Source organism: Rhinoderma darwinii, chromosome 8, assembly GCF_050947455.1.
Source record: "Rhinoderma darwinii isolate aRhiDar2 chromosome 8, aRhiDar2.hap1, whole genome shotgun sequence".
Lineage (NCBI taxonomy): Eukaryota > Metazoa > Chordata > Amphibia > Anura > Rhinodermatidae > Rhinoderma > Rhinoderma darwinii.
In genome coordinates this window covers 83,989,995-84,057,608 of record NC_134694.1, presented here as the reverse complement: position 1 = coordinate 84,057,608, position 67,614 = coordinate 83,989,995, and the positions used below count along the sequence as shown (strand labels likewise).

General features: G+C 41.8%; 5 protein-coding genes and 1 non-coding gene across 7 annotated transcripts; 2 read left to right on the top strand and 4 right to left on the bottom strand.

Annotated features, from left to right (window-relative positions):
* The first annotated feature begins 17,548 nt into the window (after positions 1-17,548).
* On the top strand, positions 17,549-19,791 carry SOWAHD (sosondowah ankyrin repeat domain family member D). The gene has a single exon (XM_075834356.1). The coding sequence runs from the start codon at positions 17,658-17,660 to the stop codon at positions 18,618-18,620; it is 963 nt and encodes a 320-aa protein (XP_075690471.1). The 5' UTR covers positions 17,549-17,657; the 3' UTR covers positions 18,621-19,791.
* Positions 19,792-24,108: 4,317 nt separating this feature from the next.
* On the bottom strand, positions 24,109-29,547 carry RPL39 (ribosomal protein L39). Its single transcript, XM_075834355.1, has 3 exons — positions 29,444-29,547; positions 26,502-26,605; positions 24,109-24,245 (listed from the first exon to the last, which is right to left on the bottom strand). The coding sequence occupies exons 1-3, from the start codon at positions 29,444-29,446 to the stop codon at positions 24,197-24,199; spliced, it is 156 nt and encodes a 51-aa protein (XP_075690470.1). The 5' UTR covers positions 29,447-29,547; the 3' UTR covers positions 24,109-24,196.
* On the bottom strand, positions 24,333-24,465 carry LOC142660101 (small nucleolar RNA SNORA69). Its single transcript, XR_012850417.1, has one exon. It is a non-coding gene; the product is annotated as a small nucleolar RNA SNORA69 (small nucleolar RNA).
* A 2,869-nt stretch (positions 29,548-32,416) lies between the features above and the next one.
* UPF3B (UPF3B regulator of nonsense mediated mRNA decay) lies at positions 32,417-44,697 on the bottom strand. Of its 2 annotated transcripts, none has more exons than XM_075835846.1 (11): positions 44,520-44,697; positions 44,241-44,445; positions 42,903-43,009; positions 42,381-42,487; positions 40,667-40,765; positions 38,348-38,458; positions 37,389-37,432; positions 36,514-36,702; positions 34,806-34,951; positions 34,235-34,448; positions 32,417-33,289 (listed from the first exon to the last, which is right to left on the bottom strand). In XM_075835846.1, the coding sequence occupies exons 1-11, from the start codon at positions 44,669-44,671 to the stop codon at positions 33,143-33,145; spliced, it is 1,521 nt and encodes a 506-aa protein (XP_075691961.1). In that variant the 5' UTR covers positions 44,672-44,697; the 3' UTR covers positions 32,417-33,142. The 2 variants fall into 2 exon arrangements, with proteins under 2 accessions (XP_075691961.1, XP_075691960.1); XM_075835845.1 differs by having other exon boundaries at positions 34,139-34,448; positions 44,520-44,694.
* A 142-nt stretch (positions 44,698-44,839) lies between these two features.
* On the top strand, positions 44,840-49,629 carry NDUFA1 (NADH:ubiquinone oxidoreductase subunit A1). Its single transcript, XM_075835848.1, has 3 exons — positions 44,840-45,179; positions 48,055-48,144; positions 49,328-49,629. Exons 1-3 carry the CDS (start codon positions 45,078-45,080, stop codon positions 49,346-49,348), a joined length of 213 nt encoding a protein of 70 aa, XP_075691963.1. The 5' UTR covers positions 44,840-45,077; the 3' UTR covers positions 49,349-49,629.
* A 1,253-nt stretch (positions 49,630-50,882) lies between these two features.
* Positions 50,883-62,171, bottom strand: LOC142659578 (putative defense protein 3). The gene is made up of 5 exons (XM_075835847.1): positions 61,869-62,171; positions 59,781-59,893; positions 58,457-58,572; positions 52,124-52,188; positions 50,883-51,098 (listed from the first exon to the last, which is right to left on the bottom strand). Exons 1-5 carry the CDS (start codon positions 62,065-62,067, stop codon positions 50,971-50,973), a joined length of 621 nt encoding a protein of 206 aa, XP_075691962.1. The 5' UTR covers positions 62,068-62,171; the 3' UTR covers positions 50,883-50,970.
* Between the last annotated feature and the right edge of the window lie 5,443 nt (positions 62,172-67,614).

Below are 67,614 nucleotides of genomic sequence, written 5' to 3'. Positions count from 1 at the left end.
TGTCATTGAAGTGGAGGAACCTCATTATTGTCTCATAACGAGACCTGGGCATTACTGCAGAATACACTGGGGTGGCTTGGGCGGGTCTTGTTGACCAGTACGATCTTATGGAGGGCTTTTTGACAATACCCATATTTAGGATGAGCCCCAAAAAATTTTTTAATTCCTGCAAATTGGTGGGCGTCCAATCTCTGGCATGGGTGGATGAAGGTTTCTGCCTTATATTCTGAGCGGCATATAAATTAGTTTTGAGGACAATCATATTTAGGATGTCGTCAGTAATAAATAAATGGAAGTAATCCATTTGGATAAAATTTGTATTGTCCACGGTTATGCCAGGAGTGGCAGTAAATCCGTGGATTCTAGGCCCAAAAGATGGAGCAGGTGCCCATACAAGAGCCTGAACTGGAGGGACCAGGCTGTCCCGTGCTACAGCGATACTAGGCCCTGCGCTTCCATGTTCTGCAGTTCCAACTGCGTCAGGGAAAACGTCCCCTGAAGATGAACCTGAAGTGACACTATCATCGTCACTACCTAAAACAGGTTCCAACTCTGACGCCATCTCTGATGCGGTCTCAGACCACAGCATTTTCTTCCACTATCTCGCATTACTTAGGCTCGATGTATACGTTCACGATGAAACGATATATCGTTATATATAATATCGTTATGCTATAATTTTCACCTTCTAATTGGGGCTGTACCCCTATTGTTGTTTTCTTTATTTCTGAGTGTAAAAGTGATTAAAATAATGTTTAAATGATTTCGCTTTGTGCAGCGGCCATCTTGTCTGACGTCTTTACCATGTTTCTTTTGTAATGAATAAGGTCGTTGCTCCTTTAAGACTAGTTTGTACGTTTCTAAGTAAAGTTATCTTTGACCTTGGTTCCCATGCGAAGCTTGGAAAGAAGGAAAGGGAGGGAGCGGGATGTGAGAGGGAGACACATTCACATATGCGTGTGAGTACGTGTCCCCCATCTTAAAAGAACGATCTATTATATTCTTGCCAAGAGAGATAGGCCACCTGCAACCCTGATGTGTGAAGAATTATAATAATGCATTTGAAATGTATCGTATGTCTGTAATTGGCTGAAGTTGAAATATTGTCACATTGCCTCTTATTGGTTAACCTCAAGCCTCCACCCCTTTTGAATGATATTATTGTAATTGTGTTTGGCAATAAACCTTAGAGGAGTATTGTGAGCATATCAGCAGCGTCTGTGTGTTATTTCTCTCTCGATATATCGATAAAACATGATTTGGATCTGGATAAATCACTGGAGGGCGGGTATCGGTTGACATACCCATTACAAATTTCAGTCTAATATATTTTGGCTGAGTAGTTGCGTTAACACTTAGGAAGTATTTACTTCCACTATGTTTTACTTTGTCTGTTTTAAAGATTAATACAAAATATTGAGTTTGAAAAAAAATCTAAACGTAAAATAAATAAATAAATGAAATAATAAATACACATGAAATACCCCCAAAAAAGACGTTTCCCACGTCAATCATAACTATTTACCTAACCTGTGCTAAAAATGGCTAAATGGCGTCTTGCCCTGAACCGGTTAATTTGGCATCCTGCACAGCCTGCCTGCAACACCCAACGGACTTGAGCAAACAATAAGGGTATGTTCACACACAAACTCAAAAAACGTCTGGATATACGGAGCTATTTTCAAGGGAGAACAGCTCCTAATTTTCAGATGTTTTGAGCCACTCACGTTTTTCGAGCTTTTTTCAATAGAGTCTATGAAAAACTGCTCCAAAAACTTCCCAAGAAGTGACCTGCACTTCTTTTTCACGGTCGTTTTTTTACGTGGCCGTTTTTCAGAACGGCCGCGTAAAAAAATGGCCCATCGGAACAGAACGCCGTTTTTCCCATTGAAATCAATGGGCAGATGTTTGGAGGCAGTTCTGCTTGCGATCTTTCGGCCGTTTTTCGGGCATTTACGCCTCGAACAACGGCCGAAAATAGGCCGTGTGAACATACCCTAAGAGCAAAGCTGGCTGCTGACTGGAGTAGGCATTGGGCAGATAGAGAGTGCGCACAATTTTGGCACACTTATTTATTTCTGTTACTTATATAACACCAACATATTCCGCAGCGCTGTACAGAGTTTGTCCTCACTCCCTGTCCCATTGGGGTTCACAATCTAAATTCTCCATCTGTATGTGTGGGAGCTAACCCACACAAATATAGGGAGACCATACAAACTCAATGCAGATGTTGTCACCATGCTGCCCATACACACTTCATCAGAGGACTAGACAGGAGGTATTTTCAATAATATCACATGGATTTAACCCCTTCCTGCACAGCGCCGTACATTTACGTCACTGGCGGGCGGTACTTCTCAGTGCCCTAAATGTTCGTCGCTAGCATGGCATGGGCTTAGGAGCTGAGCCCACACCATCAGTAGCGGATATTAGCAGTAGCATACTACTGACACCCTGCTGCAATGGCTGGGATAGGAGCTAGCTCTGATCCCAGACATTTACATGCTTAGATGCCACGGTCAATAGATGGGTTGTTATGGCAGCAGGAGGTCTAACAAAGGCCCCATGACTGCCATGAACGGGAGCCTCTTAGGCCCTGCCTGTACTGACAGACAAATAACACAGCTCTACATAAGTAGTGCCGTGTATTATGTAAGCGATCAAACAATGGCATGTTCACGCCTAATAAACAATCTAAAAAAAAAAAAGTGGTTTGAAGTAAAAAGAAAACAAATCCAAAGTAAACTAAAACAAAAATCACCCTTATTCCACTGAATTTCTTTTTTTAATGGAAACAAAAGAACAAATAAAAAAACGATACAAAATTAGTATCACATTTGTAACAACTTGTACTATTACTTTACTTATAATAATAGTAATAATCTTTATTTACATAGCGCCAACATATTCCGCAGCACTTTACAATTTAGAGGGAACATGAAACAGACAATATCAGACATTACATAGTGACAAAGTTAATTTCAAACAAGAGGAGTGAGGACCTTGCTCGCAAGAGCTTACAATCTATGAGGAAATAATGGAGACACAAAGTGTAAGGGTATGTTCACACGGCAACGCAAAATACGTCTGAAATTGCGGAGCTGTTTTCAGGCGAAAACAGCTCCTGAAATTCAGACATTTTTAAGTGCACGCGTTTTTCGCAGCGTCCATTACGGACGTACAATAATTGGAGCTGTTTTTCAATGGAGTCCATGAAAAACTGCTCCAATTACGTTCCAAGAAGTGTCCTGCACTTCTTTGACGCGGGCGTAATATTAAGCGCCGTCTTTTGACAGCGACGCCTAAAATTACAGCTCGTTTGCACAGAACATCGTAAGACCCATTGCAAGCAATGGACAGATGTTTGCCGACGTATTGGAGCCGTCTTTTCAGGCGTAATTCGAGGAGTAAAACGCCTCCATTACGTCTGAAAATAGGTTGTGTGCACATACCCTAACAGTGTTTGTTCTGTACAATGGTCCAGCCATTTTTTATACACATGGGTGGTACACATAAAGCTGCATGAGCCGGTCACCAGCCAGTATTTGTGTATTAATTGAAATGGAAGAAAATGTATGGATATACAGGAGAGCGCATCTGGTAAATAAACAATAATCAATGGTAGATTCCTTGATTTATTTGATATAGGCAACGCATTTCGAAACAGGACAAGTGTCTTCGTCAGGCCAAGGAAGAACAAACAGTACAAAAAGACTTCTTAAGCTGCTCTCTCCATGAGCTCTGCTTCCGCGGGTTTTTTGGACTGTTCTGGATTTGTGTAATTATGTTTGGTTTTGTATTTAAGAAGTCTTTTTGTACTGTTTGTTCTTCCTCGGCCTGACGTAGACACATGTCCTGTGTCGAAACGCGTTGCCCATATCAAATAAATGAAGGAATCTACCATTGATAATCGTTTACTTACCAGTAGCTCTCTCCTGTATATCCATACATTTTCTTCCATTTCAATTAATCTAAATGCGGTACTATGTACCACGTTACCGGCATCTGGATTGGGGAGCTGCAGCTGTTTTAAAATCTTTACATGTTTACATCAGTGTTGTACCTGACTTGTACAACCCGTAAAGGTGAGCGCAATTACCTTTCCTTACAATTGTTCTACCTTATCCACCAGGTTTATCTTGCACCATGTTGCGCTGTGTACTCTTTTTTTTCCCTTAGGTTTTAGTATTCGTGTATGATGGACATGAAGTGAAGGAGTGTGAGGCAATCTAATTCTGATGACTAATCTAAAAGGGGGGCCATGGAATGGAGTAAGATCAGGGAATGTTGTAGGCCTGTCCAAAAAGATGTGTTTTCAGGGCACGTTTAAAGGGAATGTGTCGCTAGAAATAATTTTATTTTTTTCAGTTAAACAGTTAGTATTTAAGTGATTAAACATTGTTTTAATTTTTTTTCATTTTTTCACAAGTCAGGAAATATTATAAATTAGATTCTAATTTATAACATTTCCATGTGCTGGTCACTAGAGGGAGCAATTCCCAAAATTGCAGCATTGCAATGTGGTAAAGCAACCTCATTGCATTATGCTGCAAATTTGGTGTAGACACACACGCTCTAGTATGCTCACACAATTCCCCCTCACTTATCCTGGCTAGTGCCAGGAGAAGGATGTAGTTGAATCTTCTAATCCTCCTACACTGTGCATTCGTTCAGAAAATGGCGGCACACAGTGTAGGAGGATTGGATACAGTGGTAATCAGACAGTATAACATGAATATACATCACATACACAAACATAACTTACCTGCTCCTGCCGCCGCTGCTGCCTCCGATCCTACTCCTCGCGTCTTTGCTGCCTGGAACATATGTCCGGAAGCTGCGACCGGAGGTAGTCATCTTACTGGCCGGCCTTCCGGTCCACATGAAAATGGCGCCGGATATCGTTCTGCCGAAGACCTTCCTTTTGGACTGTCTGGGAGCGCCGCATGCGCCGTTCCCACACAGACGGCGTACACTATAGTGAATGGAACTGCTCCCGTTCGCATTCTCTATGGGAATGTATGTGCCGTATTCCATCTCTGTATGTGTCGTTAATCGACACATACAGAGATGAAAAAAAAAAATGGCAGCCCCCATAGAGAAGTAAAAGTAAGAAAAAAGAAAAAAGTACAACACAAAAACACAAATAAATAAAATGTATTTTAATAACATACTGAAAGCAAATTTATATATATATATATATATATATATATATATATATAAAAAAAATCTGCGACACCTTCCCTTTAAAACTGTGGATATTGGGAATTAATCTGATTGACTGGGGTAGCACATTCCAGAGGACGGGTGCAGCACGAGAAAAATCTTGGAGACGGGAGTCGGAGGTTCGGATTATGGAGGATTTTAGGTCGTTGGCAGAATGTAGAGCCCGAGTAGGGTGGTAGACAGAGATGAGGGAGGAGATGTAAGGAGGTGCAGCACTGTGGAGAGCTTTGTGGGTGAGAGTAATAAGTTTGAATTTTATTCTGAAGGGGATGTAAGTTTTGAGTATAAATATTTAATGGAGGAAGTCTGCAGCCAAATGCGATTTTCTCCACAGTCGTTCGGCACATCTCAAGCATCACTGAAGAAAGCGAGATTGAGGCGTGTGCCAGGGTTGTCATAGTCTTAGTCGGGTGGTTCGGAGTGTAGGGGGGGGGGGGCTGCTTCATCCAATTCATTTTTTTAGAGTGTTATTGTAAAGTTTGGCAGCCAGATTGGGACAGGAGAGGGAAGAGATAGGGGACAATGAGGACTGTAGACTGTCTATGAGTTGCTGAGTGTTAATGGCATGTAGATTTCTGTATGTCTGATACGTAGCGATGACCTGAGGTGGCAGAGAATATTTGATAATAAAGGAGAGAAGGTTGTGGTCAGAGAGCGGGAGAGGAGAGTTAATAAAGTCAGAAACTGAGCAGAGCCGGAAGAAGACCAGGTCAAGTGAATGCCCGTCCTCATGTGTAGGAGAGTTAGTAAGTTGTGACAGACCTGGGAGGAGGTTAAAGATAGAAACTGGGAGGCAGATGGGGAGATTGGGTTATCAATGGGGATGTTGAAGTCACCCATGATGAGAGTGGGTGTTTCAGAGGATAGAAATTGTGGAAGGCAGGCAGCAAAATGATCCAGGAATTGGCGGGGTGAGCACGGTGGGCGGTAGACAACTGCCACTCTGAGGGGAAAAGCGTGAAGGAGTCTGAGGGTGTGGACTTCAAAGGAGGGGAATGTGAGTGAGGGGACTGGGGGAATGACCTGGAAAGTGCAGTGTGGGGTGAGAAGTATACCTACTCCTCCACCCTGCCTGTTCTCAGGTCTGGGGGCATGAGACAAGTGGAGACCACCATAAGATAGAGCAGCAGGGGAAGCAGTGTCAGACAGGTGTAGCCATGTTTCTTTAAGAGCCAGAAGGTTGAGAGAGTTAGAAAGGAATAAGTCATGAATAAAGGTGAGTTTGTTGCACACGGACCGAGAATTCCAGAGCGCACAGTTAAAAGAGACAGGAGAAGACGTACAAGAAATGGTGAGAAGATTTGCAGGGTTTCTATGTGTGGCAGGTAAGTGGTTGAGCTTGGCAGAAGAAAAGGGGGGACCAGGGTTGGGAGAAATGTCCCCTGCAGCGAATTGCAGGAGAATGGAAAGAGACAGCAGATGGTTATGTGATTTATGAGAGCGATTTTTATGTTGAGCAGTGGGATGAGATGGGTTAAGGTGAATGAGGAAAGTGAATAGTGCATGGGAGCTGTACATGGGCAAGACAAGGAGAGAGGGACTGATGTGGACTGATTTTTCCCAAGACCTAAATGGGCGGTGGGATTGTAAACCAACATCAGCTACAATGATGAGTGCTGTAGTGAACATGTTATTCTGCACGGTGAACACCCTATAAAAAAGAAAAACAATGCCAGAATTATTGCTGGCCTGCCTGTAAATTGCTGCTGATATCCTCGAGTTCTATGTGAATTCACCTTTACATTTGATGCCCACCTTAGGAAATTCTGGTTGAGGAATAATAAGGATTTTGTAGGTAGCATTTTATTCCTCTTAGCTGTATTTTATTGGTCCCTCTTGTGGTTGTTTGTATCATTGCATCTGTTTTGCAACTCAGTGAGTCAAAGGGGTTCTGCACTAAGGCCCCATGCAGACAACCGTAAAAACGCCCGTAATTACGGGTCCATGGACTTCTATTGGCCACGGGTACCTCCCCGTATGCTTACGGGAAGGTACCCGTGCCGTTGAAAAATATAGAACATGCCCTATTTCAGGCCGTAATTACGGCACGGACAGGCCCATAGAAGTCTATGGTGCACCCGTAATTACGGGAGCGTTGCTAGGCGTCATCAGTAAATAGTCACTGTCCAGGGTGCTGAAAGAGTTAAACGATCGGCAGTAACTGTTTCAGCACCCTGGACAGAGACTTCCGATCACAATATAGATCAACCTGTAAAAAAAAAAAAGACGTTCATACTTACCCAGAACTCACTGCTTCTTCCTCCAGTCCGGCCTCCTGGGATGATGTTTCAGCCCATGTGACCGCTCAGCCAATCACAGGCCAATCACAGGCTGCAACTGTCACATGGACTGCCACGTCATCTAGGGAGGTCGGACTGGATGTCAAGAGAGGGACGCGTCACCAAGACAACAGCCGGGTAAGTATGAATTTCTTTTACTTTTTCTGCGCAAAGGGCTGTCCCTTCTCTCTATCCTGCACTGATAGACAGAAGGGATGCCGATTACTGCAGTGCAATTTTGCAGCGAAAACATGCCCGTAAATACGGGTGGAATACTGGTGACACCGGACCCGTATTTACACCAGTATTTACGGGAGGACAAAAATAAGTTCATGTGCATGAGGCCTAACCAGGATATAGGGTGCATAAACTACACACACTATATAATATATATTGTGTTAAAGTGTTACCACTGAGAGTATATATATATATATATATATATATATATATATATATATATATATATACACAGTATATATATATATATATCAGATGTTTCTAAAAATAACTTAAAGAGACATTATAGCGATTTTTTATTATTATTGTGGCCCCCGTTTGTAAAGTACAGGCAGGCCATCCTCTTACCGGGCACTTTGTTGCAGAAATAATCCGCCCGCAATTTGGTCACGTGACCGCACTGTGCCTGGCCGATACCTCTTTCACTATGCAATCCTATGAGACTCACATTGAAACAAAAGCTACCAGAGAAAGTAGGGCGTTTTTAACTTGTTTGTCTTCTCCCTTTTGGTGTCAATAAAAATACTGTTACTGTTTTAATACAAATTTGGAGGTGCATGTAAAAATGTTTGCTCTACTTTCTTTGGTAGCTTTAGTTGTTTCTTCAAGGGCATGGACTTTGCACTCCATAGATAGGCGGTGTGCCAGCCCATTCTTGGTTTTTCATATGAGACTCACATTGAGCGTCTCATGAAATTTCCGGCCCACACAGCAGATGTTGTAGGAATCGGCCGGTCACAGTGCGTTCATGTGACCGAATTGCGGCCGGGATATTTCTACAACAAAGCGCCCGGTAAGAGGATGGCCGGCCCAACCTTTTACCAGGTGTACTGTACAAACGGGGTCACAATAAAAAATTTGATGGAGTGTCTCTTCAAATTACCATTAAGTTTACTAGCTGGGACCAGGGGCATAGATATAAGGGATGCATATCACATGGTAGGTGGGGTCCTTTTACAGATTTTGCATTGGGGTCAAGGAGCTTTAAGTAACGCCTCTGGCTGGGATACTTGCCTACGCTCTGCAATCCTTTATTTCTACATCTGTTGTACATCTTTTATTATACCTACAGACATTTCTAGGGTCACATCAAAATCTACCATTGTCCTTGACAATACAGTGACTCAGTATTATGCCCTGTTGGCTTGCAGCGCAGGGCTCCTGGTTTTAAATCCGACCAGGGCAACATCTGCATAGAATTTGTATGTCCTTCCTGTGTTTGCTGGGGTGTTCTCTGGTTTGTCGCACAAGTCTAAAAGATTCCTGATAGGTTTATTGTTTTTCTGTGAAATTGGGTGAGCCTCACTGGGCACAGGGACTGATGTGAATGGTGACAAGCTCTGTATAGGGCTGCTGAATATTGAATATATTGCTGCTATACAAGTAGCGGGAAATATATTGACAGCAGAGGGCCCCTGTGCAAGAATAGTACATGAACCCCTTCCTGTCCAATAGCTCATCATAGAGAAACTCCCTTATGTTTCTAGAACAATCTACCAATAGTTGTGAACTATCACATTTATAGGCATGGTCCCTTACATGCAATATAATAGACAATAATAAGTCGGCCCTCTTATCAAATGGGTCCTTAGGCAGCTGTACAGATTGCACATATAGTAAGCCCGTCCTTGGGAAAATAAGTAAATATATATATACACAGTATATATATATATATATATATATATATATATATATATATATATATATATACATATACAGTGAAGGAAATAAGTATTTGATCCCTTGCTGATTTTGTAAGTTTGCCCACTGTCAAAGACATGAACAGTCTAGAATTTTTAGGCTAGGTTAATTTTACCAGTGAGAGATAGATTATATAAAAAAAATAAAAATAAAATCACATTGTCAAAATTATATATATTTATTTGCATTGTGCAGAGAAATAAGTATTTGACCCCCTACCAACCATTAAGAGTTCAGCCTCCTCCAGACCAGTTACACGCTCCAAATCAACTTGGTGCCTGCATTAAAGACAGCTGTCTTACATGGTCACCTGTATAAAAGACTCCTGTCCACAGACTCAATTAATCAGGCTGGAATGGGCTACAAAACCATAAGTAAGATGCTTGGTGAGAAGGAGACAACTGTTGGTGCAATAGTAAGAAAATGGAAGACATACAAAATGACTGTCAATCGACATCGATCTGGGGCTCCATGCAAAATCTCACCTCGTGGGGTATCCTTCATCCTGAGGAAGGTGAGAGCTCAGCCGAAAACTACACGGGGGAACTTGTTAATGATCTCAAGGCAGCTGGGACCACAGTCACCAAGAAAACCATTGGTAACACATTACGCCGTAATGGATTAAAATCCTGCAGTGCCCGCAAGGTCCCCCTGCTCAAGAAGGCACATGTACAGGTCCATCTGAAGTTTGCAATTGAACATCTGGATGATTCTGAGAGTGATTGGGAGAAGGTGCTGTGGTCAGATGAGACTAAAATTGAGCTCTTTGGCATTAACTCAACGTCTTTGGAGGAAGAGAAATGCTGCCTATGACCCAAAGAACACCGTCCCCACTGTCAAGCATGGAGGTGGAAACATTATGTTTTGGGGGTGTTTCTCTGCTAAGGGCACAGGACTACTTCACCGCATCAATGGGAGAATGGCTGGAGCCATGTACCGTCAAATCCTGAGTGACAACCTCCTTCCCTCCACCAGGACAATAAAAATGGCTCGTTGCTGGGTCTTCCAGCACAACAATGACCCGAAACATACAGCCAAGGCAACAAAGGAGTGGCTCAAAAAGAAGCACATTAAGGTCATGGAGTAGCCTAGCCAGTCTCCAGACCTTAATCCCATCGAAAACTTATGGAGGGAGCTGAAGATCCGAGTTGCCAAGCGACAGCCTCGAAATCTTAATGATTTACAGATGATCTGCAAAGAAGAGTGGGCCAAAATTCCATCTAACATGTGTGCAAACCTCATCATCAACTACAAAAAATGGCTGACTGCTGTGCTTGCCAACAAGGGTTTTGCCACCAAGTATTAAGTTTGTTTGCCAAAGGGATCAAATACTTATTTCTCTGTGCACAATGCAAATAAATATATATAATTTTGACAATGTGATTTTCTTTTCTTTTTTTATATATATAATCTATCTCTCACTGGTAAAATTAACCTAGCCTAAAAATTCTAGACTGTTCATGTCTTTGACAGTGGGCAAACTTACAAAATCACTAAGGGATCAAATACTTATTTCCTTCACTGTATATATATATATATATATATATATATATATATATATATATATATATATATTGTGCATAGATATGTGTGTGTGTGTGTGTGTGTGTATACACTATGTGTGTGTTACTTCTTACGTGTACCATTAATATTTGCATAGTAAATACCGACAGATATGACAGGGTTGTTATAAAGTGAAAGCTGTGTCACAAGAAGCTGCAGTTTTGCAACATTACATGCGGCTATTTAAGAGGGTGCCTCTTTCCCCTAAGGACTCATAAAGGAAGTAAGTCATTACACTAAGGTCCTTCCATGTGACCTCTCTGTTATGGATACATGTTATTCCTTTCTTTTCCTCTGTCTCTGCCCCCTGTTCTTTTCTCATGTACCCTGAATCTGAGACTGAGTTTACACCAGTCAGACCTGTTCTAGGTGCAGAGTTCACAGCTAAGAAAACGTTGTTATTTCTGTTAGTGACTTTTGGCAAACTTTACAGGAAGACGGAAGGGATTTGATTATCAGAATCAGAAGGGAGGGACGTGGACATTGTCCACACCACAGGTTGGAAACTGACTTCTCCTGATCACTCACCTTTTCATGCCCGGGAAAGCTGTAAGTATATGTCTATATATTATGTATTAGCCATTGAATGTATTGTAGAAATAGTAAAGCAATAACTAAGTATATATATATATATATATATATATATATATATATATATATATATATATATATCGATCAGCCATAACATTAAAGCCACAGTGAATAACATTGATTATGTCGTTACAATGGCGCCTGTCAAGGGGTGGGATATATTAGACAGCAAGTGAACAGTCATTTCATGAAGTTGATGTGTTGGAAGCAGGAGAAATGGGCAAGTGTAAGGATCTGAGCGACTTTGACAAGGGCCAAAATATGATGGCTAGATGAGCGAAGGCTAGCCCGTCAGATCTAAAACCCGCAGAAGAGCTACGCACAAATTGTTGAAAAAGTTAATGCTGGCTATGATCGAAAGGTTTTAGAACACACAGTGTATCACAGTTTGCTGTGTTTGGGGCTGTGTAGCAGCAGACCAGTCAGAGTTCCCATGCTGACCCCGGTCCACTGCCGAAAGTGCCTACAATGGGCAGGTGAGTATCAAAACTAGACCATGGAGAAATTAGAAGAAAGTTTTCTTTTACATCATGTGTACGGCTGGGTGCATGTGCATCACTTTCCTGTGCAATAGATGGCGGATACCTTATGAGAACAAGCTGAGCCGGTGGAGACAGTGTGATACTCTGGCAATGTTCTTCTGGGAAACCTTGAGTCCTGGGATTCATCTGGGTGTTACTTTGACACGCATCACCTACCAGAATATTGTTGCAGACAAAGTACACCGCTTTATGACAATAGTATTCCCATAATGCGTCCTGCCACGCTGCGAAAATTGTTCAGGAATGGTCTGAGGAACATGATAAAGACAGTTGACTTGGCCTCTAAATTCCTGAGATCTCAGAATGATTGAGCATCTGTGGGATGTGCTGGAAAAAAAACAGTTCAATCCAGGGAGGCCGCACCTCGTAATTTACAGGACTTAAAGGGAATGTGTCCCTAGAAATTTTTTTATATTTTTTTTATTTAAACAATTAATATTTAAGTGATTACACATTGTTTTAATTTTTTAAATTTTTTCACAAGTAAGGAAATATTATAAATTAGATTCTAATTTATAACATTTCCATGTGCTGGCCACTAGAGGGAGCAGTTCCCAAAATTGCAGCATGGTCACTGTGGTAAAGCAACCTCATTGCTTTATGCTGCAAATTTGGGGTAGACACACTCTCTCTAGTGTCCTCACACAATCCCCCCTCCCTTATTCTGGCTAGTGCCAGGAGAAGGAGGGGTTTGAATCTTCAGACCTCCTACACTGTGTGCCGCCATTTTCTGAGCGACTGCAGAGTCTAGGAGGATTAGATACAGGGCTCAGCAGACAGTATAACACGAACATACACGAACATAATACACACATCACATACACGAACATAAATTACCTGCTGCTGCCGCCTCTGCTCCTATTCCTTGCGCCTTTGCTTCCTTGAACATATGGCCGGAAGCTGCGACCGGAAGTCGTCATCTTACTGTCCAGCAGCGGCTTCCGGTCCACATGAAAATGGCGCCGGATTTCGCTCTGTGAACGAGCTTCGTTTTTGTCTGTGTGGGTGCGGCGCATGCGCCATTCCCACACAGACAGCGTACGCTGCAGAGAATGGAACGGCTCCCATTCGCATTCTCTATGGGGATGTATGTGCCGTATTCCATCTCTGTATGTGTCGTTAATCGACACATACAGAGATGAAAAAAAAATGGCAGCCCCATAGAGAAGTAAAAGTAAGTACAAAGTAAAAAGTAGAACACGAGAACACAAATAAATAAAATTTATGTTAATATCATACTAAAAGCAATATGATAAAAAAAAAAAAAATGTCATGATACCTTCCCTTTAAAGGGGTTTACCAGTTATAAGAAATTGATGGCTCAGGATAGGCCATCAATATCTGATCGGTGGGGAAACCGACTTTTGCCACCCCCGCCGATCAGCTGTTTTGAAGGGGTCACGGCACTCAAGCAAGCGCTGCTGCCCCTTCATTCCTGTCACTGCTCATACTCTGAATCGCTGACACACTTAGGCGGGATTCACATGAACGGGTCGTTCCCGAGCCCGAGTGTCGGCCGGTAAAATCGGCCATTTTGCCCGGCCGGTTTGCATAAAGTTTTGCATCCGTGCCGGGCCGGGCAGATCCGGACAGTGACATCAGCGGCAACTCCTGAAGGGGAATCCCCATGTGTTCGGGGATTCCGCTTCAGGAGTTTCCCCTGATGTCACTGCCCAGATATGGACAGAGACATCAAGCGCTCTGTCCAGGAGCGGAATCCCCGAAAACATGGGGATTCCGCTCCTTCAAGGAGCTAAAGTGCGGCTAGCACATAGCAGAGCGGGGAGATACCTCCCTGCTCTGCTATAGTGGCGTCGCTACAGTAGTAGCAGCCGCAGGAGCAGCAGCTGCTGCTGCTAGCGGCGCCATCGAAGGTGTCGCCGGGCCAGGGTGATTTTAATAAGCAGGGGAAGGGAGCCAGCGCAGCGCTCCCTCCACCTGCTGTACACCCCGGCCCTGCCACACAGTGTGCAGCGATGCCATTCGTCAGAATGGCATCAACTCCTCCACCTCACATGCACTCTGCGCTGTGAGGAGGAGGAGATAGAGCGCAAGCCACGGAAAACCCGGCCATCACTCGGAACACATTCCGGTGATGGCCGTGTAATACCCGGCCCCATAGACTTCTATGGGAGCCGGGCGGCCGGGTACCCGGGCGAAGATAGAGCATGTCCTATTTTTTGACGGCCGGATTTCCCGGCCGTCAAAAAATCGGTCGTGTGAATAGCCCCATTAGGGGTCTATTATTCCTAATGCAGCCGGGTGCCGGCCGTTTTATGAACGGCCAGCACCCGGCCGGGAAACCCTGCCGTGTGAATGAGGCCTTATAGCGGTCGTTCACAATATTACAGCCTTCTCCCATTCAAGTAAATGGGAGAAGGCTGTAATTCTGTGAACGAGTGGGACCTACACACTATTAGTCAGGTGGTATTAATGTTATGGCTGATCGGTGTATAGCATCATAATAATCTTAATAATAATAAAAATCTTTATTTATATAGCCCAACATGTTCTGCAGCACTTTACAATTTAGAGGTATATGTGACATTACAGAGCAACAAACGAACAAATCAATCAAGAGGAGCGCGGTCCCTGCTCGCCGGAGCTTACAATCTATGACAAATTGGGGGTGATACATGTAAAAAGTGCTTGTTTTGTTCAATGGTCCGGCCATCTTTTATACATATGGGGTGGTACACATAAAGCTTTTATGAGCCGGTCACCAGCCAGTATCCGTGTATGACAGACATGAAGTGCATTAGGGTGCAAGGAGTGTGGGGGATACTGTTAAAAAAGGAATCAGGTTCTGAGGACTAATGTAATAGGAGGGATGGACGGTTGAAGGAAAGGAGTCAGATTAGGGAATATGATAGGGCTGCTAAAAAAAATGTGTTTTCAGGGCCTGCTTAAAACTGGAGACGGAACCCATGAACGGAGTCCCGACGCAGATGTGAACAAAGCCTAATGTGTAAGGCCAGCTTTTGAGATAAAAGACAAACAATCACTGCTGTTTTGTATTAGAACGGGTGCTGATGTCACGGTAAGAGGTATATAAATATGTGTCTACTTAGAGTACAGATGGTACCGAAAGCCAAATCTGATGATAGTTTGTCCAATAAGGGCATAATCGACTACGCTATTTATTCCGTCAAAACGACAGAACCCTTGCACAACAGAGACAAACGGAAACCATTGGCACCGGATCCGTCATCATTTAAATCAATGTTGATGGAAACTGAAACCTTTGGTTTCCATTTGTGTCAGTTAAGGTCCCATTCCGACAGAAAGCTCAGACGGAACGGGACCCTGGCGCAGATGTGAACGAAGCCTTCACTGGAATATGCAAAAGAAACCAAAGTGAATACAGTGAGAAAATGCTAAATCCAAGCAGATGTCACCTTAATGGGGATTCATAACATAGAAAATATAATGTTCCTTTTGGTTTGGTCTGTGAGACCCTTATGGCATCATGTATGGTGATTATTCATTTTGGCTGTGTCCTGTCTGGTCTGTTTCCGACTCCCTCATAAACATGCACGCTTGTAACGGTTAAGAAAAAGATGATAAAAGTACATTAAAAGATACATTAAAGTACAGAAAAATTAGATGTAGCTTACTGAATACTGCCTTCTACCAAGCAGGGAAGGGGTAGAAGGGGAATTCTTGTCATCGGAAAAGAGAACAAATCTCAGAACTCTATTTTATTATTATGTATAATGATGTGGTCCATGACTTGTGTCTTTTAGACCTTGATAAATATGTTGCAGAGCTCTGATACTTACATCACACCTTGGTCCATCCACTTTTGAAACTCTAAATTTAAGGTGTCTCAACTCACCTCCTCTTATGCCAGTGTTACAGCGGCCAAAGAACGGACAGAGGCAGCACTTCCAAAAAGAGCAAGAGCTATTTATTCACCCATGCGACGTTTTGAAAAAAGTCCAGTTGGACTGAAACGTCGCATGGGTGAATAAATAGCTCTTGCTCTTTTTGGAAGTGCTGCCTCTGTCCATTCTTTGTCTGCTTGATATCCAGGACCGCGGACCAGGTCTGTTTGAGGCGTGCACCCACTTGCAGTCCAGTGCTGTGGAATCTTTTCGTTTAGTGTTACAGCGGCAACACATTGATACATCTGCTCATGATCTGCTTCTTTATGTTGCCTTACGTTTTATGGTAATTACATTTATTACATTTCAGTTGAACATAGTAATCACCATCATTCTGTAAAACATGGGAAAGGACGTGCTATCATTGTGGCTGGATGCTGGGGAGGGCAACAAGCTTCTCTGCATTGGAAAGGCTATTTAGTTACTGGGTTAAGGCAGCAAACAAAATCTTTTGCCAGGTGAAGGAAGATACGTCTATGGTCCTCACTAATCCTAGCAATGAAGTCCACAAACCCCGTAAAGCACTAGCATTGTTGAACACCCTCAATGTTATTGCACCTGCTCATTGCCCGCTCCCCCCCCCCCCCCGCCCGCTTATCTCTATGGGCACAGATAAAAAGCTATGTTCATTTACGGTCCCAAACGGCAGAATTACAGGGAAGCATCCACAACATTTTAGTTTTTGTAAGGTGCCAAGGACGTGGCCATATAGTCCCAATAAGTTGAGTGGAAGGTGAATTAGCATACGGGGTGCACTTATTAGCAGTGCCCTTAACAGAACTTGGGGGTTTAGCTGGCTTACTTTTCTTAGGGCATTTAACATACATTGCAGTAATCCAAGTGTGCCTTAGGCTCTGTTCACATCACATTCAGCGTATGTGCCAGGAGACAATCGCGGCGCATACTCTAAAAGTATCAATACTTTGGTACAACTTTGTATTAACTGTATAGGAAAGTATAGTCTGCTACGGTGGGTCACGGCAAAAATATTATTCTGCACAGTGTACGATTTTTTTTAACATAGGGCCTATTTATGATGTATGTGCCACTGTATGACATACAATCGCGCACGGCACACGGACACACTTCCGTGTGCCGGGCGTGATTCGCTCTACAGTTGTTGATGAAATGAAGAAAATAATAAAACTACCTCCTTCATTGATGTTTCTAAACATTAAAACCACGTGTCATAACGAAGCCATACGCGCCAAAAACACGCAGCCGCGCCAAAAACACACACAGCCGCGCACCAAACACTGATGCCACACGGAACTGCAACATGCGCAAAATGCGGCGTTCTTTGCGTGCGCAAAACGCACGCGTTCGTGTGAATTTCGCCTAACGCAAATATTTCATATCCATTCCTTCATTGATGTCAGTCTGGGTGACAGATAATTACTTACTTAGAATTTAACTTTTTTTAAAAGAAACTTGTATCCACTTCATTCTTGCCAATGAAGAGTTAAAATAACTGTTTCTGCCCTCATATATTTTTTTTGTCACATGCCAACAGATAAAGGAAGCAGCTTGCAACATCTTAAAGAAGAAGTCATAGCGACTCATGCCTTTAGTATTGTCTAAACTCTTGTGATTCGGAGGCAGTTCTAAAATATAAATGACTGGTACTGATGCGACTCTGGGTCCCCTTGGAAAAACGGCGCAGGACAATGGATGATAACATCTTAAATTGCCAGGGTTCTAACAAAGAAGCTGGAGAGAAGAAGCAGCCACGACACAGAAGCATGAAAAAGTCAAACTGCAGTACAGAAGTTGTTGAGAACAGATCTTCCTTTATAGGAGATGCAAGAAGCATGAAGAGGATGGAGAGCATGAGCAGAACTCCATCACCTGCCACAATCAGCAAAAGGAAAAGAGGGATGAGAGGTAGCCTATGGAGCGCAACCGGATCACTGCCATTTGGTGGAGCATGGATCTCAGCAGCTAGTTTTGATGTTGTTGATTCTCAAGAACCGCAGTCCCAAGATTCAGGTATCAGTGGTTTAGTACTTGACCCGGTGGAGCACGCATGGATGATAATGGTTGCTGAGGGCAACTTTGAGGAGCTACAGGACTCACTACAGCAGGATCCTAACTTACTTTACAAAAGAGATTTTGTGACTGGTTACTCTGTGATCCACTGGATTGCCAAACATGGGCACCACGAAGATTTAATTAGACTTATGGATTTTGCGAGTGCTAGTGGCTACTTTTTGGATATCAATACTCGTGCTAGTGGTGGTCTAACTCCACTCCATATTGCAGCACTACAAGGGCATGATATACTCATCAAAGTTCTGGTAGGTGCATACAATGCAGATATCCATGTTCGTGATCATAATGGTCGAAAAGCTTGGCAATACTTAAGGTTCAGGACTGATAGGAATCTTCTGATACTCCTAGGTGCTCCTGAAGAAGAGGAAGCTGGAGCAATGGTTGGCATGAACAACAATAACAACAGCCATGCAGCTACTCTGCAGAAAATGGCACTACGGGACTATGATGAAATGGATTCACTCCCTAAAGTAGCATTGTCAGTAGCACCCTTGAGGAACTTTATAAGGAGCGCTTATAGTTTCTTTAAGAACTGGTAAATTACATTATGGTATGTCAACCGGCAAGATTAATATTAATGAATTGCACTGGTTTATTTTTGGTAACAAAATCTGGACAAAGGGAAAAAATGAAATAATTTGCTTGCATTCTAAGTGTGATATGAATATGGAATAACACTCATAGGCATAAGTCAAAATAGAAAAATGAAATTCTAGAGTGGGTGAATGCAATAATAATTTTTTTATGGAATTTTATTTACGTTTTTTGCATGTAAGTTGCTATCAGATGAATTTAAAAATATTTGATAAACATCAGAGCCCTCTGATCAGCTGGAAATGTTCTGATTGATGATTACCTTAAAGGGGTTGTCCCATTCCTGCAGGAGGGGAAATGTAGGATTACATAGCACACCGGTCAGTCTGGTTAATAGATGGGGATCCCAAGAAAGGAACCATTCTCCAAGACTTATAATAATAATAATAATAATAATAATAGGGCTTTCCTGATGGGATAACACCTTTAAGCAGGGTTTTAGTTTACCAAATCAATGATGCAATGAAGGAAATATAATGCCTTTTATATACAGGTATGTGTATACAAATATTACATAGGTACAGAAATGTTACATGCCGAATATAAATATAATTTATTGACATAGACTGTGATTGTTAGGCCAGGTCCAGACAACACTGTTGCTCTACACTTTTTGCACCAATACGTGCATAACCTCACTGTTTGTATCTGGCCTTATACTTGTAACATATCATTCTGCTAAATATGAGTACATATTGATAAGGACCAGCGGGATATTTTAAGCAAGATGTTAGTCATTTGCAGGGAGCCCACCTATAGGCTAATAGGTCTAAATCCGGGGCCAGTAGGCTACAGTTGGGACTGTAGCACAAGCTCCTATGCTTCTATACTTCATCAATAGAGTTGACCCGCTATGATTGAAAATAAAAAAAGTGATTTTTTACATATTGTCACATAGAGGGGCTTCGGTTCGGCAGATCCTCTAGATATATGCTCATTACTTATGTCTTTCTTTGATTGTATTGCTTTTTGATTGGAACTGGTTCCAAATACTAATTGTTGCTTCCATACGCTATTGTCACTGTATGTTTTCCCCACCTGTTTTCCCTATTGTTTTTTTTGTTTTCTTTTTGTATTACTGTATAACAGTGTCTGTAATTTTCAATGTAAGTCTCGTGTACTAAAATTGTAACTTTATTTCTTTGCACTTTGGGCTAATGTGCCCCTCTTTATATAACGTTCCGATTTATATTTCAAATAAAAACAGATTTGAGAAAAAAGAAAATAAAGAGTGATTTTGACATAATTTACTAATATAAGACCATTTTTAGGTTTTGGGAGGCAATGCTCTTTAAATAGTGAGAATACAATAAAGAATATATGTGATCAAGGTTAGAATAGATGTAAGATTCAGGATATCCTATGACATAGACAGGCTTATATGGGCTTATAGCAATCAGCGGAAACTGAGCAAATTAGAGATGGTAGTCTTTCAAAATGTGACCTTCTAAAATAGTCCAGCGGACTGAGCGCAGCTCTGCAGGGTGGGGCACTCTTTGTGTAACCTTTTAACATTGTATTTTTTATCAATCTAAATTCAAATTTCTGCCGAGCAATACTTCTAGGTCAGAAAACCTCCTTAATACGGTGCCGTAAAAAGGAACCCTCCGTAGTAAAGAGGTGCAGGGACTTCATGTGCCTCCGTACAGCCTTTATGTACGCCGATTATGTAAGCATACGATTATGGTTTGGAAGTCATGATCAAGAATTTGTATTTATTCTGGTATTCTTTCTATGTAAGACGCTAAAAGGAATATGAAGTCAGTTAAATGTTGTTTCTCATGACACGAGAATGTAATGTTTAGAGCTGAAGAGTCTGTTTATTATGTAAAATGGCAGATCCTCCGTGACACTGGGGTGTTGTCACATCCTGACTAGGAAATGCTGAAAACTTCCTTGCTTAACAAACCACTGAAATGTGCAAATGTTTAGATATTAGATTTAAAGAGGAACCATCACTTTACTGTAAGGAACAAACCCTAACATTTATTTTACAGTTTTTTTTCGAGGAAAAAAATAAAATAGTTTGATACCAGGCATAGCGTGCATGTACGAGCCGCTGTGCCTGGATAAACAATAAAGGGGTTCTGATGATCGGTGGGGTCCTGAGTGTCAGACCCCACCAACATCAATTTTTTCTTTACTCAGTGTACAACAAACAAATGTTACAATCAAAGACAATGTCGACTCATTATTAGAGGTATAGATGTGATCCAGTGGGAAAATAACACAAGTGTGTCGTACATCTACATGTCACATCTTGTCATAGAGGTTTACAGGTGTGTGTGTGTGTGTGTATATATTTATATATATATATATATATATATATATACACATACAATATCCAAAAGGAACATTACATCTCTACACCAATAATCGGCCGGAGCAGCGAGCACCGATCAACAAGACATCATTGATCGGCGCTCGTTTGCTCCTGTCACACGTTCCCGATATTTTAGTTTTTTAAAACGATACGACCAGCAGATGATCGAAAGCAATTATCAGCAATGATTGTTCTATGAACGCTCGTCTGCCGATAATCGCTCAGTGTAAAACCCGCTTTAGTTTTAACCCTTGACATCACAGAGGATAATGAACTTCATAAGGACCAGTCCAGGCTTGTATTGAGTGATGGAGGAATCACACTAGAACTTCGATACTTTATCAAAAAATTTTCAGCCCAGTGTGTTCTTATATATCAGCACTACGGAAGGGTGTCCTGTCCGTGCCGTGGAAATGTTCCGAAAATTATGGAACATGTCCGTTCTTTTGCGGGCCGTGCTCTCATACTTTTTATGGGAGCACGGTCCGAAAATGCGGCTGTCAGTCGGCGGCCGGCCGTGCCCGCATTGCGTGCACGGTCGTGTGCATGGGGCCTTAAAGATTGTTCACATGGGAATTGAATAGCTGCAGATTTTCCGTCTGGATTTGGTGGTGGAAAATCTGCAGCGTGTCACAGTAGCAGCAAAGTAGATGAGATCTTGACAAATCTTATCCACACACTACAAAAAATTTCCACGCAGACATCGACATGCAGTGCACATTCCGTTTTGTTAATTTCTGCTGCAAATTGGTCACGGATTTTCCCCCAAGAGTTCAATGGGTAAGTCAAAATCTGCAACAAATCCCAATTGCTGGAGACCAGGATGAATACCGGCAAGGGACTAGGGAAGAGTTAAAATAAGATCGCCGAGGGGGTAAAGTTTATTTTATTTTTTTACCCATTCGTCGGATTATCTACAAGGAAATACTCACAATATGGTGTGGATTTGCTGCTGTGAATTCCCCTGCATCAGTCAGCAGATTTGGTGTGGAAATTTTCTGCAGCAAATTCAGTACGTGTACGTATCCTAATTGAATACAAGGTAGGTATCCGTGTAGAGGTTTTATTTTACTAATTGTTTGACATTAGGGACTCGAAACTTGGAGATACTTTATTTTCATAAAACTTCCCTCAAGCCTCCAGTTCCTGCCCCCCTTCCCTTGTCCCACACAGTTCAACCCTAACCCACTCTGTGTAATGGAAAGTTTACTATACAAAGCGTTGTGGTTTCTGGCATGCTCCACTGACAACGACTTCCATATTTCAGAGATATTTAATACGTAGATTTATAACTACAAGGCCTCGGTTTGGGATTTTAGCATAGGACTGCAGCTTTCTTAAACCCGTAGGCCCCTGGGTTCACAGATTTTGACTGCACGTACAGATGTAGCAGAGTTCGGTTTATCAATGAAACAGAAATGACTCATTTGGAGTGTTCTTGAGGACTGCAGGTTCTCAGACGGAGAACGCATCGTCCACCTGCATATGTCCTTTCATTGTGGTCAAGTGCCGTCAGTGCAGCTGTATTGTTCACAAATTCCCGTAACTTTTCTGCAATAGGGGAGCTGGGCACAAGTCTATGATTATTTAGTAATGTGCGGCGACACAGGCTGCAGATGTTCAGAGGATGTGATCACTAGATACAAGTTGTTTGAACCTGCCGATTTCAGACTATATATGTATGGATTTTAAGATGCACAACCCATTGTTCCTGCGGGAGAGAAGCCACGGCCAGAGGCCTTTAGCAGCAGCTGACCTCCCTCTCAGAGTGCAGTCACATTTTGTTGCAAAAATTTCTGCAATTAAAAATAAGTTCCATTGATCTGAGTGTAACTTGCAGAAATCTATATGCCTTCAGCAGAAACAACCCCATTCAGGTGAATGGAACTGATATTAAAGAGGCTCTGTCACCAGATTATCAAATCCCTATCTCCTATTGAACGTGATCGGCGCTGCAATGTAGATAGCAGTTGTTTTTTTTAAAAACGATCATTTTTGGCCAAGTTATAAAATATTACCCGAATACTGTGGATTTTAGAAATATCCCATGTGACACCAGTACACAGCTTGACAAACTTTCCGCAGAAATGAAGGCGCACCTTGTGGATTTTGGGACTTTTTTTTATTAGGATGTGTTACCAGGCACCATCACATACGTCTGCAAATTATGAAGCATTAGCAGGTATCGGACCAAATGTTTATTAGTCCATAAAGTATGTCAGCCCATGGCCGTCACCTTCATTTATAGCCTATAAGGAAATACCTCCCATAATGCACAACACCACAGCTCAAAATTAGACCGTGCATCTATAATGAGCTGTCCTGGGTACACGACGCAGTCAATACTTTAAGAACAAAGCTCATGGAATTAGTGTGGGGATAAATAATTACACCAATCATTTCGGTCGTTTTCATACGGGCTTATTAAGAGCAGCTTTTTTGCACCCATATTTTACGGACACATCCCGTGATTCATCAGAACCAGAGTAAGCGCACCGCAGGCTTCTATGATGCTTTAAAGTCAATCCTGATGATCCACGAGTTGTCCGTGTGTTCAGTCCGTAACATGGGAACAAAAAAAAAAAAAACGGACCTGTATTACACCCGTGTGAAAGCAGCCTTAGGCTGGGTCCACAGAGTCTGACAAGTTTTTTTGATGCGGAAACCGCTCCGCAAAACTTGTCAAAAACTGCCTGAAAAAGCCTCCCATTACAATGGGAGGCGGAGGCTTCTTTTTCCCGCGAGCGGTAAAACGTCTCGCGGGAGAAAGGAGGGACATGCCCTATTTTGGGGCTTTTACGCCTCTGACCTCCCAATGACATCAATGGGAGGCAGAGAAAGCGTATTTCGCTGAGTTTTATGCGTGCAGAGCTCAATGGTCACGGGTGAAAAACAGTTAAAATCAGCGTGCAGGGAGGGGAAAATCTGCCTCAATCTTCCAAACGGAATTTTGAGGCAGAATTTCCGCCTGCAAAAAACTATGTGAACCGTATAAGCAGATTTTGGACCGGAGCTCACATGTAAATTTACTGCTAGATCTATAACTTCGTTCTTGTAAACAAACTGACAAATACTGATGGTGTGTTTTCATTTATTTCAAATGCAAATAGCAGATACTGCTACAAAATGACAGCTATATAATAAGATGTTGATCAGGTCTTCACGAGGAACCCGCAGAGAGTTGGTCAGCCATTTTCTTTACAAGCCGAGCTTGGTCCTTCTCCAGTGTCTCCTCTTTGAGTTGTACCTGCGATTACAATACACGTTTTACTACAATATCACGGACTTCTTTTTGGGAGCGTTCAGAAGACTGTAAAGTAAATATACAGCAGTAACCTGTAGCGGTCAGCTCTGAAGGATTCTCCCTGGATGAAGGAGAAACCATCAAATAAGCAGACATCTTTAATATCTGCAGGATAATGACAGCACTCCCACTAGAATGAAGCACTGTAATTGCAACCTGCATTGGAACACCCCCACACAAAAAATACCTTCAAACACCCCCCAAACAAAAAACACAAAATGTACGTAAAAAAACAAAAAATATATATCATGGAAAGCTGCAAGAAAGAAAGAAAACATTTGCTGCCTGTAGGAACCGGGAGTTCACATGGTGCAGATGAGACCGTGCTCTAGAATATTACCACATGCCCTTCTCCTGGAGTTCAGGGATTCTGTGATTTCACTGTATTTTTGTGTTAAAAGCATTTAACCGGTTCAGTACCAGGCACCAGTTATTTTTCGCATGTCTTCGTTAACACCTTCCCGACCGCCCACTGTCTTTTGACGTCGCTGCAGATGAAGCTGATGAGCACTCACCCTCTAAGCAGGAGCTGTTACTAACAGCTCCTGATCTTAGAGCAGCCTCCTGAACACAGCTGGGGTCGGCAAACATTCGGAGCCCAGCTGTTTAACCCTTTGATTACCGCGGCATGATCAAAGGGAATTCCCCTCTTTGATCGTATCACCGGGATTCCAGTGATGCGATCAAACAATGGGGAATCCCTCTGCAGTCAGCCCTGGGGACCTACAAAGGACCCCAGGGCTGTCTGTTCCATGTGCCTGCTGTTCGGGCACTCTATGTGCTGCCCGATCAGCAGCCTGTGTCATAGTGACGCAGTGTAATGTATTAGCGTACAGAAGTATGCTAATACATTACAAGTAAAAAATAAAGTTACAAATAAAGTTATCCCTTGATGGGATTAAAAAAAAAAGTAACAAAACAAATAAATAAATAAAAAAAGTCCCAAAAAGAGGAGTCTTTATTTTGCATTAAATATATTTTATTGCCCCTACACTAAATAAAAACAAAAAACCTACGCATATTAGGTATCTACACGACCGTAATAACCTGAAGAATTAATCTAATGGGTTATTTAGCGTGAAACGTGAAAAAAAATAAAAAAACTATTCCGAGAATCGCTTTTTCCTATATTCACGCCGTAAAAAAAAATTTTTTTACCCCCAAACTGTGGGGGAAAAAAAATACTATTTCTCTCGCATAAAACAAGGCCTCATACAGCCATGTCAATGAAAAAAAAAAAAAAAAAAGTTATGGCTGCTGAAACGCAGAGAGGCAAAAACAGAAAAATTGAGCTGGTCATTAAGGTCTTTTCAGGCCCGGTCATTAAGGGGTTAAAACGGCTATAATGTTTTTGTTTTGTCATTAATGCAGGGTTCTCTTATTTTTATACATATCATTTTTGTTCTTTTTTTTAGCATTTTTAGGCTTATAGTTTTGCCAAAAAAACGGGCCTTTTTACTTTTTAGCTGTAGTGTTACCCTATAATAGAGTGATCATGGCCTACCATAAATTTTGATATATCACATCTCTATTTTAGGGTAATTGGGTCAGGGCTAGCATTAAAAGAATGATTGGTGGGGGGAGCATTTGGTTTTTGGAGGGGGGTATACTATATGTAATTGTTATTTTAACTATTTTTGGTTGTTTTTAACTTTTTTTTTTTTTTTAAAGAACATTGGAAGACTTAATTATTCAGATGAGCACTCACTTGACCACCGGGTCCAAAAGAGGCAGCAGCCTCTATTCTATACACAGAACTTATTGAGCGCTGTGTACGTAAACACAGAAAAGACAGAAGCAGTAAAACGGTTGTCTTCCCTTCAGGGTTCCTGACAGTGACTGTTGGGCACAAGACATTATATGGCATATTTTACATAAGACTGTTTATAGGGACAAGAAAAACGGATGCCACGCAGAAACCCCACTGAAGCCATACGGACATGAAATACAGTCTATTTTTTGCGCACGCAAATTGGACATGCTGGTGTGAATGAGGCCTAAGACTAATGTCACTAAACCAATTGCCTACTTTCTCCTATAAAGCATAGAATCCTGGACCAAACAGCAGAGATCACAGAGCTGTTTATTTCCGGAGGACAACAAAATGGCTCGATGCTATAGGTGGGCATGTACATGAAAACAACGTTAAAACAAGCCGACCCCCCCATGTAGGGGGTATCTGTAAAGCTTCATACATACCTGATCTTATTGCCAGTCTTCATTCTGATCCACTGTGGGATTGGTCTGTTCTGTTTCTGCTTTTTGGCAAGAAACCTCTTAATTCTGAAGGTCTTGTGGGACGACTGAAGGGAAAAAGGGAAAACATAGAACATTAAAAATATAACCTTTAGGCCTCCTTTACACAGAAATTTTCTGACACTTTATACTGCATCAAAAGAACACTTAAAAAAAAAAATTCACTAGTTCTTAAAATGTAACAAGCGTTTTTTTTTAGTGGCGTTTTTCATTTAGTACATGCTTTTATTCAGACGTTTTTCGAAGTCCTATAGGAAAACTGCCCGAAAAAAAACACCAAACCCAGGTCATGGTGCACTTGAAAATATGCCACAAAAAAAAAAAGTTGAATGTAGTGCATTTCATATTTTAATATAAACCTTAGGCCTCATTATTCACTGTGCAATAGTAAATATACGTGGTTTTTCCCTTGAGTAATATATGTGTTTCCAGTGAAACACAAACCTTAGGCCTCATGCACACGACCGTAGCCATGTGCACGGCACTGATTTTCAGGTTGGCCGGCAGCGGAGTGTCACCCGCAAATTGCGGGGCATGCACGTGTCCATTATTTCCTATGAGCCTGGACCATGCACGGTCTGTGGAAACCACGGTCGTGATCATGGCCCCATAGGAATGAATGGGGCCGCAATTCTCCCGTGGATTGTCAGGGGAATTGCGGCTGCAAAAGCACGCTCGTGTGAATGGGGCCTTAGGTAACATCTGTCAGCACTAAAAAAAACACCATGAAAACCGCAGCAAAGCTGTATGTGAATCCGGATCTGGAGTGCAGTCACAGTCAAAGACATTTTCTGCTACTTAAAATCAGTTCCATTATTCACATGAATGGAACTTGCAGAAATCCGTGCACCTGCAGCAGAAAAAAAAACATTTAAATGAAAGGAAACGATTTCCAGTTGCAAAATATTTCTGCAATATTTTCGTATGTGTCCCTACAGTAGGGTAGGGACACATACAGCGTAAACACTGCTCATTTTCCACAGCGGATTTCATTATGAAAAATCTGCAGCGTGTTACAGTAGCAGCAGAGTTGGAGATTTAAAACAAATCTCATCCACATGCTGCGGAAAAAAATCCACCGAGAAACCGTTCATAAATTGACTTGCTGTTTTTCAACGTCATTTTATGCTGCGGAATCGCTGCTTTTCTCCATTGAATTTAATGGGGAAGTAAAACCCACAATAGGCAGATGTTGCTATTTTTGCGGGAGAAAAGCGGTGATTCTGCGGCACAAATTCCCCCGGGTGTTGTCTTAGCGACGCAATCCTGTTTTCCCAATAAAAGGTTGCAGAGGTCACATGGACCGCAGCATCATCCAAGGCTGTCCTCAGAGCAGAGTGACACGTTGCTATGACAACAGAGAACATAGTAAGGCTATGTTCACACAGAGTATTTTGACGAGTTTTTTGACGCAGAAACCGCGTCGCAAAACTCGGCAAAAACGGCCCGAAAATGCCTCCCATTGATTTCAATGGGAGGCGTCGGCGTCTTTTTCCCGCGAGCAGTAAAACTGCCTCGCGGGAAAAAGAAGCGACATGCCCTATCTTCGGGCGTTTCCGCCTCTGACCTCCCATTGACTTCAATGGGAGGCAGAGAAAGCGTATTTCGCTGTGTTTTATGCCCGCGGCACTCAATGGCCGCGGGCGAAAAACGTAGCGAAAAACTCAGAGAAAATCAGCGTGCAGGGAGAGGAAAATCTGCCTCAAACTTCCAAACTGAATTTTGAGGCAGATATTCCTCCTGCAAAATACTCCGTGTGAACATAGCCTAAGAATGATCTTTTTTTCTAGCATTATTTCCGCAGCAGAGATTGCACGTGAAAAACGGCACCAAAATATTTCACTCAGAATTCCCTGCGGCTTACAGGACGTATACACTGTGTACTGTTACGCAGCATATCTGCACCTATCCTTACAGTGCTTCTATAGGATAGCAGCTATCACCCCATGGCCATATGGTCCACCTTGAGTTCTACATAGGAAATATAGTAATCATTACATACCGGGATACACATAAGAATGGGTGTAGCTAGGCAGGAAGAATTGATGGGGTGGAAAAAGAAGCCGACGCACTGTAAATATCCCTACTATAACCACATCAAGCTACAGGGGGTGGCAGTATCAAACATCACTGGGAACAGATAGAAAAAAATAAAGTCTACCCCCACAAGCAGTATTCCTCCTCTAGTACAACCAGGCAGCAATGAGGTTTCGCCCACATTGACAACGGATCATGGGACTAGTTAAATGGCTACATTTCAGAAAGCATCACCCCGGACAGAAGAATATTGCCACGGGTATATTCACACGTAGCAGATTTGTTGTAAAAAGGTGAATGCGGTTATTTCTGCAGCATGTACAAGGATTTCTGAAGGCCCTGTTCAGGTGAATGGGACAACGGCAGAGAGCTTGGCTACAAATCTGTCACGTGTGAATTCACCCTAAAACATTCCGAAAAGTTTAACAAAATAATTACAAATCTCCTTTCAGCGACAATACAGCAGCTATCCCATCATGTCAGCAGAGAACAGGACTATAATACGGTCACCCGGTCCTCAATCCTCTGCAGCCAGACAGTAAATGGTTAAAAAGTACATACACTTTACTATCCCAACATAGACGTCATGTTCTTCAGAAACCCAACCAGTACACCCAGCGGCCTCCCACTGACCAAACCTCGTCTACCAACTAGTAGGGGATTCTGATAATTTCCCAATGATTCCTTCTCAATTACAGCGGGAACGCAGAGGAAAATAAGCTGCCGCTTCAGTCACCTCCGGTACAATATACACACGAAACGACAGCTCGGGGTCTCCGCCGATATACAGCACACCCCCAGAGCCGAGATAATGCGCCGCCGTGAAGGATTACATCGGATTCACTCACCATGGTGAATCGCAGCGACCCTGTCACCACAATGGCGGGTGAGAAAGAGGAAGACGGAAGTCAGAGGGCAGAGGTTAGAAGCGCGGAGGAATAGAGATTGAATTAGGGGAAGACGTTCTCCAAACATGTGTAGTAAAACAAGGTCTCCACCTATCGGCGGGAGGACAAATTGCAGCAGGACTCTAAATGCGGTTCTCAATATGTTTCTTTGTATGTGAAATATTTTAGAAGTAATTTATCCAAACTAGTAAAAAGTGGAGTAGTTGCATATGGCAACCAATCAGTTTCCACTTTTCATTTTGCAGGGGTCCTTTGGAAACATGAAAGCAGAAGCCTGATTGGTTGCCATGGGCAACTGCTATGCTTTTCCTTTGCACTAGTTTTGACAAATCTCCCTCTGTGTTTTAGTTTGCAAGATCGTCAGTGCAGCCATCTTCATCCAACTGGGTCCCTGAATCATGACACATACGTTCTGTTCTTAATCTATTATAAGATATGTGAAAATGGGATCCCTGAACCTTTCTAACGCTCGCCTACTCTTGTATGCGGGATATTTCTGGTTTTGCCACTTTAGCCATAACTTTATTTTTCAGTTGATGTAACTGGTTATATTCACACGCAGCAGGTTTGTTGAAGAAAGTTCTGCAATTGTCCCATTCACGCAGAAATCCATTCTGCAGAAAGAACTCCATTGACAGTGGCGTAACTACCGCTGTAGCAGCCATAGCGGCTGCTACAGGGCCCGCGGCATGAGGGGGCCCGTGCCGCTCACCGTCTCAGGCCCCCCCATGCCCAGTGGCGCCACTAGCAGCCGGCCATTGATATTCAGTCCCAGGCATTTTTGCAACAAATCTGCCCTGTGTGAACTTACCCTTTGAGTGATTACTTACTGCTAGAGGAGTTGTATTTTTCAATGGTACTAGTGTTTAATATTTATTTTACTTTTTTCACTGTAGAAATATTTATTCTACAGGACATTACAATTACGGAGATAATACATTGCTCGACATCGCCGGGCAGAGAGCTACTTAATGCACTGTGCCCAGGGAAGCCCCTGACGTCACTGTCCATATATGGACAGTGATGTCAAGAATTTTTAACTAGGGAGTCCTCAGCCAGAGCATCACAAGCGCTCTGGCCAGGCACTTCTGTCTTGGGAAAACTCTTGACGTCACTGTCCATATATGAATCCACAGCTGTATGGACAATGACTTTAGGGGGTCCCCCAGTCCTGGAGACCCTAGCCAGACTGTTTCAGATGCTCTGGCCGGGGGACTCCGTAGTTACAGGTATTGCAGCCTTCTTCTCCCATTGAAGCGAATGGCAGAAGGCTGCAAAACCTGTGAATCGCTGCTACATGTGTCGACGATTCACAGTGAGCAAGTAGAAATTAAGGGGAAGCAACGCTCGTACGAGCACTGCACCCATATCAAAACAGCTGCCCAACCCATCAGCTATTGATGGCTTATCCTGAGGATAACCCAACAATTTTTAGGGACTGGACAATCACTTTAACATGTGGTCATAAATGACATGTCATGATGCTGGATTGGATGAGATGTGTGTGCAATACCAGTAGAACATTTATGATGCAAAGTAGACATAAACTTGTACCTGTAAATTATTTCCTCTTGAGGTCCCAAGGTACCCCAGGCCGACACTGAATGGTGGGATCACTGTTTAAAAATATAATAATATTTCCTACCAGCAGTACTGGCAATCCCACATTGGTAGGAAACTATCTTGCAGTGAATATGGTCTAAAGCGGCCAAGATCTCCATATTGGTGCTATACCAGGGAATTCCGGCACTTTCTTTCGCTTATACCTCCTACTTCACTTTATTGTACAAATGATCAGCTGACTTGATTTGGTTAGGCATACTCTTTTTTTCATCTATTAGCAGACTGGAGCTACACTACTTTTTAAACCTAGACTCAGTTCTGTAACAACTGCCAGTAGACTTAGGCCGGATTAACACGAGCATATACGGACCGTATGTCGGCAGTATTTCAACATGATTACAGTACGGGAGAGTTGTCCCGCAGCAAGGCAGGGACTCCTAGCATCGTACATAACTATGATGCTAGGAGCCCGGCTCCCTGCAGTGTATTCGGTCCGGGAAATACTGCCATCAAATACTGCCATCTGGAAGGAACTTGCAGAAATCCATGTGCTTGCTGGAGAAACAACCCCCATTCAGATAATTGGTAATGATTTTCAGTCGCAGAAATTTCACCTGGACAAATCAAATCTTAGTCTCCAGCAATGAAGAATTTGCAAATAGTACGTGCAAGGGGATGCAGCACAATTTAACTGCTTAACATCTAGTTTCAGGAACCAACAAAGGGAAAAATAATGTAACAGATCATTCAATGGATCGTGCCACAAGTCAGATTCGTATGGAACCTGACAGAAGAAAAAAAACCTCTGTATGCTTCCGTATGAATTCGGAGGCTTTTGAAGTACAGTAGGGCCCCACACTTCTACAAGTACCTATTTTGGCTGCGTACAAATCCGATCTGCAATACAAGCCCCGTGCATGCGGCCTAAGGGCTTATTCACACGAACAGGTGTCAAATTGGCAGTGAAAAACGGCCATATTTCACCAGTGCGGGAACGAAATTCACAGATCCCGCATAAACTTGTGTCTATTGGGGGATCCCCGAAAACGGGCAAAAATATGACGTCCTATTTTGACACGGCCGTTCAGACAATCCGTTAAAAAAACGGCCATGTGAATAGCCCCATAAAAGTGCATTGATTTTAATGTGCCCATGTGATGGCCGTTAAAAAAACCAAAACGATTATCCAGTTTGTGTGAATAAGCCCTTACTCCAGATAATGTAATGTTGATCATTTGAAGAAAAAAAATATTTATTATTTCCATCATATTATGCCATCAGGATGCTACATTCTTGTTTATTCGTGCACTGTGATTAATTCTGCCAAATACAGAAATGACAAAAGCATGGTTCTAGATTCAAAATCGAAATTTAATTTTTTCTAGAAATTTTTTTTAAGAAATCATGTAGGTTACATTTATTTAATATAGTGAATGCTTTATACGATCCAGGCCTGATAAAATAAGACATTGCGTGCCTGTGAACAAGCCAAGTAGAATTCTCTCATTGCAAGTAATAAAGATTTGTATGAAAATAATTCAGAAAACCAAAAATGACAGCATTATTCTGAGTCTTGTCAGCATTTTAGAGCAGCGATCGTTCTTGTCTCCAGAATGTCCAATGTAAGAGAAAGGAATAAAACGCTAAATCTTTATTAACACTTACACAGCAAAACTGAAATACAGGGCAAGCTCTATGGGAACAACCCATGTAATACTGGGCTGGAACACTCAGAAATATTCCTCTGTCATAACCCTCTGCCAATACAGGAATGGAGGATTCGTGTTTCATTAAGGCCACAAGACAAGATATTGTAAACTTGAGATTGTCACACTCTCCTCTCACCATTTCCACTACAGTACTATAAATCTAAGCGTTCCACCAGCAGTCTTGTTGCTATGTGAACCCATTATGGATTCGGAGCCAAACTCTGCACGTTCTACACCATATAGGCACCTCTATGCCTTTCCTCCGGACACTGTTCCCGATTCCTTCTCTGTGAAGGCACTTCTGGATTGCAGAGTTTGTTTTCTTTGGTTGTCACAACGGGCAGGACACTGCAAATCTTCCAGCTCCTTACTCGCCTTTAAGGGTATCATTGGTCTCACTCTCCTGCTTCTGCTCTGTAGTCTGATCATTGGATTTGGGAGGGCTCTCATCACACGGTGTTAACCTGCTCCGGCTTCTTGCCCCAGGTTGATAGAATTGCATTGCAGGGCGATCCTTTAAAAAAAAAAGAAAAATACTGAAAAAGATATTGACAAAAGCTTGCAATGTAATGTCCTAGTAAAGCTTAAAAGGGGTTGTTCAGTTTAGAAAACCTTTTTAGGGAATTCTGAGTTATTAGAGGGGTCTTCTTTTCAGGATCCTCATCTCTCTCTAGGACAGAGTGGTGAGAGGCTACAGAGAGAGTATCATACTCTGGAGGGTCTGTCCTGTCCTGTATTACACAGACAACCCATTGATTTGACTTGACACTGTATAATGCTTAATTTCCCCTGTGGTGGCGCTGCAGGGAAATTGAACACTTACTGCTGGGTTTCCCCACAGATTACAGCGGATTGCTTTACGTCAGGGGTCCTTTCTAACAAGTATTGCATTGCTGTGAGATTATTTAGTACTGACACTGCAAATTTAAAGGTGAGTGCAGTCATGCTCTTCAATTTGCTGATTAATTTTTTTGCTTATGAATTTGACAATATTAAAGAGAATCTGCCAGCAGTTTTGAGGCCTTAAAAACGGCTAACTGCGCTATATAGGGAAAGGGGCGGGCATTGTAACGATAACGGTTGTCCTGGTCATAGAATTTGCATGACCGAGAAATTTACATTTAATTTCCCCAGCACCACGGTTGCAATTGCCCCTGAGGTGGTCCCTTGATGTGCAAGTGCTCCTAGGCTCTCCTTAGAGAAAGCTGCCAGCCCCTCCACCCTGCTCGGAGTGACAGCTCTAGTGGTCCCCTGATTGGATGCAAAAGCTGGTCTATTAACATGGTTTCCTTATTAATGTCCTATATAATTCAAACAAGATAATATATAGGACTTTGGTGAAAGATAAGATAACCAATCCCACCTTGTTCTTTATTCGATCTCTTTTGACCATATCTTCTTTCTTTTCTTCTCGGGATGGACGCTCTGCTTTATCAGTGGTCGACTGAGATTCACTAACCTCCTGCTTTCTTACTCTAACTACTTCCCGTTCCTTCCTAAAATCATCATCTCGTCTTCGGAAACATCGGTCTTTCTCATATCGATCTCTCTGCTTACGCCGTTCATCTTCATGATATCGCTGTTTCTCCTTTTCTCTTGCACGTCGCTCTAAATCATAATCTTTATCTCTGTAATCCTTATCTCTATAATCCTTGATATGGTCATCTTCACCTCTGAAATTCGAGAGGAGCACACAAAACTGAATAAAATGTTATTTTTCATTGCAGATTTTTGTTGCGGTTAATACTTTTAGAGAAGAAATTAACCTCTGAAACGCATTCCAAAAACATGTCAAGCAACAGAGTTGTATTTAACAATACAGTGTAATAGTATTTCGGGGATAGGTGATAGAATGCGTTCACCTAAATTAATGTTAGGAAACTGCAGAAATAGAAATTCCCTAAAATATGTTTATCTGAATATCTCACTTTACAAGTAGGAGAATTCCAGGATGAAAATCCTAATATAGAAGTGTAGGCTCACCAAAGTTTAAAAAATAAAAAATAAAAAATAAAAAAAGGATAGCTTACCGTTTCAGCTTTTCTTCTCCAGGTTCTCCGTCTGATCTCTTGGTTGTAGAGCTACGCTCTTCTCTCACGTTCTCTTTGTCTAGTTTTCTGGGTTTAAACTTCTTTTCGGATTCTCGTTCCTCATCTTTCTCAGGCTTCCTAAGAAGCTAAGGAGACAGCAAAAGTTGTACTTTAGTAACAGCAACCAACATCAGCTACAAAAGTAATAGGCAGTTCTTGAAGATTATAATAGATGCTGAAGCATAGGAAACATAACACCACTGACCACGATGCTTGGTGCGCAGCTGGCGAGAATTCATCAATACCGCAAATATTTGTCTATTGGAAGGTGCTGAAACGTAGCAACATAAATACTTTTATAGATGCTGGACATATGACTGACAATATACTAGTCCTTCTCAATGAATTAGAATAACATAAAAAAGTTAATTTATTTCAGTAATTCAATTCAAAAAGTAAAACTCCTATATTCTATAGATTCATTACACACAGAGTGATCTATTTCCAGCATTTTTTTCTTTTAATGTTGATGTTTATGGTAACACTTAATGAAAACCCAAAATTTAGTATCTCAGAAAATTAGAATATTATATAAGCCCAATTTCAAAAATGATTTTTAATACCGAAATGTTGGCCTACTGAAAAGTATGTACAGTATATGCCCTCAATACTTGGTCGAGGCTCATTTTGCATGAATTACTGCATCAATGCGGCGTGGCATGGAGGCGATCAGCCTGTGGCACTGCTGAGGTGTTATCAATGCGGCGTGGCATGGAGGCGATCAGCCTGCGGCACTGCTGAGGTGTTATGGAAGCCCAGGTTGCTTTGATAACGACCTTCAGCTCGTCTGCATTGTTGGGTCTGGTGTCTCTCATCTTCCTCTTGACAATACCCCATAGATTCTCTATGGGGTTTAGATCAGGTGAGTTTGCTGGACGATCAAGCGCAGCAATACTTTGGTTATTAAACCAGGTATTAGTACTTTTGGCAGTGTGGGCAGGTGCCAAGTCCTGCTGGAAAATGAAATACGCGTCTCCATAAAGCTTGTCAGCAGAGGGAAGCATGAAGTGCTCTAAAATGTCCTAGTAGACGCTGCGCTGACTGTGGACTTGATATAACACAGCGGACCAACACCAGGAGATGACATGGCTCCCCAAACCATCACTGACTGTAGAAACTTCACACTGGACCGCAAGCAACTTGGATTGATGCCGCTCCACTCCTCCTCCAGACTCTGGGACCTTGATTTCCAAATGAAATGCAAAATTTACTTTTATCTGAAAACAGGACTTTGGACACTGAGCAACAGACCAGTCCATTTAAAGGCTTAGGAAACCTTTGCAGGTGTTTTGTGTTGATTCGCTGATTAGTGTGTGTCCCAATGAGTGTCTTGAACTTAGAAAATGTGAATATTGGGTAAAAGTTCAAGATTCAGAGAGACAAAATTTTGGGTTTTCATTAACGGTTAGCCATAATTATAAACATTAAAATAAAAAAAATGCTGGAAATAGATCAGTGTGTGTAATAAATCTATATAATATGTGTTTCACTTTTTTAATTGAATTACTGAAATAAATTAAACTTTTTGATTAGATTCTAATTCATCGATAAAGGACTAGTATATATTACTATGGGTACACTCATTTGAATATATTGGAATACGCATAAAGCATGGAGTTAAATAACGACTGTGTGTGATTTTGGGCACCTTAATTTTAGGCTCATCTTTTGCTCTTTCAGTTTCTTTCTCTGGAGTCCTTTCATATTTCTTTTGTTTTTCTGCTTCTTTCCTTTTTCTTCTCTCATCCTCTTTCCACTTCTTTCTTTCTTCTTCACGCAATCTTTTCCGCTCAAGTTCTCTCCGCCTTCTTTCTTCACGCTTTTCATCTCTTATTCTCTGGTAAACCCCCAAAAAATTTGAACAGGAGAAAACAATGAACTCACGTTGTCGCAATGTTGGTTCCTAATTTATCAGTAAAATATTCTCATTAAAGGGACTTTTCCACTATAGGAAGTTAGAATATGCCAACTGCTATTACCCTGTACTGACCCTAAGAATGAAAGGGCCGCAGTGCTGCCGTCCACTACAACAGTCATTCACCTGAGAGATTCTGAAGGGACCTCTACCCCCGTTTTGTGTATCGGCAGGGGTCAAACCCTCCACCGATCAAAATATCCTAGCAATATGCCATACCCTATTAATGAGGCTGGCCATACATCTCCTGATCCTGGCCTATTTGAATGTCACACTTTAAAGCCTATCTATAGTTATAATTGATTACATGTAAACCACTTTGTAATATATCGCCTATAAATGTTGAGTATCTTCCTCAGTCCTCCCCCTTTAAAAAAATAAAATAAAAATCTGTCTCGCGTAAAACAGTAAATAGAAGACGCGTCTTGGAGCATCTTGCTAGATACTTTTCTCGTCTTCATACCACCTCTTGGCACATTCAAAGCCATATCCCTTTTCTAGACACTTAGTGAGGCACCAACATCTGTCCTTGTTGGCGTATTTGCTTCTATTTTTAATACTGTAATTTTAATTTTATTTTTTTTAATCTTTTCAACTTAAATGCTTACCTGTCTATTTTTTAAGAAGCTTAACAAGGGAGTGGTCTTCTTAGCTGTAAAACAAAGGAAAAAATCAATAGCAATCCAAAAGAGTTTCTTAGAATACAGATTGCCAGACTATTATAAGTGTAATGTTTTTATAGTCATATGCTTCAATGGAAGATAAATTGTACCTTTAAAGCCAGGGCTGGCATCAGCACCCTGCGAACCCTAGCAAGTGCTAGGCCCACTGCTCCGTGGGGGGGGGGGGGGGGGGGGCACTTGGCTGCTGGGTGCTTTATGCTGCAATTTCACTTTACATGGCGGTGGGCGCAAAGGGGGCCTAAGTTCTATATGGCGGCAAAAAGGGGGCCTAACTATTAGACAGGAGCACAAAGGGGGCGTAACTTCTCATGTTCGGTGTCTAGTTTCTGCCGCTGCTTAAGTTGCACCCCAAAAGGGCCCACTAGCGGTCCTATTACACGGCGCAGATCTGGGCCATGTAAACGAGGGCCAATTAAGGAGACAGCTCGTTGATCTGCACTAGTTTGCTCCTTTTACACGGAGCAATGATTGCTTATGTATAGGGATGAGTGATCGTTACTCCAATCGCTCGTCCCCATACATTTTCATCATGTCTACAGCGCATCTCCCCGATTACGCAGGAAGATGTGCTGCCGACAACGATGATTTTTAATTCTGTATAAAAGAGCAGGTCACCTGACGAATGAGCGTTTTGTAGTTCATCGGCTGATCGTTGTCCTAATTACATAGGGCAATTTTCGGGAACGAGCATTTATATGAACGCTAGTTTGCCCGATCAATGGCCCGTGTAATAGGACCTTAAGCCTCGGTCGCTCAAGGGCTAACAAACCTGGAGCCGGCCGTGTTTAAAGCGACTGCAATCTTAGGTTGACTCTTTTACGACACAGCTCCGCATGCTTGACTAAAATAATAAGATTATTGAATAAGACTATATTTTGCTTTACCGATCATTTCTTTGTTTCTTGCCTCTATTTCTTCCAACAAAGTCTCTGGGGTGGAAGTAAGCTTCTCGTCATCCATGCTGTAGGACTCTAAAAATTTTCTGTATTCTGGATCTAAAAAAGGAGACACGTATAATATACACCATAAATATTACATATATGGTAATATTTATTTAACGTGGCATTGAGTAGTCCGGGAAGACAGACCAGGAAAAAGAAATAAAAAAATAGAACACTAAGCAGAGATCACTAGTTATTAAACTCTTCTGATTAGAAAATAACGTGATGACTATATTTTTTAAGAGGACCTCCAGATGCTCCTGTAATGGGGGATAATTTTGTGCAGTCTGTGTGTGGGAATAACCGGATAACCTTCTTTCTCTCTGAAGGTGCTTGTAGTTGATGAAGGCTTCGTTCACATCTGCATCAGGGTCCCGTTCCCAAAGTTTTCCATCGGAACGGGACCCTGACTGACACAAATGGAAAACAGTCCACTACGTTATTGATTCCGTCAATACAACGGAACCCTTGCACAACGGAGACAAACGTGTCAGTCAAGGCTCCATTCCGACGGAAAGCTGAGACGGAACGGAGCCGTGACCCAGATGTGAACGAAGCCTTACATTACAGCAGTATCATTATAATCTCTCCATGCATGGACTTCCTAGTGAGCTTGTGCTGGATTTGTGTTTTATAAAATAGACAATCTAAACAAACAGAGCTGCAGTGTAAAGCATAAGGATGCCTAAGTAGCAGCCTGAGCCACTGATAAGAAAGGAGGCGTGTTTAAAGAAGACCTCCAGTGGAAACACAACTTTCCAGTACTGCATCGTCTATTCAGCTTTGCACTTCTTTTATGTATATTTTCGCTTCCCTGCAGTCCGGCATCTAGTCTGCCTGCGATCAGACACTATATTAAATTTAGATTTCAGTCTGCTTTCTCTTCCTGTGCTATGCTATCAATCCCATGATGCCTCAGCACAGTTTCACTTAAAGAGGCTCTGTCACCACATAAGTGCCGTATCTCCTACATAAGGAGATCGGCGCTATAATGTAGGTGACAGCAGTGCTTTTTATTTAGAAAAACTATTATTTTTACCACGTTATTAGCGATTTTAGCTTTATGCTAATTACTTTCTTAATGCCCAACTGGGCGTGTTTTTACTTTAGATCAAGTGGGCGTTGTACAGAGGAGTGTATGATGCTGACCAATCAGCCTCATGCACTCCTCTCCATTCATTTAGTCAGCACATAGTAACACTGCGTTGTTCGCTATGTACTGTCTTATACGGACATATTTACGTTACTGAAGTGTCCTGACGGTGAATAGACATTCCATCCAGCCAGGACGGGATGTCTATTCAAAATCCCGACACTTTGTTAACGTTGTGGTACTTACAGCAGAGCAAGCGTAATCTCGCGAGATCACGCTGTAAATGACAGGTTACAGGGAGATTACGCTTTTTCTAAGATAATTTTATTTAAAAATTTATTTTGTTTAGACCTGCAGCTTCTATGTATTAAACTACATATAGAAGCTGCATAATGCCGCTGTAAGTCCAATCTGTCAGTCAGCCTCTGACACACAATCAGCTTAGATTTGATCGGTATAAGGGTATGTGCACACGTAGTGTTTTCAGCCGTTTTTCGAGCCATAAAATGTCCCAAAAAACGGCTGAAAAATCGGAAGCAGGCCGCGAAAAAGAAGTGCATGTCACTTTTTCAGCCGTTTTTGCAGACGTTTTTCATTGACTATAGAAAAACAGCTTGAAAAACGGCTGTAAAAAACGCAGCGAAAATCGCGAGTGGCTTAAAAAACTTCTGAAAATCAGGAGCTGTTTGCCCTAGAAAACAGCTCCGTATTTTCAGACGTTTTTAATTTTGTGTGTGCACATACCTTTAGAGTTATATTATGTATTGCAAGCACACAGGAGCTCCTGTCAGCCAAGTGGTCAGTCCAGCTGATTGACAGATTTGGCATATAGCAGCGTTATGCAGCTTCTATATATAGTAGAGACATAGAGGCTCCAGTGCTAAAACAAATTAAATTTTTTAATAAACCCATATTAGAAGAATGTTTAGTATGCGCAAAAATGTACATAAAAAAAATAAATTTGAATCAAAAAGGTTTTCATAGGCTTTAAGGTCCCCAAATCATAACCAAACTCTATACATTTGACATGATTTTTTTGAATAATGCAGAATAATACCCAAAGAGTTAACATGCAATGTTTATTTGGAAAAATGACGAGTGCTAAAAAGCATTATAAATGGGATATGGCAGAAAACTGTTTTTATGACTTTATATTACTCATGTTTTACCGTCTTCAATCGTTCCAGCCTTGGAATCCTTTTTCTTGCTTTTCTTTTTTGCCACTTTTTGAAAAGGGGCAAACTCCACGATGGCTGGATATTCTTGACCTGTAATAAAAACAATGAGATTGGTATCAGATTATTGTTTTCACTTTAATCTACTCTACGTTCTATCTAGAAGTAAATTCGCTCAATCTACAAAACTATAGTGTGAAATGTCATGTGTGTGACAGTGTCCCAATATCTGAGAATAGGAATCCGGAGCTGTGAAGGACATCACACTGGCTACAATATTCCCCAACAGAAATAGAACTACATAAGCTATAAAGAAGTGCGAGGGCCGAACGACACTCTACAGTGGAGCAGCTCACTGCGAAAATTAACCAGGGCACTACCAGATGTGTGTCTAAAACAACAGTTCAGCGAACCCTACTGCATATGGGGCTCCGAAGCGGACGGATGGTCACTGCTCCTATGATAACAAAGGACACCGGAAAAAAAAGTTTCAATCTGCACAGCAGTGTCGGAATTGGACCACCAATGATTGGCAAAGGGTTGCCTTCTCCGTCACGTTTTCTGCTTCATCGAATGGATGGACGTTGGCGTGTCAGGTGAGAAACATCAGAGAACAAACACCCTGCTACCATTGCTGGAAGAACACAAGCTGGTGGCGGCAGCGTTATGCCCTGGGGAATTTGTTAATGGCATTCTCTGGGCCCACTCATCCATGTGGAAGGCATTCTGAACCGATTTGGGTATGAATCCATCGTTGCAGATCACGTCCACCCATATATGCGGTTTGTCTTCCCTGGGGCAGATGGAATCTTCCAGCAAGACAATGCGAGAAGTCACACGTGTGGAAATGTCACAGTGGTTGGAAGAGCACGACCAAGACTTCCAAGTACTTCCCTGGCCCCCTTATTCGCCAGACTTGAACCCAATTGAGCATCTGTGAGATCACCTCGATCATCTCCAGCAAATGTGGGATGCACTGCAGTCAGCATGGCTCCAGATGCTTAGTGTGGGGGATCTCAGTTTCCTGTTGTCTCTCACCAGCACACCCACAAATTTTGCATCTCCCTGAAGTTATATGGAGCGGCAGTGTGCATGATTAAAAGCTACTCCACACAACTCCTCCTCGCTGTGGACAAGCTATTGGGAAGGAATGGGAGACTGGGTTTCCAGTACTAGTGATCCATGAGGGTCCCAGCAGTCTAACATACAGTACCTATCTTTTGGAAAGGTGATAAATGTTATTAGTTTGAAAACCCCTTTAAAAAGAACCTGTCACATCTCCTGACATTTCTGTTTTAGTGACTACTAGTATTCCCCATAAAATTTCTGCTGCATCTTTACTTAGAACTCTGGGCTATGCCATTCCTCTGGTATTCTTCCTTGAAATGTATTAATAAATTGAAAACTGGGTGTTACCAGTCCGGTTGTCAAAGAGGTGTGTTTGTATACAGTAACACTGACAGCACTGACTGTCAGATAAGTGTAGGGACACTCCCCCCAACTGGTAACACCCAGTTGTCAATTTATTACAAAATTTGTAGGAGGAATAACAGAGGAACGGTACAACGCAGAGTTCTAAGAAAAGATACTTCAAAAACAGACACGTCAGGAGAGCAGACATGTCTTCTTTAAAATGAATATAGAACAAGTTTTCATATTATTCCTCAAGCAATAAGCCAATAAAACTGTTAGAATGAAGACAACAAACCTTTATGATCAATGAACACATAGCCATCAAAGCGATCTCTGAATAACATTATTTCATCTGGACTTTTAAAATTGATATATGCCCTTGAGAACATATGAGGAAATAAGCTGTGGAACAAGACAAGAAAAAAATATTTGTATGAGAGAGAAAGATATGCAACCAATCTAATAATAAGGCTCCATGCACACGGCCGTCATTTTGATCGCTATTACGGATCAAAGTACGGACCCATTCATTTCTATTGCCCACGGACACCTTCCCATATATTTACCGGAAGGTGTTCAGGCTATAGAAAATCTCCGTAAAAAGTAGGACATGTCCTATTTTTGGATTTTACGGACCGTCACGTTCTCCCATACTTTATAATAGGAGCACGGCCCACAAATGTGGGTGACAGTCCGCAGCCTTAATCACGGGCCAGGATTACGGCTACGGCCGTGTGCAGGGGGCGTAAGTAACACGGTGTGATGTGAGAATGTACTAATAAACAATGAGGTTTGTCATTGCACCAATTGTAATTACCTGGTGTCATTTGCAAAAAACTCAAAATAATCATGATCTGGCAGAGGTTGAAGATGTTCTTCCAGCTGCTCTTTGGTAAGACTTGGAGGCAAACGACGGATCACGACCTATTAAAACAAGAATTTCTAGTTAAATAAATCTTAAAGGGGTTCTCTGATCTTGCACAACATTCATTGCATATCCTGTGTCCGATAGATGCGGGTCTACTCTCTGGGAGCTCGCTAAGCTACGCAGTTTCTGTAACCCCAATAGAAGTGAACGGAGGTTCCGGAAGCAGTGTAGCACGGCAAGCTATGCTATTTCTGTAGCTCCTGGAAACCGCATAGCTCGCCGTGCTCCACGGTTTACAGAACTCCCATACACTTCTATAAGGGTACCAGAAACAGCGTAGCTCAGCTGTTTCTGCACTCTCAACTACCTCGTCACACAGTGGCCGGAGAGGGACAAGTGGGGCAGGGGACCCCCTTCTAGAGATAAGTGCAGATCCCAAAAGGTGGGACCCGAATCTATAGGACATTTATGGCATATCCACAGCATGTCCAAGATGGGAAAACCCCTTTAATTTGTATGGTAGGACAACTTGTAACTCTCCATCTAATACTAACATTCTGATAATTTCACATCCGCTAATAAGAAAAAAGTTGCTGACTCAAACTTAAAGGGTTTTCCGACAATTACAAATCGGCAGGGGTTAAATGGCCGGGACCCCACTGATCCTCAGAATGAAGAAGCTGAATTGCTCATTCACATTTTGCCTGCACAGCCCTAATCACTTGAAACCTAAAGGGAACTCAGTCTCTCTGATCAGCGAGGTTCCCAGATCCTAGCCACATGTCATAACATTCTGAAATAGGAATACCCCTTTAACATTGGGGGAGAACGTGTCTATACCACTCCATAAAGCAGAATAGCTGGCACTTATTACATGTGCTGTATGTATGAATGACAAGGCTGTCGGGGAGCCTACCTGCTACAATCATTCTAATGTTTACCTCTTGGGGCGTGATAACATAACATGTATCGCAACATATTTGATTTCATAGTGATACATCTATTCCGAACGATTAAAATTGTAAGATTAATGGATTTTTACAATAAGGTTACAGGTTAAAAAACCAAAACATTGCATTTTGAGGAATACAGCATACGCCAAACTACACCACAATTAAGATCTCCTCATATCGAGCCCTGCAGTATTAGTCCATACAGATCACATAGAAGTGTGTAGTGCAGCACAAGTTGTATAGTGTCACAAATGACGGTGTATTGTGAGGGACATGCTCCTGACAAGTGTCACCCTGTGACTCCCATGTGGGTACAAGGCCTGCTCCTCCTCACCTTGCTCATGACTTCCTTCTTCTCCTTCACCCTTTCGGATCTGTCCACATCCTCCGCAGCAAGCTGCTCCCCTTTCTTCTCCTTGGGTTTTGTGTTTTCCTTGTCTTCCTTCATGGCTTTCTTTAGGGAGGCGGAAACCAGAGCTTGACGTACAAAACTAACTGACTCCAGTGCTCCACTTCTCCTCAGCAATCTCCTGTCCGCTCTGTGATAGGACGAAAATAGAGTCACGTGACTGTCAGTAGAACAAAACAGCCGCCACCTTAGGAGGGGAATTACCTGACAAATACCACTGGCTTTTCTCGTAGGAAATGCACATTCCTCCCCCAATGGACACAGGGAAGCGACGTAGCCGCCCGGGGCGTCATATGTGCCTTGTTTATGTGTATAAAACCTAATAAAGAATTGTAAACGAACTTATTTCTATGCATAGGTTATCTGTCATTGTGGGAACTTTTCCCTTCACAACATGGCCGCGAACTGACGTCATCTGTTGCTGGGCTTCTACTTTTTTCTCGCGAGATGTCAACGAGCCTCTTGAGATATTTTTTTTCATTGACTTCCGCATGTTGGCGTCATTGCCGATATGTGCAAATGTTTGCAAAAAATGAAATAATACTAGTTCAGTTATTTATTATAATAAACATAGACGCTAAATAACGTCCTCTTTTGATTCTATAGTTATTTCTATTTTTAGTTAACGGGTTTGCCAGTTGCAAATATGTCTGACTTGTGGGACGTTACAGGCGCGCTGTGCATGCTGGTCTAGCAAAGTGACCCTGAGCACCTCCCGTCTGACTTGGGTAAACCTACTGTGGAGACCGGAGGAACGGCGTCATGTGGTACGAAATCCTGCCTGGGTTAGCGATTATGACGGCTTGTCTCACGGTTCCTGGTGTAGCCACCATATGCATTCACCGCTTCACCAACGGGGGCAAGGTGAGTGCCTGGTTACCACTTTTCCCACCCCAAAATACTGGCCAGGTTGACAGGCGTATAAAGTGGGTGTGTTACAATGCCTTTATGGTAAAAGAGGTGGCCATACACATTAAAAATGTCAGCCTAACCCTCTCCCTACAATTATACTGCGCCCCCTGAATACAATCATGTCACACACACCGTGCCCCCTGAAAATAGTGCCACAGGCAACGCCCCATATAACTATATTAGTGCCACACACAGTGCCCCCTGTAAATTCAGAGCCCTGATCAGACATCAGACCCGATTTATAAAAAGAAAAAAATGTTATAAAACATTTTAAACTAAAAAAATGTTTTAAACAACTTTTAATTTCTCCTGCCGCTCCAGCAGCGACGTTGCAGTGGCCCCCGTTGGTCCTGTAGCGATGACTTCATGTGACTGATGCAACCAATCACGAGGGTTTGACGTAATCGCTGCAGGAACCATTGGAACGTTTGTGCTGGAGCGGCAGAAGGATTTAAAAGGTAATTTTTATTTTAATTTTTTTAACAACATTAGCTGCAGAAAACTTTCACCGGCGCCATCTTCTTTATGTGGATACCGGCTGGGCCAGTAAAAGGTTGCTGCAATCCTATACCGATAACTTAACCCCTTCCCGAAATATGCGTTGGGGTGAACGTCCTTTTGGTTGGTTTAAGACTACATGGGCATGTACATTATCAAGGGTTTATGATATTTTTGAAACGCTTGTATTAGATCTCATGCATTACAGCATTTTTAAATAATAATTTTATTGAGTATACATTAAAAAAAGACCTGTTTTTATTTTGCCTAAATGTTGGCTTTCTAGCACCTATTCTTTCTAAGGGCTCGTTCAGACAAGCGTAAAACTCATCCGTGTAAATCACTCACAGCACAAGGACCCATTGATTTCAATGGGGCTGTTCACACATGCAGGAATTTTCACACAGTGAGAGTCCGTTGTATAAGGGTATGTTCACACGGCAGTGTCCGTAACGAGAAAACGGCTCCGTAATTTCAGCCGTAATGGCATGTTGAGGCGCTTTTTGCTGCGTCCATTACGGACGTTAAATGGAGCTTGTTTTCCATAGAGTCCATGGAAAACGGCTCCATTTACGTCTGAAGAAGTGACAGGCACTTCTTTGACGCGGGCGCAGAACATCGTAAGACCCATTCTAATGAATGGGCAGATGTTTGCCAACGCTATCGAGGCGCATTTTCGGACGTAAATTGAGGCGTAAAACACCCGAATTACGTCTATAAATAAGCCGTGTGAACATACCTTAAAACTCACTACATGTCCTATATTGGTGCGTTTTCACGTACCTACATGCCCATTGAAGTCAAGGGATGCGTGAAAACCACGGACAGCTCACAGATGTACAGATCCGCGTGATTTGCGCATCAATTCCATAAAAAAAAAGTGCTTTGCAAGTGCGTGAAAAATACATGCCACTTACAAAGCACAGATACAATAACGCATCGCACATGGACCAGATTTACGCGCATAAATCTGTCATGCTCGGGTGAATGTAGCCTTAGCATTGGCTTCGTATTTCTTAGTATTGTCATACAATATAACATTATTTAACCTGCACGGTGAACGCACGGGTTAAACCCATTGGTGGACAAAGATCGGCAGCCTCCAATGGGTGGCAGAGGAGTCTTTTTCCATCGGTCAAACCACTTAAATGTAGGGATCGCTACTGACCGTGGCATTTAAGGGGTTAAACGGCCAGGCTTGAAGGGTTCTCCAATCCCAGCTGTCAGAGATTTTGTGCCCACACGATCACCGTCACGTAGGTGCACGTCGGAATGCGCGAAACAAAGCCTTCCCTTGAAGTGCACGTACGTGATTATACGTTAAGGTGTGTTTTTTTGGGGGTTTATTCTTTGACCAGGAAGTGGTATGGCAAGTGCCACTTACTAAAAACTGTTGCAATCAGTCTTTTAAAAAAAATGTTTTAGTAAGAATCGGCTTTAGCAGGAGACTGGAATAGTTCAGCTCTTCTCCATACTAAACTATCATTGCTTTCAGCATGGAAACAAGGGGGAGGACACACGGGGGGACATTTGTTGCATAATTCAGAACCATCTATGTCTTCTAACGTTCCCCCGAGTCCCCTTCATCCAGATAGAATTCACGCATGCCCAAAATGTCAAATCCCAAGTACTGATTTGATCTATGGCATGTGGCTTTGTGCTGACTCCCAACGCTTTTGGGAAATAGTCTTCTATTATATTAGGGGTTATGGGATGTTCTGCTGCTTGTACCTCCTCTTTTTCATTCATTAGTGCCATGTGATTCCTTGATGATCTTACCGATGTTGGTGCAGATCACGCTGGTAGTGGCTAAAATGTCTGTTAAAAAAACTGTCTAGAGCCGATGACCCCGAGAATAGATGTGTTGGTGCAACAATTAAAAATCTACCTATATTCTGATTTAGACAGAACGACAGGGAAAAAGTGGAAATGGTTTATTATCTGTCAAGTTTCTCGATTATGAAATAGATGATCTAATGGCTACATTTCCAAATACATTTTGGTACCTAACTGAGGATTAGAATGAAACTTTAGGAGGATTAAAAAAAAGCGGTCGTGAGCGTTCGCTAGAAATAAGAGGCTTAAGTGTGTTTAGACCCCATGTAACTGCGGGCGCACATCTAGAAGTCCTGGGACTTTAAATGTGCACAATGAGTGCGTTCCAGATCCTGTTGTGTTACCACGACCCACGCTACAGGTGCTGTTTGAATCTGGCCCTTCCTTAATAATCCCATTATTTTTCTCTATAATGGGTGTGAAAGAATATTTCTCCTATTATTCTAACTACATGTGACCTGTTTGATGTGACACATTTTGTTTTCGTATGTAGGAGAAGAGGATCGCCCGGGTACCATACCAGTGGAATCTTTTACAAAGGGACAAGAGAGTTTCTGGGGAGCAGCTCTATTATAAGTCAAAAGTAAGAAAAAAAAAAAGTAACCGCTGTTTGGAAACTTGTTAGCACTGGCTCGTGTATATTGTGCTGCAGAATTAGCTTGTGAGTTTTTCTATTTCTGGTCTATAATTGGGAGCACACAGTCCCAGCATGTCCCCGTCCTAAATCACGGAAACCTAAAAGTACAAGGTTATTCAGGGAACATGTTGGTCTGTAACTTAGACGTTTGTTATGCCAATAAGACATGTTATAAAAGTCACATCAGTGGGGGTCAGGCAACTAGAGTTCCCCATGGTTATCCTGGTACTGGTTTTAATGGAGAGATGTAATAGGTGGGATTTTTATTATTTTAATTTTTTCTTTAAATAGGACAGTATTATGTGGTGAGTATTTTATCTTATTATCTTTCTAGGAGGTGGAGATCCATTTTCCCTCACAGTACTCCAATTCCCCTGCTCCTCTTTAGGCCCTATTCAGACGACAGGGAAACTCGGCCGTGTGACGGAATGTTTTTTTTTTTTTACCGGCCATCACACGGCTGCATTGAAATCTATACATGTCTATGAGGATGTTCACAAGGCCATTTTTTTTTTTAACCGACCGTGTGAACGGCCTGGGAAAAAATAGGACATGTCCTATTTTTGCCCGTTTTACCGGATCCCTCATTAGACTCAAGTCTATGAGGGATCTGTGAAAACGGGTGAAAATCGGACGTATTTCACGGCCGGTTTTAAATAAATCTGCATATAATTTTGACCTATTTAGATGGGGCTATTCACTCATTGCCAAACCAGATGTGTACATGAAGGTCTATGGGTGCGTGAAAAAAAGAAAAGTGAAACCAGGAAGTGGTTGCACGGAAGAAAAACTGACGAGAAAAACTGATGACGCTTGGAAACCACGCTGACGCAACTTAGACAGTCATATGCAAAGTGTAGGCTTCTTTATATCCCATGATTATATCCCATGACCCTCTTGTTCCAGCTGCCAGTCCTCCGGCTGGTGTGACCCTTATGACATTTATGATTAGTAGATGAAGATTGATACATTCCAAAATTTACACAATTCTTCAATTCAAGTTTTATTCTGACGTTTATTTTAAACTTATGTAATGCTATTTTATCTTTGGTATGCTAAGAAACTTTACAAACCTATTGACATGGAATAATTCGGTGTAATTGTTTTTTTATCTTTTTTTTTTTTTCAGGGCTTGGAAAATATCCATTAAGATGAACTGTTAACCGTGAACATCTTTCCCAAATGTTTGTCTTTATGTACAAAGTAAAAGAAACATATTCTAAGTTTCACAATGACAATTGTTGGTCTGTATTTATAATGCTTTGCTGAAAGGTAACATTGACGTTGGTAATTTAACAAAGAAATGTTTGAATGTTTCCATCTTGCATACCTCTCAATACTCTAGAACTTGGCTGTCCTAGATCTCTGGCTTGTAATCATTCGAAGGTGAGGAGCTGCATCAGTAAAATAAAAAAAAGTGTAACAAATGTGGATGATGCAGGTCTAAAGAGTGGTTTCTTATTGACCTCTAAATGAAATGGGTTGTCGTTTTTTTTTTTTTTTCTTCCTAGGAATAGCACCACTTTTGTCCATGGGCTGTATTTGGTATTGCAGGTCCAGCTTATTCACTTAAATCGGATTTAGCTGCAAGAAAAGCAAAACACAGAACAGAAATGTGCACCTTTCCAACTAAGGGGCTGTGGCGCTCCATATATGACCCTATAGCATCAAGGGGCATGGCATGCCACAGTCCTCTCTTTCTAGCATTTGATGGGGATCTCTGCCCCCAGACTTCTACCTTTTTATGTACATTTACTGTAGTGAACATAGTGCTAACTTTGCACCGTGGCCTGGGGTTGACTGAACTCTCTCACTGCGTAGAATACAACATGACTTTAAACGATTGCCCCGACTAGAATATAAGGGCTAGGGCTTAGCTCTTGGTATATAAAATAATCTTCGCTTTAAAATGATACCAGGATCAATTCTCTAGGTGCAATATTAAGGAGGCGGATGAGAAGTTTTACTCTGATTCTCTGTAGAAAAGGGGGTGAACGTGGGACGGTGCGATTGACAGCCAGAAGAACTCTCCACCTGTACAGGTTTCCAGTGACCCCAGAGGTGTGCCTAAAATGTTATTAGACCTGTGGTCAGGCCGGGATCCACGACCGTAATACAAGCACAAAAATTTACCTGAATTACACTTGTCAAAATGGCTTTAATAACATCTACTAAACTGGGGCTTTAAAGGGGTTGTCTCATCATAGTCATTAGTGGCACACCATGAAGTTATGACATCAATGTTTGATCGTGGGGGTCCAACCAGTGTGCCCTGTGCCGATTGCTAGAGGAAGTGACTGGTGTAAGTGACTGTGTCCTGTCTGATCTTTTTAGCTTTTTCTAGGTGGCCTCATGGACTGCCCAGCCTGTGTATATTTTTGGCCCCTGATCGATCAGATATTGGTGGCCTAACCAAGTGGTCAGTTTTCACGATAACTGATTTTTATGACGTGTAAATTAGTCGCAATAGTGAGCGTCCTGCCGCTGATACCCCCACTGATGATGAAAGCTACTGACCCAAGCACTGGTTTTCATTGAAAGTTGCATGTGCAGCCCCCACTATATTGAAGTTAATGGGAGATATGGAGATGTTCACCATAAAATAAATTGATGTTTTAGAAAAATACATTTGTGTGTCTTTGTGCGTAATTTATCCCCTAAAATTACAAAACCTGTATTTTTTGTTTTAAATTTTTATTATTTGGGTAATCACAGAAATAGTCTTCTGTCTTCATGCAATGACAAATCCATTATTCATAGCAAAATATAACATTATACCAAGAACAATACAAGTTGAAAAAACATCATGGAGTAAACAGCTGGTTGCCAGGTCATTCCATGACTGGAGTAAAAACCTGATTGTCCGGTATTATCATTGTTGCTGCAAGTGGAGTCTGGATCTGATAAAGAGAAAATAAGAATGAGACACATAACATATATGTAAAGTTACAGTATGAATGCTCTGCCAATCCAAACTATTAACTACGTCCCCAAAGGAGAGTACTGGATAGGTCACGTCTTTTCTCTACTTGATAAACCCATTCTATATGCAGAGCAGAAAACTCCTAACAAGCACCGGCTCTGGAGAACAAGGTCTGCCTATGGACATGCATTCATTTGAATAACTGCATGTTATACCACATTGCGCCTGTAGCTGCCACTGCAGGGTAAATCAGTAGCCAACGACAACTGCTCTTGGCAAAATAACCTGTTTGTCGGGTTCGGAAGCTAGACCCGTGGTGATCAGCTGATTGCCGAGGTGGGCCTCATATTGAAGGGGTTAGCTGTGATGAGACAACCCCTTTAAAGTTTGGGTTCACACATCGCGTGTTTGATGTGGAATTTCATGCATTTGTTGTGGAATTTCGGTTGTGGAATCTGCAACAAAGTAAAGTGCAAAAAAATAGGCAGTGGATTCTAGATAGCCGCAGCGTGGCTTGTCCGTTGTAAAAATGCAGTGGGTTTTCACTGCAGATCTCATTTATTGCAATTAATCTGCAGCTAAATCCGCAAGTAACACATGCAGATTATTATGTGGATTTGTAGACCGGTTCACCAGCGTAATATTTACGCAATGTATGAACCCAGGCTAAATTGGCTCTGCAGGATCAAAATTCTTGTAGTCCTTGCTAAGCGATTACTTAGTCTTTCAAGGGAATACCTTTTTCGTTTTAAGTCCTCCTGCCGCAGCGACAGTTAAATAAGCTTTCTAACTTGAGGAACCTGACAATATAGCACCAAACATCTCTGCTTTGTGAGCACTTATGTATATACTTATGTATATACTATTCTCAGATTTGATTTTAATTGCCACTAATATGTAGTAATTTCGTTATGCCAAGTCCTGTAATTAATAGTTTTTGATAATTATGATTCTTGAATTAGTATTTTTTAATATGGTTCTATAATAATCCATTACACATACCTCTATAGAGAATGGCAGACCGTACTCCAAGCCAGTAGACATCAAATGCTTCCGCCACTGTGGCGCTAATAAAAAATGTATTCAAATATATAAGAATCACTCTCAAATTCTACATCAATAATCATTTATATGTAAGCTTTGCTGATTATATTACAACAGGAAACTAACTGTACCAATATATATTACAAAAGATTGTCATACATCTTCTTATGCTAGGTGGACTGCGAATACAGCTCAGCCATAGGCCATGTTCACACGGTATATGTTCAGGCTAAAAACGTGAGGCTGATTTTAAGAGAAAATCATTGTGAGGCTATGTTCACACGCTTAACAAAAAACGTCTGAAAATACGGAGCTGTTTTCAAGGGAAAACAGCTCCTGATTTTCAGCTGTTTTTTAAGAAACTTGCGTTTTTTTGCGGCCGTTTTTGGAGATGTTTTTCTATTGAGTCAATCAAAAACGGCTATTAAATGCAGATATTACATTGGAGGAACTTACGGGTACCATACGGACCCTAGCTAATGGGAGAGCCCCGGGATCGGATGGGTATACTGGAGAATTTTGTAAGTCTTTAAGAGATGAAGTTGGCCCCCTCTTGGTGGATTATTAGAACGCCTTACTTAGATCAGGCCTATTTCCCGCTGAGGCCAAAATGGCGCATATAAAGGTTTTGCCCAAAAAAAGGAAGGATCCTTTTGACTCGGGGTCCTACCGGCCTATATCGCTAATAGACCAAGCCCAGAAACTATTATCCAAAATTTTAGCAAATCACTTGGCTTTATATTTGCCTGCACTGGTGGGGCGTTCCCAAGTGGGATTGGTTAGGGGTAGTGCAGCAGTAGCAAATCTGCGAAAGGTGTTAGAGGCAGTTAAGCATGATCCCCAGCCAGGTACCCGTCCGGCGCTTTTGGCATTGGACGCAGAGAAGGCTTTTGATAATGTACAGTGGGAATGGCTGGGGATGGTGTTGGATTTTTGAAGGGTGTCTATGCTAATCCCCAAGCTAGTGTCCATACCCCAGGGTTTCTATCAGCCCCTTTAAACTATATAAAGGGACCCGTCAGGGTTGCCCCTTGTAGCCACTATTATTAACAGGGATACCATCCAAGGATTATAGATGATCAGTTCTACAGAGCAACAAGAATTCCAAGGAGCAATCTTCTGGAGTACAAAAAGAAGGAAGACAACAGCAGGGTTCCCCTAGTGGTCATATACAACCCCCAAATGAACATCTTGAGGAAAATTGCTGCTGATCTCCAACCTATATTTAACAAAGACAATAAACTGAAGGAAATATTCCCAGATTTACCACTCCTTGCCTACAAACAGCCACCAAACCTAAGGAATCTCCTGGTCAGAAGTGCCCTCTCACCACCATCAGAGACTGGCACTTTTCCTTGCAACAGTAGAAAATGCAAGACCTGTACCAACATCTGGTCATCAAACACCATCCAGATACCAAACACGCAGCAGGACTATAAAATCACTGGCACGTTCTCCTGCACATCCTCCAATGTAGTGTACATGATCCTGTGTACAAGGTGCATCAATAAAGGAATCTACATTGGAGAAACAATACAAAAACTACAAACCAGGATGAATCTTCACAGACATACAATAAAACAGGAGGTGGATACACCCGTGGGAAAACACTTCTCTGGACCAGACCACAGTTTGGCAGATTTAAAGGTACTCATTCTGAAGGGTCATTTTAAAAACAACAGAGAAAGAAAAATTTGGGAATTCAAGATGATGATAAAATTCCAGTCATTGACGCAAGGCCTCAATCTAACACCAGGATTTATGAGCCACTACATGGACACACGTCACGTCCCCCATCAGACTGACTCCAGATGCCTTAAAGGAACAGTGTCATCACAAATTATTTTTTTATATGTTAAAGATGTTAGTGCTTTATTAAAAACGTTTATATTCATTTGTGTGTTTTGTGTTTTACTTTTTCTTATTTTTACACTTTTTCTTCCCTATGGGGGCTGCCATTTTTTGTTCCATTTCTGTGTGTGTCGATTAACGACACATACAGACATGGAATACGGCAGCCACAGTCCCATAGGGACTGCGAACGGCTCCCGTCCCATTGACTGCAGTGTACGGCGTCTGTGTGGGAACTGCGCATGCGCCGCTCCCACACAGTCCTATTCGAAATTGGCGCCGTCCGGCGCCATTTTCCTGTGGACCGGAAGTCGCGGCCGGACAGTAATATTACTACTTCCGGTCGCGGCTTCCGGATTTGTGCACTTGCACCAGCGGCAGCAAACGGAGCGGACGGGCCGGAGGGAGCCGCGGCGGCAGGAGCAGGTAAGAGATTTCAATGTATGTTCGTGTTTGTGTGTGTTTACTACTGTATGTAAACCTACTACACTGTGGGTTAGCTCAAAAAATGGCGACACACAGTGTAGGAGGTTACATCGTTCAAACCCCTCGTTTATCCCGGCACTAGCCAGGATAAAGGAGGGGGGAATGCTGAGAGCTCACTAGAGCGAGGGCTTTTAACCCAATGTTGCAATGCTGCAATTTTGGGAACAGCTCCATCTAGTGACCAAAAATGGGTAGTATTATAAATTAGAAATAATTTATAATATTTCCTGGACTCGTGCAAAAAAATAAAAAAAATTTGAACAATGTTTAATCACCCACACACTAAATGTTTAATTTTTTAAAAAAAAACATGTTTTTCTGGCAACACATTCCCTTTAACTCCTAAGTCATCACCCCTATAACCTCAGTTTTATTGCCCCGGCTTATCTTAATGATGTATCACCTCATGTACTAATTGTCTTTGTGTAACATCTAAATGTTGTGCTTTTTTCTAAGTCATTCATTTGTAAACTGCCTGAAGAAGGGGCCTCTGTGCTCTGAAAGCCGCATATAGAACTTTTATGGTTAGCCAATAAAGGTATCATACCTATTATACTTTTGTCTTTTTTGACACAAAAGTATTTAACATTTTAAATTTAGCATTGGAACCTATGACTAGGTTTTTGGAGGAGTCCACATTGTTTAAGGGTATGCAGGTGGGGTCTTCGACAGTTAAGATAGCCTTATTTGCTGATGGTGTCATACTTTTTCTGTCAAATCCCCAGCCGCATTTACTACCTGTCTCGTTTTTGAAGCGAATTTGGGCAATGTTCGGGGTACAGAGTAAATGTCACTGAAAGCGAACTTTTGGAATTAGGACAACCACTACCCAGAATCTTCTGGCAATCCCTGGGGTGTGGGATATATCCGGCTAGGCAATGTATTACATATTTGGGCATTAAGATAGGGAAGGTACCTGAAAGCTTGTACAACCTTAACTATCCACCGCTCCTTCACAAAATACAAACAGAACTCAAGAGATGGAGCCAGCTACCGTTGTCCCTGTTGGGTATATTCCATCTGATCAAAATGATCAGGTTTCCTAGACTTCTATACCCCTTCCAAATGCTCCCGCTGTTTCTTAAATACGTTGATGTTCTAAAACTAAATTCAGCATTTACAAAATTTATCCGGGCAGGCAAAAAGCCTCACATTGAACTTAGTAAGCTTATGCTCGGTAAACATGTTGGGGACTTAAGTTCCCTAATGTACGAGGGTAGAATGTGATATGTCTCTTCCGCCATGTAGTAGATTGGCTTCATGAATCTAGTCATTATTCCAATTTAGACCTGGAAGGGGCGTATGCCTCGCCCTGGAATTTGAAGGCCTTATTGCATTGTAGGGTTGCTTCACTTCTGTATCGTCTCAAAACCTCCATTATCTTGAGGGATACATTCCTAGCTTGGAAAGCAGTTCGTAAACGGTCTGCCCCACTTACTATCTAAACATATGCCTTTATGGGGACCTCTGGAATTTTTGCCGGGAATTGTGAGAAGTGGTATTTTTACCATTGGGAGGAAGAGGGGATTAAATGTGCAGGTGACCTTATACATGTAGAAGACGAGAGATGGCTTACCGTATCTGAATGGCTAAACGAAGGTCCTCAGAGGGTAATTTCCTCCAAGTGCGATCATTTTGTACATCTAGGTTGAGGGATTTATCTACAGAAGCCACCACACATACACTGGATGAGGTAATAGGTCCAATGTCTCATAGGGTGACTATTTCGATGTTGTATAGAGCACTTGGAGACTGCTTTGTACGACCACGTAACAGATCCATGTTCAAAGCTTGGGGAAGGTGGACTTAGGAGAGACTATATTGGAGGGTTGGGAGACGATACGGAAGGTCATCTTGAATGAGAGGTAGAGGGAAACCTACTTTAAGTTAATGCGTTCAGCAATATATGGCTTCGATATCTTACCTTCTCCGTCATTCCCAGATCGTATAACTGCATGCCCCAAATGTAACACCCCATTGACGAATCTTTGGCATGGAATATGGAATTGCGCTCATACCAAACGGTACTGGCTGATGGTGCACACATATATCTTAGATCATTGGAAGGCGAAACTTCCTTTGACGCCCCACTCACTTTTGTTCCATCAGGCGAGAACACCAGAAGAGGAAGACAATCGGAAGACAAGATCTCCCCCCTCCTTCATACACACAATTTTACTGGTGGCCTTAAGGTGTCTTCTCTCTAGATGGCTGGACACTGATACCCTGGGTATTGACATGATCGTGTTATAATTGAAAAGGTTATTGAGTTTGGAACGTGTAGAGGTGGAAAGACGGAAAGAATTGGGAGCTGAGAAACTATTTACTAAGTGGCGAATCTTTCTTGAATCACAATGTACAGCTGCTGAGGTAGCGGAAATTGTTACGCCTTTTAGACATACTGCCTGGTACCATGAGGAACTTCTGAAAGGTACTTTGGGGGGGTTACAACTCATGTCTTGATAGGAGATTGTTAGGGGGGATCATCATTAGCTCTGATTAATTCTATGCGTTGCTTACTTGTATTTGCCTTAGTCGTGATCTGGGGTAGGGGGAAGTACTGTTTTTTCATATACTATGCGAACCTGGTTTTATGGCATGATTTTATTTTATTTTGCAATTTACATGTTGCTCAACTTTGGTGCATTTCCTATGTGATCTTTTTCTCTGTTAAAAACAAAATTTGAAAATATGTCAAAAATGTAAAAAAAAAAAACTGCTCCAAAAATGTCTCAAGAAGTGACATGCACTTCTTTTTACGGGGTGTCTTTTTACGCGCCGTTTTTTGAAAATGAGGCATAAAAAAATGCCCCGTTGGAACAGAACGCCGTATTTCCCATTGAAATCAATGGGCAGATGTTTGTAGGCGTTCTGCTTCTGATTTTTCAGGACGTTTACGGTCCAAAAAACGGCTGAAAATAGCACGTGTGACCATACCCTCAACGAGAAAATAGCTTTTAATCCCAGTGTTTTTGGAGCTGATTTTCAAACGTTTTTGTATTTTGAAGTGTCAATGCGAAAGAAGAAAAATCAGCCGGTAAAACACTTCAAGAAGAGACATGTCCCTTCTTTTTTACGAGGTGTTGTTGTAATTCAGCAGTGCTAAAATATGCCTCGTATACACTAAAAAGTGTATTTCCCATTTAAATAAATGGAAATCTGTTTGCAAGTGTATTTCAAGTGTATTTCGGATTGTAATACGAACGTTTTACGTTCCGAAATATGCCTAAAAATAAGCCGTGTTTACATGCCCTTATGATCAAGTCAGTCCATATTGGTCACAGAAATAGTACACACACTTTTATTCACAGCTCCATGTGAGAGCCGCATACACCATTCAGCCATAACATTAAGTCCTGATCAAAACACGTTTTTGCCGTGATTTTCAATAAGTCGAGGCAAAACCTCGCTATTGAACGCAGCCTAAATCCACTACTAACAGGTGAAGAGTATAACATTGATTATCTCGTTACAGTGGAGGTATATGTTGGGAGGATTTTCTGACCTATACCTCAGACGTAAGGATTCGACTTATCCCGCTGAATGGGTATGCAGCAGGATACTTCGCCCGTAGGATCTAGTTTATTTTTTTCTTTAAAGTATCTCGCACGGTATAAATTTTTTATTTGTTTTTAATTGTATACCTTTGTATGGAATAGTGTAGTAATCTACATACCACAAGAAAACAAGGTAGATACATACAAACCCGACAAACGTCAAATGGGCACACTTTGGCATACGACGGTGAGTGGGGTCCAGCGTATGGATCAGGAGTTTTCCCATTGCATACCAAGAACGTAGGACATGATGTGAACGCAGCCTTACATACATCTGATTGCAATGAAATCTCTTGTGAATGAAATGTAATTTAACCATTAGTGATTCTACTCAATAAAGAAACTTTTTGGGGAGTTATCAATTTTTAAAGGTTGTCCTCCACTCCTCTATACTTACATGAAGAACAGGACATTTGGACAACTTGAGTTTGGTGGCATCCAGATATATGTAGTGGACTTGTCCTTTAAGTTGGTGTTCGAGTGCGTAATAGCACCAACTGTATTTTCAGGACACTGCAATAAAAAAAAAAGTATTCATAGGTGTAAATGTTCATTTTATACATACTAGCTATTTACATTTCTCTAATCTGTAAGCCGTACAAGTATGATACTTATATAATTCTCATGACTATCAACAGGGCAGATTTACCAATACTGTGACTTAACACGCTTGACGCTATGTAAGAACTGTCCTTAATTTGAGCAATGTCTGCGGCGTGCATGGAAATGCCTGGAAGATTTTGACTGTAACTGCCCTTTCAAAATAACAAGCCCCCAATGATTTAATAATGACCAGTGGTTGTTATACTGTGCTTTTTATTTAATGCTGTCTGATTATCACCATTGAATAAGAATATGAGGAAAAGATCAGGTTTAGGGCTTATTCAGACGAACCTGGGGAAACTCGGACATGAAAAACAGGCATTTTTCACGTCCGCATTGCCCCCGTGCGGTTCCCATTTTCACGGATCCCCATAGACTTTGAGTCTATGGAGGGAGCCATAAAAATAGAGAAAATAGGACGTTCTGTTTTTCAACGGACCCTTCACATGGTCCATTGAAACAACAGCCGTGTGAACGGCCCCATTGAAATACATGCGTCCGTGTGACGGCTGTTGTTTTAACGGCCGTCACACAGAAGTATTCAACATTCGTCTGAATAAGCTGTAAGAGAAAAAAAATTCTATACTATGGGGTTGGACTTTTTCAGGGAAAGACACCACATAATTCTTGAAGAAAAGACCTGCACTACCTCAAAAACATGCGTCTTTAGTCAACGCGTCAATAAGACCTTGCCTACGCAACAACTTGATGTAAAATCTCTAGTGACTACTGCCACTGCGAAGGTTTCCTTTGACAAAAAAATAATAAAAAACGACATGATTGGATTTTTTTAAACTGTTGCAAGGTTACTTGTGATTTTTTTTTTGCTATAGGAAACCATTGCGTTAGTCCCGAGATTCTACTGCAACTCGCACGTCAATAAAAGGTAACATTAGTCTCCATTGTCTTGCTTCTATTGGTGACAAACTTTGTGGAACACTACTGTTATGAATGTAGGTAGACTTGGAAGACCCTCTCAGAATAGCTACGCTGTATTATTCAGTCAGTGCTACAATAAATCATGAAAAATAAAACGGAAATAGGTTTAGCTCAGTTACATTGCACTCAAGGTGAGTTGGTCATGGGTTAAAATTAGTACTTGACAACCATTATTTTACCGCCAAAATCCTGGTGTTATTTGGAGGATTCAGCCAGGTCCCATACAGTGTAGTCTTTGAATATGTCCGGGCTTCCAGCAAGATACCTCTATAAGGAGGGCCCAAGATTTGAACTACAAACAAAAAACTTTTCATTAAAAAAAAACCATCAACTGATCATCCATAATAGAGCTAATAATGTCACAAACGTGTATGTAAATCTTTGAGGATCTTTAATAAATCCTGCACCTTGTTTCATTTTGATAATCTGAAAAACCTCATTCATGGAATGAATTTTCAATTGCCGAAATTTCTGCAACAAATCTGCCACATGTGAACAGACTCTGGATGGGGACGTACCTCTAAGGGCGCTTACCATACAGAGTCTTGTAGATATAGGCTCATAACAAGGTTTAACCCCTTCGCACACCACAACGTAATAGCACGTCCTTGTGCGGGGGAGAGGGCTCATGTGCTGAGCGCCTCCATTCGCTACGGGTGTCAGCTGCGTATTACAGCTGACACCCTCGACTAACGGCTAGAAACCGCGCGAACGCTGTTCCTGGCTTTATAAACCTTAGATGCTGCGGTCAATAGCGACAGTGGCATCTAAGCCATTAGAAAGAGGGGTGGGTCTGCCGACAGCCCATTGCAATACGATCGCATGGTGCCGATGGTTTTAATGAAAAAATGGTAACAATAAAAAAGACATCTCGGCCCGCAAAAAATAAGCCCTTAAACCGCTCAATCGCCGGAAAAAAAAATGTCATAAATTTGGTAACGTAATCATACTGAGCTGCACAATAAAGTTAAGTTGACGTTTTTACCACACAGTGAAATTTTTACCGCACGGTGAAAGCCGTAAAAACAAAACCCAAAAAACAGTGGAGGAATGTTTCCCTGTACATTACATAGTACTTTAAATAGTGGCAAAATAAACTACAACTCCTCCCGCAAAAAATAAGCCCTCACACCACTCTATTAACGGAAAAATAAAAAAGTTATGGCTCCTGGAAGGCAGGGAGTGGAAAAAAATGGCTTTGTCCCGAAAGGGTTAATAGGGAATTATTGATGTCCCTCTCCAGCTGTGAGCCCAGACCATTCCACTGACCAGGCAATCTGCAGAAATTGGTGAGATCCCATGCACACGACTGTGCCCGTAATTACAGGCGCGGCCGGCCACAGACAGTCGTCCGCATTTGCGGGCCGTGCTCCCATTATAAAGTGTGGGAGTACGGTCCGCAGAAAGCAAAAGATAGGACATGTCTTTTGCGGAAGGTTTCTACAGCACCGACACCTTCCCGTAAGGATACTGGACGGTGTCCGTGGACAATAGAAGTGAATGGGTCCGCAATTACAGATGATTTTTACGGTCATGTGCATGGGGCCTAAGACTGTTCCAATTTTCTATTGCAATAACACGATGTTTAAAAACTCACACCGTGGCTGCCGCTTTTTTCCTAACGTGGGCTTTTTCCTTCCCACTTGTATGGTTATATTTGCACATATGTATGTTTTTACCTTGACTTTTTGGTCTATTATATGCATTATCAATTAAAAGTTACATTTTAACTACATTTTCATTTACCCCATTGAGACATGTTAATTGACATTTGGTGATTTTTCACGGGACTTTAGAAAAAAACAGTCCCATCATTGGCTATTTCCACTCCACATGTGAACATACCCTTATAGATCTTCTGCATACCTAGAAGCTTTGCCATCCATTTGTAAACTGCCTGAAGAAGGAGCCTGTGTGCTCTGAAGGCTTGCATATTGAACTTTTATGGTTAGCCAATAAAGGTATCATACCTACTAAACTTTTGTCTTTTTTGACACAAAAGTATTTAACATTCCATAAAGTTCATAGCGCAACAATAGTTTTGAAGCTTCACATCTAACTTTCTAGTAAAAAAAATACTTATATATATATATTTTTTTTTAAAATAGACATTTGTATTACTCTCTAATAATACTCATCTTTATATCTCCCTTCTAGGTCATATTTCAGTGCCATACTACCCCATACATCTTATATCTTGGTGGGTCTTACACTCATTACATCTATTCAGAATACAATGGTTGGGGGTAATTGTTTAGGATTCTTACCTTGTATAGGTTTGCCACTTTGGTAGGAACTAGAGTTGATCTTCATTATGTAGGGTGCAGGGTTGGGCTGTGGATAGACACCAACATGACCAGGCTTCATTGTCTGGCAAGCAGATATTGGTGCCCCAGTTGGATAGGAGAATGATATTGTGCAGCAGGTCATCAGTACCAGCAGTAAGGACCGAGTAAGTTGTGTCATCTCGTAGTATGAGAGCGCAATCTGTCTATAGTCTCGTCCGCTTCAGACTGAAGTAAGACTTTCTAGAGCCTTTGAATGGATTTGACTGAAATAGTCACAATTCACCAATTCGTTGCAGTTATAAAACAGAGTTGGCATCTGTTTTTAAGCTCATTCTATTCTGTGAAATCAATGATTTGCTGATTTGTTAACCAGTCTTGCTGACACGCTCTAAGTATGTAATGTGTAAGCAGATCTAGATTGTCCTGAACAGATGATGGGTGTTGTAAGGGAAGGTCCACATACGTTCCCATGAACATTGGCAGCTAGCACTTTCAGTTGAGCTTCCTCAAATATGGTTTCAGACTTATGATACAAAAGACGTGTAGAATAAAATTGTGGATTCCAATTTTTAGGATTTGTTCTGTATGGTAAAAGTTTATCTAGATATAATGTAGTAATGGATAGGGTACTAAATTGAAGTCCTGTTTAGTGCCAGCTTACCATTCTGAATTCAAGAATCATTGGTAGTGATGACACCTGAAAGCAACTGAGGACTCGGTGACGTAGCAGCAGGGGTTGTTTAGGCTGCAATCACAACCGGATCCTATGCTTCCAGCCACCATGGAAATAGATGAAGGGTATAATGCTATGTATTAGAAGAATGCCTTGCCTTTCATAAATATATATGAACGTACAGAGGAATAAGCTGTATAAAATGTTCCCCAAAAGTTCTGCTGGATTCGGAGTCAGATTGCATGTAAGGCTATGTTCATACGCTTAACTGATTTTCAGCCGTTTTTTAAGCAACTTGCGTTTTTTGTGGCGTATTTACAGACGTTTTTGGAGCCGTTTTTTTATTGAGTCAATGAAAAACGGCTCCAAAAACGGCTCAAGAAGTGACATGCACTTCTTTTTTAGAGCGGCCGCGTAATAAATGGCCCGTGGGAACGGAACGCTGTTTTTCCCATTAAAATCAATGGGCAGATATTTGGAGGTGTTCAGCCCCCGCATTTTATGCCATTTTTCGGGGGGGGGGGGGGGGGGGTTTATGGCCCGAAAAAATGGATGAAAATAGGTTGTGTGAACATACACTAAGGGAGCAGATAGGCTTTCATCCTTTGGTGCTAAAAGTTCCACTACCTATGCTTTTGTACATGGTACATTTGGTTCCTGGTCATTGTAGAATGAAGAATAGACCGGTATTATTATACTCTACACAAACAATTTCAGCTCAGTTACACGAAGCATAAAATGATCTAGATATATCTGGACTTTTTAAAAGCATTTGACACTGTACCACACAATATCCTTGTACTGAAGCTACAGAGACAGGCACTGGGGGACAATGTATGTACATGGGTAAAGAATTGGCTATGGGACAGAAAACAAAGGGTCGTTATAAATGGTACTTACATAAAATGGGCTAAAGTCAGCAGCGGGGTAACACAAGGATCTATGTAAGGCCCAATTTTTAAAATCTCTATTAATGACCTTGTAGATGGGATTGATAGTGCGGTGTCAGTTCATGCTGACGATACAAAGCTTTACAGAATACTTAAAGCTCAGCTTGATTGTAAAATATTACAGAAAGACCTAGATAAGATGGCAGCATGGGCAAAAACATGGCAAATTAATTTTAATATTGTTAATTGAAAAATAATGCACCTACATTAAATGAAATAAAAACTGGATAAGCTCACAAGAGAAGGACCTGGATATTCTGGTCACAAGTAAGCTAAGCAGCAGTACTCAATGTCAAGTAGCAGCTGCAAAAGCAAATACAATTTTAGGGTGTACAGTATAAAAAGAGAGATAAAAACCTGTCATTCAAATGTAATGTTACCCCTCTATAAATCCATTGTAAGGCCACATCTAGAATATGGGATTCAGTTTTGGGCTCCACATTGTAAAAAGGATATAGGAGAGCTGGAAAGGGTTCAAAGGCGGATGACTAGATTATTAAATGCGATAGGTCTCTCAGTGAAAGGCTAGAAAAACTGGGCTTGTTGAGCTTAGAAAAAAGACGCCTTAGAGTTGATCTTATTAACATGTATAAATATACGTGTGGTTGATACAAAAAAACGAGCACATCATTTCTTCTTTCCAAGGACGTTACAAAGGACCAAGGGGCATTAATTGTGTGTGTGGAGGAAAGGCGTTTATAGAAGTCAATATAGGAAAGGTTTCTTTACAGTTAGAGTAGTAAACTATGTAAAGTAAAGTAGTAAACTACCGCTAGAGGTAGTAATGGCAGATACTATGCTAGCATTGAAAAAAGGGCTAGATGTTTATTTACTGACAAATGGCATTGAGGGTTATAACGAATCTAGCAATGAACGACGTGTAATTGATTGAGAAGAGTTGAACTTGATGGACCTGTGTCTTTTTTCAACCTATGTAACTATGTTACTATGTAAAAATATGAATCTTCCCCCATAGGTGGAAAAAATTGTGCAGACTCTCTCTCTTCACAGGCACTACAAGTCAGAAAACAAGAGATGGGAGAACGAGTGGCCCTAGTGTCCCGCAGCCATTCAATCCTTGAATTGTAAGGAAGAGAACGAGTGAATAATGGCTCTTTATTCCAACATGGGGTGTGTGGTGTATGAGCCAGGACAGGGCAGGACCATTTTGATGTTTGTCTTACGCCTCATTCACATGACCGGGTGCGCCGGCCGAGTCCCGTCTGTGATCCGAGTAAAGTTAGGACATGTCCTATCTTTCCTCGGATCGGAGACTCAGATCATTTTTCACGGACCCGATTCACCCGCTAAAGTGAATGGGTCCGTGAAGACTATCAGGTGCCACTCAGATGCTGTCAAAAACGGCCCGAGTGGCACAAGGGTCATGTACATGAGGCATTAGGGCTTCAAAGAGCAACTCTCTTTTAAAAATATTCAGTATTTTTAATATCCTGTCTGTGGCTAAAGCATGTGAGAGACAGTCTATGAACGCTCTGAAGCAAATATAATCGATCATAGACACTCATATCTCTGCTGTCACAAGCCCATCATACTCTAGTAAGTTTGTACTTTGAAGCAGTAGATACCATTTGCCCAGTAATTTGTTTAAATAATAAATAAATCAATCACATGCACTAGAGGAGTTGTCCACCTTAGGGTATGTTCACACAGAGTTTTTTTGGGGGAATTTTAAGGCAGATTTTGACCTGCCTGCACTTTCTTTGCCGCGTTTTTTGTGGCGTTTTTTGGTTGTGGCCATTGAGCAACGCAGGCATAAATCGCCGCGAAAAACGCTTTCTCTGCCTCCCATTGATTTTAATGGGAGGTCTGAGACGGAAATGCGGGAAGAGCATGTCGCTTATTTTTCCCTCAAGTGTTTTTTTTTTTTTTTAAATAAATGGGAGGCGATTTCGTAAGTTTTTTGGCACGGTTTCCGACGCAGTTTCCGTATCCAAAACAGCGCCAAAAAAACTGTGTGAACTAGGCCTTAGATATCACCCTTTCAAATTGTGGATCATACATATACAAGTTCATCAGGGGAAAGGTGGTACCATCACTACAGGAAAAATTATGTATGATGGCAGTCCGTCAGTGCCAAAAGCTGCATTTGAATCTGCTCTTGATTTGGCTAATAAAATGGGTACTAATAAGTCCTATTTGAAATGATGACCCCTAATGCCCTAGATCATTGTGAGTCATCCAGCCCCTTTCCCTCTGTGACATCAACAGTTTAAACAATTTTTAAACTTTGTGTTCATAAAAGTAGAGGGCAGCTATACTTTACATGCTAATACTGTCTCACTTCCAGTCCAGTCCAAATAAAGGTACTAAAAATAACAGGAAATCCAACTGCATACCATATACTTCATCTTCAGGCAAATCTAGGCAGTTCTCAGGTTTGCCAACTATCAGTAAGAAATGTCTGCAGATGGAATTCAGGTTAGACAAAGTTACTGTCATGCACCAGTGTAATACAGTTTTCCTTAGGATGTTTTAAATTTTTGTAAACAGGAAAAAAAAATTCAATGTATCTAATGATGCTGTCACTTACCCTAATGAGATGTGAATTCTTGGAAAATTTTGTAAAAAAGGAATTATAGTCTCATAAAACATAACACATTTCTATATCTCCACATGTATCGTTTTTATACACACCTTTTTTGCTATTTTAGAATTTTTATTCATAAAGTTTGAAAATAATAGTAAAAAAATAAACTTTTTTACGTTTCATCAATTTTTTTTTGGTAATAACATAGTTTTACCCTAAAATAGACCTTTTATTTGTAATCGTCATTGTTTACCGTAAATTTTAATATATTACATATCTATATTAGAGTAATTGGGTCCGGGCTAGCGTTACAACAATGATTGTCAGGGGGAACGTTTTTTTTTGGGGTGGGTATTTTATGTGTATTTATTATAAAAAAAATTTTTGCACTTTACTTTACAATTTTTTTATTACTATGGTCTGTCCCTCAAAGGTCAAAAAAGACCTTTGGGGAACTTTATATATTTTTTTTCTTTCTTTTACACCATGTTTTTCCACTTGCACAGCAGCCCCAGTTACAGGGGAAATCAGCCCTCTCATAGTGACGATTGTCACTAATAGGGCTGTGCTGGGTCTAGTAAGACCCAGCAACAGTCTGCCACTAACGGGACCCGGCGATCATGTGACCAGTCACATGATCACCGGGAGGAATAGAGACAGCGCCGCTGCTGCTGTCTCTATTCATATACACAGCGTTCATTGAGCGCTGTGTACAAGTGATCAGAGTAGACAGAAGCAGCGAAAGCTGCTTCTATCTTCTCCTCAGGGTCCCCGGCATTCACTGACAGCCGGAGACCCGACATTAAGCTGCGCGATCGCGGTGGCAGCAAGTTAAAACCCGAGCCGTAGAAAGTCTATGGCTCGGGTTTTAAGGACCCGTCCCTGACCGCTGGCCGTAAAAATACAGCCAGCGGTCGGGAACCAGTTGGGCAGGAGGATAAGCCTGTACTAACCGCAGCGCTGGTGACCGCCCGCCCGGCTCTTCTCTTGCAGCTTTGGAGTAACAGAACAGCCGTGCGTCGCTGTTCTGTTACTCAATGGCGGCGCCCGCACTGTCAGGGACTCGTGTCCTACCCCTGGATCCCGGCCAATTCCCTGCTCCTCCCCATCTTCGGCAGTTAGCAGCGCTAGCGCGCTGAAAAGGTTTGTAGGACGATGTGCGGTTCGGGCTGCCATGGGAGCCTAGGGCCCCGGGCGGCCGCCCGAACCGCCCATATGATATTCCGCCACTGCCTACCACGACCGCACGGGCATGGAGGTTGGCTGGGATGAGGTCGCGCAGAGCCTATTCGGCCAGGAGTGGGCTAAAAGCAGCACAAGAGACCGCAAGAGCATTGGTAAGTCCAGATCTTTAATTATGCCAATGCAATAGCCCATGCTGTAGTGTATCCTTGTGTTTCACATGTTCCTACTGTGCAAGGTCGCGGCCACACCTCCTAACAATCCACGCCAGTGCTTCCAGGCCATTAAGCATTGGCGTGGATTGCCTGAGGCATCGGTGCCCTACACTGCACCTCTCGCTTCCCAGCCTGCCACCCCCTTGCCCCGTCAACA

What these genes read in the sequence shown, in the direction of transcription:
- SOWAHD (XM_075834356.1), top strand. Translation starts at nt 17,658, where the DNA reads ATGCGACTCTGGGTCCCCTTGGAAAAACGGCGCAGGACAATGGATGAT.
- RPL39 (XM_075834355.1), bottom strand. An exon ending in AAGACTGGCAATAAGATCAG is followed by an intron (nt 24,246 to 26,501) that starts GTATGTATGAAG and finishes TTGTAATCGCAG; the next exon opens with GTACAACTCAAAGAGGAGAC.
- UPF3B (XM_075835845.1), bottom strand. Translation starts at nt 44,671, where the DNA reads ATGCATAGAAATAAGTTCGTTTACAATTCTTTATTAGGTTTTATACAC. An exon ending in GGCTGGAACGATTGAAGACG is followed by an intron (nt 38,459 to 40,666) that starts GTAAAACATGAG and finishes CTCCTTTTTTAG; the next exon opens with ATCCAGAATACAGAAAATTT. An exon ending in GAGATCGAATAAAGAACAAG is followed by an intron (nt 33,290 to 34,138) that starts GTGGGATTGGTT and finishes TTTTTTTTAAAG; the next exon opens with GATCGCCCTGCAATGCAATT.
- NDUFA1 (XM_075835848.1), top strand. Translation starts at nt 45,078, where the DNA reads ATGTGGTACGAAATCCTGCCTGGGTTAGCGATTATGACGGCTTGTCTC. An exon ending in GCTTCACCAACGGGGGCAAG is followed by an intron (nt 45,180 to 48,054) that starts GTGAGTGCCTGG and finishes TTTCGTATGTAG; the next exon opens with GAGAAGAGGATCGCCCGGGT. An exon ending in AGCTCTATTATAAGTCAAAA is followed by an intron (nt 48,145 to 49,327) that starts GTAAGAAAAAAA and finishes TTTTTTTTTCAG; the next exon opens with GGCTTGGAAAATATCCATTA.
- LOC142659578 (XM_075835847.1), bottom strand. Translation starts at nt 62,067, where the DNA reads ATGACACAACTTACTCGGTCCTTACTGCTGGTACTGATGACCTGCTGC. An exon ending in ATAACACCAGGATTTTGGCG is followed by an intron (nt 58,573 to 59,780) that starts GTAAAATAATGG and finishes TTTTTATTGCAG; the next exon opens with TGTCCTGAAAATACAGTTGG. An exon ending in CCAAATGTCCTGTTCTTCAT is followed by an intron (nt 52,189 to 58,456) that starts GTAAGTATAGAG and finishes ATTTTTTATTAG; the next exon opens with CGCCACAGTGGCGGAAGCAT.